The sequence below is a fragment of the Schistocerca americana genome, chromosome 11, assembly GCF_021461395.2.
Source record: "Schistocerca americana isolate TAMUIC-IGC-003095 chromosome 11, iqSchAmer2.1, whole genome shotgun sequence".
Lineage (NCBI taxonomy): Eukaryota > Metazoa > Arthropoda > Insecta > Orthoptera > Acrididae > Schistocerca > Schistocerca americana.
The window spans coordinates 31639829-31711917 of NC_060129.1; the positions used below are offsets into that span (position 1 = coordinate 31639829).

A 72089-nucleotide genomic window follows, 5' to 3' on the forward strand; every position below is an offset into this window, starting at 1 on the left:
CCACATGGTACGAGAACTGGTGTACAACCTAAACTTTTGCGAAGACAATATTGGTTTGCAGGGGGACACAATTTGGCAATAATATAACAAAATATGACACTTATTTACTTAACTTTTAACTGCATCTGAATGTTTGCTGCTCCTCATGGAACAGAAAAACCCAATCATCTTCAGACGAGCCAGAAGTGCCTCAATCTCCTCTTCTGTGCCTCAATGACCGCGATATTGGCCGTGACCAACGACGCTGAAATCTTTCAGCATTGCTCCTGACAAACTCTCCAAAGTGAGCTCATACTGAAACATGAATTACGTTTCGCCAGCAAGCCATGCAAACCGCTAAAAGACGAACGACAGAATGGCGCCAGCTTGCAGAGTGTCTGTAAGGACCACAAAAGTCCATACACCGACTCTGCCGCTTCCGATATAGCATGTACAAGTCATTTTGACGTCACGTCTGACTCTATGAAAGTGCAAACATCGTCTCCCTGAATGCAGAAAGCGGCAAGAGGTAATGGCGGAGATTCCACACTCGGCCCACTGCACATAGTGTACGGAAGCGACGCGAGATGGCAGCAGCAGCTGGTGTCGGCTGACAGCCTGCACCCCGTAGCACAAACTGTCACCGGCAGATGGCAGCCGCGAGTTGCAGAACGGACTCTTCGCCACCTCCTGCAAGTTTCTGGCCTGAATTTTTCGTTACACCTTTTTACCTGGACAGTGATATTATTTCCTTGATGGTAAAAAAAATTAACGAAACACTGTTGCAAGTAATGAAAGAACGACTCAGCCACTACACACACACACACACACACACACACACACACAGAGCATGGTTTTGTATTATAAGTCATGAAAAGAAATAACTATTGTTGTATTTCAAGCATTTCCTCCCGCTTCCCTATCACTCCCCCCCCCCCCCCCCTTCTTTTTCCTCCTCGCCAACCTCCAGTCCATCGTCGCTCACCACCTCCTGTGGTCTTTTTTATTCTTTGTGTTTCGTTGTTTCCAGTGGTTATGTTTTTTAAGTGGTTTTAAGTGGTTACAACGAATTTGCCAGCTGTGTTTTCTTAACTTTATGTCGAGTTTTTAATTGTACCCCAATGTCCCCATATTAGTGTATCTTTTTACTCCTATGATCTCCATTTCTCCATTTACTGTATTTTATGTCCCCCTTTTCCCCCTGTTTTTTATGAAAGAGTTCCCCTTGTATTTTTGTTAAAGCCATTTGGCTGGAGAGCGGTGGACTGTGCCACTGCCAGTCCTCCCCTGCCCATTTGCGGCAGGGGGATGAAATTACAATAAAGGAAATAAATATATATTTCAATCAGATAATGTTATTCTTAAACTGTTTTCTGCCTTTATTTTAACATGGTCCATGTGTGTGTCATTTACAAAGAAACTGGGACGTTCCAGTATCCAATAGCGCGAAATGCATCTTACGCTGGTTACAATACACGGTGATTTCCTTCTATTATGTGTGAGATAATGTGAAAATTTTACTACTTGTTAAGAAAAACGTAGCGATAGAAACCTACATACACCACAGCCTGTAAATCACACTAATAGAGTTATTGTGATAGAGATAGATACAGCAAAAGTTAGCAGAAAGGATGACGTAATTATTCTGGAGATCGTAAGTTTAATTACTTGATCAAAATGTAATTCGCTAGGACACAAATAACTCACCAGAAAACGCATCGATGTTGTCGCCGGAAATAGTTTAATTTCAAATGCTCATGTAACTAATTTTTTCAGCCACCAAAGCAAAAAGAGAGATTTAGTCAATCTGACTCCTTTGTCTGCCTGTGTTATCAGAACTGTCAAATATGTAGCATAATACTGCTGTTAATGAAATGAAATGTTTGTAAATAAGATATAGGCCTAATTTTATGCACATTCAGTGCAGCTACAGATATCGAGAAAAGTCGGAATGAGGAAAAAATGGCCAATCTAATGTTTGTTATCCAGTCACAAAAATTATTCCTAAATACTTTACTGTTGGCCATTTTCCCCTTTTTCTGTTATTGTCGCTGTGGCTATAGCTAATTTTTTTGATATAATTATTGAGAAGTACATTACACGCTACTTTAACTATGCACTGAAGAATTCTGCCACCTGAGTGATGAAATGACAACAACAACAAAAAAAAACTTTCTTAGGAAGAAGTCTTCTCCTTTAACTACGTTAACAGCTAATCTTATACTTAAATTTCTCTGGGATGAGCATCTCATGAAGCTGAGTTGATGTTTTCCAGACACCAAGTCTTTAACAAGCAAGTAATTAAAAATAACAACATTAATAACCTCATTATTAGGACAATACAATCTACCTCTGTCCACCTTTCTTAAAAGTTCATAACCTTCACCATTTTCTATTACTGACAATGTTTTATCTAAAACTAATTATGTTTCACACGTCTCACATCTCAGCTTCTTAAGAATCGGCCTGGCACAGTACCCTAACTAGTATGAAAAAAACAGGTAACTGCTCCTGAAGAGACTGAATCCATTCCTCAGTGAAATCCATTAAACTGCCGACGTTTGGCGGTGGAGGTGATGGTAGGGTGACATCATCTGCACTTTCAAAAGAATCCAAATCTATGCCAACTTCTCCGAGAGAAGATGATGAATATTTCAAGGATAGCAGGGTCTGAATTCTTAGCTTGGATTCAGTTTCAAATTTTTCCAGTTATTTCTGACGTATTTTATTATGTGATGACAATCTAAAACATGAAGGAGTATTTCGTCACAAGAGTGTTTGTAAGCAATTGACAGTTGTGGTTGGAATGCTAGGAATGACAGAGCTTGTCCGTTAATTGAATTGTTGTCATTAATAACACAGACAACCTTAAAACCAACTGCAAGTTGTCTGGAAGATACTTACTTGGTTAGAGGGGAGAGTTCTTCACCATTTACGTTTCTCACTGGAAGGATGTAAACTACAGCTTTGTATGAAGAAAGCAAACTTTGTATCATAAAAACCTGAGCACTAGTCGCTGCATTTTTAGTACTGAAAGTAGCGTCCAGGCAAATGCCAGGATGGTTCCTTTCAAAGGGCACAGCCGACTTCCTTCACCTCCTTCCCCAATCCGATGAGACCGATGACCTCGCTGTCTGGTCTCCTTCCCCAAAACAACCCAACCAACGCAATGAAAGTAGCACACAAAATGTTACCTCCCATAAAGTCCAAATAACACTTCAAATTAATTTCATCAAATGGTTCAAATGGCTCTGAGCACTATGGGCCTTAACGTCTGAGGTCATCAGTCCCCTAGACTTAGAACGACTTAAACCTAACTAACCTAAGGACATCGCACACATCCACGCCCGAGGCAGGATTCGAACCTGCGGCCGTAGCAACAGCGCAGTTCCGGACTGAAGCGCCTAGAACCACTCGGCCACAGTGGCTGGCTGAATTTCATCGATCATTAGTGAAACAACATCATATGATTCACACAGAAACTGGACCTTCTGTTTTGTATACAACAGAAAATTGCCACCTAGCTGCTCAGCTGCTGGAAGTGTTTGAAAATGTGGACATTACTCATGCAGTGTATTAGGATGGGGTAGCACAAGAAAGAGTGTGCTTATTATAAAGTCGAAGCAGTTGTGATATTGAAAACAGAATACAACAATATACAATCTGGCGAGTATCTGTAATGATTATCTTGGACACCCATTAAATTTACTTATTCATATAAAAATTAATTATACTATTTTCAGTCTCATCAAAAAAATTGGTTATATTTTCCAAATAACTAGTTATAAATAGCAAGTGTTCTGTTATTGAACTATCGTTGTTTTTTCTGGTGAAGTTTTCAGTCTCATCAAAAAAATTGGTTATATTTTCCAAATAACTAGTTATAAATAGCAAGTGTTCTGTTATTGAACTATCGTTTCTTCTGGTGAAGATTTCCAACTTATCAATAATGTCAGTTCAGTGATTTAAATTGTTTATAGTTAATGGGAACTTTCTTGTATGAAGTTTTGTGATTAAACTTTTACCAGGATATTTATGTATACTCGTCAGTGTTCACCACAACAGAACAGAAAAGTGTAGCAATATCTGTTGTTTCTATTAGAACAAATCTAATACCACTATCTGTCTAATACGCCAGTCTTTGGGCAGCTTCATCGCCTCTAAGCACTTAAGTAAGTCATTCAAGTCCACGAAACGTGTTTTTTGTCATACTGGGCATGTGTTGCTAGATTGGCTGCAACAGCTAGTTCTAAGTTTCTGTTTTCCAGACGCTCCTGTCTCTCATCTCCACTGGCTCTCGAAGAAGAAGCTAACGAAAGGCACTTTGGACAGTTATGCAGAATCGGTGATGTGGCTCCTGGTTTAAGGTGAGGTTTCGAAAGAGGCACAGAATATTTCTTACCTGTGGAGCTGTCGAAATATTCACCACGTCTCAGAATGAGGTCCTCAGTGAAGTGGAGCCTGAAGACCTTGAAATAGAAAAAGTTTTATCAGCTACATACGAAATGATGCCACTAAAGAAACACGGGATTAGCGTCGGTTACGTTCAGAACAAATATATCAATACTGACTCGGTATTTTAAACTACAAAGCTGTTGCTGCACATGTAAATCAGTCTGCCAGAGATTCAGTACTGTACACAGCCAACTTGCTCTGCTATAGAAAGGCTTCACGTCAACCGAAATCACGTTGTTGCCGAACAACTAGACTTTATGCCAACTTAAACAGACGACACGTTGCTCATGCGCTCTATATTAAAGCACACGTACTGCGAGGCAATCTCACTGAACGGTAAAGTCGTTGAACTTGCCTTTGTATTCTGTGTAAGATGGAAACTTCCGCGGTGTGTTGCAGTCAGCTATCCATTTCTGTTGGAGTTCTTTGCTTTTAGGAAACGAAAACACCGCCACCCGTAGCCCATTTTCATAATTTCCTCTTCCACGTGGCACGAAATACTTGTAAACCATTTCGAATAACGACATCGAAACTTCAGAATTGAAAACAGACGTATTTCTGTAGATCAAGTCTCACAATGAAACAGTATATTTTGAAATCAACGTAAACGGTAAATAAAGGTTTGTTTTACTGGGTAGGTTAGCCAATATAGAGACTATGTTCCGAATTGCTTGTACAGATAAATCTACAGAAATTAACCACACTATTATGCACTGCAGATTTTTCACCGCATATTACTCTATAACCTTCGTTTCTTTTTCTTGCAGTGCTTCATATGTTATATGAAATGAACAGCCTGCTCAATCGGTGGGCTTAGTTGCACTGTACGTACGGCCACCATTGGCTGTAGTAGTAATACACAAACTGCTTTATCACACATTTCCGACTGTATCACGATGGCCACCATCGCTCACGCGATGTACTGCCTCCAAAAATTGCAGTAATCGTAAGTATCATACAATATAACATGATAAGAGACGAGCTGCGACTAATGAAACACACATTGTAAAATGTTTGACTGAGCAAGAAGCATGCCCATGGAAAAGATTTAAGTATTAGAGTCACATATATCAGGCGTACAAATGAAAAGAGAGCAAGTAATGGACGCTACTGCGAAAACTTCAGATGGTTGAGATATTTTCCTGTAAAAGTAGAAAAAACAAAATTAAGTCCGCTACGGCCGGTAGTGACATCTAACGGCCCGTTACGCAACTAATGCCCTGTTGCAAGCTATTGCCACGAGATGGCAGCACAATAGGCCGCTTTACAATTGTGCGCGATCGTTACTCGACGAAAGTTTCGACGTAGAGCGCGACGTCGTCAGGTTCCAGACTCTCAGAACTCTGACCCCCCGTAATTCGCACAGCGTGGAACCGCGCCGCGGCCCCACCACTGCCGGCGCTCCACGCAGCGTCACAGCTGTGCAGGCTGCGTGGCTGAGCGGTCGGCGTCTCCGTCGCCCAGGCATCCATCTGCAACCAACCCACCAATGTTTAGGACTAAACACCGACAGAATTCTAACATGGAACACACACCTCGTCAACCCTCAACAGAAATCACTGCCATCGCCGGCAAATCCCTCCTCAGTCGCTGTCCCACAGAACGGAGCGGAGCTGATCCTGTCTGTGCCCTTGGCTGAGCTGCCAAAGCTGCGCCGCCTCCATCCCCTCCTACCGAAACCTACTTCTTTGCTAATGCATGTATTTATGGACCTTTTTAAGTTGTAAGGTATGTTTAATAAAAAAGAAGCGTTATTGATAAGTATTGCTTGAATGAGCTACATAAATGAAAAATTATGTATAATTCGTTCAAATAAAAAACAAAATGTATAATAAATTTCTTAAAACAATTGCAAGCGAAACAAAAACTATTTCTATTGTTGATGGAGCTACAACTGTATTTCGATATGATGTATTGTAAATAATTGGCCCTCATAAATTATAATTGGCCACGAATTATTAATCCATGCATATTATAAAATATATGTATGTATGTTCCACATCTCGTAAACCGCTGGACCAATTTCAACCAAACTCGGTACACGTATCACACACCTATTGTCTCGAAATAAGGAGGAAGACTCCTTTCTTTACCGTTCGTACACATCATTTGGAGTTCTCTTTAGTTAGGTAAACTATTCACGCATCAATTACTGCGGTCATCCCACACTTTTCTATTTAAATTTTACGTATATTGTCGCAGTTATTAAAAATTCACATGCAGATACTTTCAGGAAATTTAGGAATGTATATGCGGCTAAGGGAAGTTGTTTTATACATTTTAGTCCGTTTTAAAAACGTGTTAAATAAAGCATTCCCTTAATTTTTAAATTTTTCTGATAAATGGGAACTGGGTGAGCTGAATCACTCACGCCCCGCTTCTCTTCGTTGTTTGTCCGTTCCGTTGTGTTTCGCTCTGCGGAACCATGAATGCAGAAAGCTGCAGGAGGTAATCGCAGAGATTTCACACTCTGACAGCTCCACATAGTGTGCGGGCGCGATGCGAGGTAGCAGCGGCTCTTGGCCTCGGCTAACAGTCTGCACGACATAGTGAGAACTGCCACCGACAGATGACAGAATAGACTCTTTGCCACCTCCTGAAAGTTCCTGGCCACCTGGTACTCCACAGCAAAACGCGATCTCACCAGCAAAAATGGTCCTTTTTTTGGCTGGAGACTACAATTATTTGCTGAAAGTGAAACAAATCAAACGCTGTTGCTAGTAAAGGAAGAACAACTCAGCCATGACATACACACACACACACACACACACACTCACACACACAGATACCATGATTTTTTATTGTAAATTTTTGTTGTGAACAGGCAGAATACGGCCCAGCGGTCGACAACGTCTATATAAGACAACAAGCGTCTGGCGCAGGTGTTACATGGATTACTGCTGCTGCAATGGTTGGTTACCAAGATTTAAACGAGTTTGGACATCGTGTTACAGTCGGCACACGAGCGATAGATGGATGGGACGGAGCACCTCTGGGGTAGCGATGAAGTGGGGATTTTCCCGTACGAACATTTCAGGAGTGTACCGTGAATATCAGGAATCCGGTAAAACATCAAATCTCCGACGTCGCTGCGGCCGGGAAAACATGGCCCTGTGCGTCAGTGGGAGACTGTTCAAGCTGGTGGAGGCTCTGTAGTGGTGTGGGCTGTGTGCAGCTGGAGTGGTATGGGACCCCTGATTCGTCTAGATACGACTCTGACAGGTGACACGTACGTAAGTATCCTGTGTCATCACCTACATCCATTCATGTCCGTTGTGCATTCCGACGAACTTGGGCAATTCTAGCAGGACAATGCGACACCCCACACGTTCGGAATTGCTACAGAGTTTGTCGACGAACACTTTTCTGAGTTTAAACACTTCCGATGGCCGCCTAACTCCCCAGACGTGAACATAATTGAGCATATCTGGGATGACTTGCAACGTGCTGTTCAGAAGGATCTCCAGCCGCTCGTAATCTTACGGATTTATGGACAGCCCAGCAGGATTCATGGCGCCAGTTTCGTGCAGCATTATTTTAGACATTAATCGAGTCCATGCCACGTCGTGTTGCGGTACTTCTGCATGCTCGCTGGGCTCTGCACGATATTAGGAAGGTGTACCAGTTTCTGTGGCTTTTCAGTGTACTTGTGCAGTTGCAGTAACTGATGTTTACATTCCGTGCTGCCACCTCATGGTTCTCGGAAGAAGGACGAACACATGAGCTGTGGCAAGCGTGTATCGTACATTATACCACAGGTGGGAAAAAGTTCAGCTGCGTACGGACGCGGTAGCTCGCCACTGAAGAGGCTGTAACCACGTTGCCGAAGACGGTCTCAGAGCCTTCTGTTGGCGACGCCAAGCAACAGCTGTGTAGCCCTCGCTCGGAAGCAGTCGATCGGTTGCAGTCGTTTCTGTGGAACAGTAAATCAAGTTAGTGCACAGCAACATCTGCACATTTCTTGTTCTTTAATGGTGCTGATATAAGTGAACACAGATTTGCAATGCCTTAGCCGAGAATGTTTCATACCCGTTCTATTGATTCGTTGCGAATGCTATATACCCACAGCTGCTCCATTGTTCGCAATTTCTTATGTATTCGAATCGTGTGAACACTACCGGCGGTGCAGGACGGCAGTGCAATCGTATGAATAGTAAGGGACTTGTTGTTCTGCAACTGTGCACTTCGCCGTGCACCGCAAGTGTTTGATAGTGACTTTCTGCAACTTTGCAGAGTTCAGTCGTAGGACCTCTCCTAAAAGTAATGGATCCTGCTTTAAATCAGCTACAGGCCTTTTTAAATAATAACTTGCTTCCGTAGGTATATTGGTTTCACATTGTTCAACCATAACATCAGTAACAAGTTTATAGTTATCACTTTATGTGTCTGTGGCTTTTACTTGTGTTGTGGAATTCTCGGCAACCTTTGTATTCAGTTTGTTCATGCAGCACAATTTCTGAAATCACCTCCTTGGCACTCTTAATGGCGCTTAAGGAGGCAAGTGCATCTCGACAGTGTGTAGTCTCGAACTGAGGAGCCGAGAGAGTGGCAACAGCCAGGGTATCAACATTTTCCGTATGTAGTAATCGTTTTATAATTTCGGCAGTTACGTTATTTTTAAAACTCTCTGCCATTGTTTTTTTCGGTTGAAAGTCAGGTACTTTTATAGTAAGTAATCTGGTAAGTGGTATTACTTTACTACAGGTTATAAATCATTTCCCAATGATTTTATGAGTCGTTATCTCAATTGGTCATAATATCTCGTACACTTCGGTTAAATCAATTATTTCTTTTGCGTTTAACATTTCTGGTGCACTTGTGTGCCAACTAATAATCTTGTTGATGTCAGATCGCATTACCAATGCATTTTCCATAACCCGCAAAACCGTGGTTGCAATGGACGGGGGGGGGGGGGGGGGGGCACTTTAGGTTCACCAACAATAAAAAAAATTACTTAGCAACACCAACGCATTTTTCATAACGCTTACGTCAAGTGGTGGGGTACTTTACAGTCACCAGAATAGATTCTAAAACTGTGAAATTTTGTTCATTGTATTTTTCGTTCAGTTATGCAGATGTGTAAGAAGATTTCTGAATCTGAAAATAAGAATAAGAAATTTGTTGCGTAATGCACATTAACTACTATTAAGAGAAATTGCTAGATTACGTTTTACTGAAAAATTTAAAACGGTTTCGGAATTTGTAACAAGAAACCAACAAAAGTAATAAATATGATTTTTTCAAAATTTTAAAATATAAGGTGCCAGATTAGATTACGATATTTTCAAAAGGTGCCCATGGAATTGTGAGGGAAAAATCTTTCAGTCATATGAAATGTTGAATTCCAAAGTGTGGGGACATCGTGAATAAACTTCAAATCGGATTCCTACCTCAACTCATCATTAGCGGTAACACATTGTTTGACAGTTTGTCTTTTACTGCTGCTACTGAGTGAAGCAAATTAGACGTTTTTTCAACTGAGTCTTGTGGCACCAAATGCAACGTGTGTACATAGCAGCCCATATGGCGATTTCTACTAAAAACAATATCTACTGCTTTTAAGGTGTTGACGCCAGTGTCATTAATTACTGGCTGAATTCTACTGATTTCAGTATTCTACTGTTCACTGGTCTTCAATAACGTATTTGCTAATTATTCCACACTATGCGATTTAGTTATTAGGTTTGTGCATGTTTGTTGAGTTTTTGATTTTCATGTTGGTGTTCTGGTTGCTATGGTTTTTTTTATCGTTTGCCATTTTCATCTTCAAATGGTTGTAAATTAAAAGTAAATCATTAGCTGTAATTATTTACCACCTGAGAAAAGAAAGAAATTAAAATAAACTGCTTTAAATAATTAAATTTACTGAAAAACGAGTAAATATTTAGTCTGTGCCAATTCAGGCAATATAATCTGAAGAAGTAACAAGAAGTAATACAGTAATCAAACTGATGGCAAAATGTTTGATTAGTGCAAAACAATGATTTTAGTGGGCAAGGAAACAGAATGCAATACAGATTTATGCGTACCTATTTCGTTTGTGGCTTCACTTCCCAGAGTGTACGAAAGTTTTATTAGACCATCAAATTGAGTGTGAATGTATCGATGCTCCAATTATACTGTATTCTCATTCCATCAATGCGTCGATGTTTTATAGGGCTTAACAGCGATGTAAAAGCATTGATGTTTTCCTACTACACTTCGATGTTTATGTTTAAGATAGGTGGTTGACGATCATCCCTAGTTTCTGAGGGCTGCTACATGTTGGCGTACTGTCATGGATAACAAGCACTGACGAAGGTGAATGATGCCACAGTGTAACGGTGACGCCAGATGACACATGAAATAACTGTCATGATGAAGGTGTGCTTATCAGTAGGACTATGTGGCCCCGCAGAACCGCATGTAGCGACTAGAAGTCAGCAGTGTGGGTGAAGGGTGAAGGAGAAAATAAGGAGGATGGTGTGAGGTGCAGCACTGTGATGAAGGTTGGAAGCGGGGTATATCTCCAGACGAATTCCATTGTTGGGAGAGGGGGGAAAGGTGGCTAAAATTCTGGCTGGAGAGGGAGGGTAAGGCATGGAGCTGCATGAAAGATGTAACACGGGTCTAGTGGCGCAGCAGGATACGAGGATGGGTTATTAGTGGATGTAAAATCGTGTGCCGAGAATGGGTTTTGCGGTTGATGTATCACATCCAAAGGTGCTCTAGGAAGAGAAAAGGTGCGGGAAGTGAATGAGCTGGTAGCAATACAGAAGGTTGCGACAACCTTTCATGTGTGTATAACAGACAGTTAAGTGCTGCCAGTGATCAGCTTGATGTCAGGTGGTACAAGGCATCCATTCTGGACCTGAGAGTAAGTGAGTGAATTGGGAAGATTAGCTGGTATCTTAGTATACAGGGGTGTGTGAAGCATACAGATTCATTTATAAAAAGTTAAGAGCCTGACAAAACATTACAGCTGTTTTGTAGTGAAGAATGCTGCAGTGTTGTGCAGGAAACTGCTGTTCGAAAGCAAAGGGTGGTAGCAGATCTTCCTGAAGGTGGAAGGACAGCCGAAAGAACGATGGCTGCATCGAATTTAGAGGAAAGACAAATATCTGTAAGAGTCTGCTGGACCATGTAAAAGAAATAAACATTTCTCTCTATGTGCAGCGCTTAGCAATGAGCGTATGTATTCCCTTACATGAAACTCACAATGTGTGGACACGTGTAGTGTAGTTATTAGCGTGCCGTACCGCCAATGCACTATTTTTTTTTAAATTTTGCTTTCCTGCTCTCTTCACTTAATATTGTCTCCTTAAGTTTACTTTTTTCGTTATGTATTTACATAAGTGGTTTAAATTGGGTATCTTATTAAATTTTAATACCTATTTTAATTTATTAGCTTCATATTACACCTGATCTGTTTGAGGGGAATCACTAGAATGGTCCTGAGGAATTTTATCTCACGCCTGATGTAGCACTTTCTCCGATGGATGTTGGAAACCATTTAACAATTTCCGACCGCATTAATCTTCCCAAACAAGTAGTTGAAGACCACAAGGTGCCACATCTACACTCCTGGAAATGGAAAAAAGAACACATTGACACCGGTGTGTCAGACCCACCATACTTGCTCCGGACACTGCGAGAGGGCTGTACAAGCAATGATCACACGCACGGCACAGCGGACACACCAGGAACCGCGGTGTTGGCCGTCGAATGGCGCTAGCTGCGCAGCATTTGTGCACCGCCGCCGTCAGTGTCAGCCAGTTTGCCGTGGCATACGGAGCTCCATCGCAGTCTTTAACACTGGTAGCATGCCGCGACAACGTGGACGTGAACCGTATGTGCAGTTGACGGACTTTGAGCGAGGGCGTATAGTGGGCATGCGGGAGGCCGGGTGGACGTACCGCCGAATTGCTCAACACGTGGGGCGTGAGGTCTCCACAGTACATCGATGTTGTCGCCAGTGGTCGGCGGAAGGTGCACGTGCCCGTCGACCTGGGACCGGACCGCAGCGACGCACGGATGCACGCCATGACCGTAGGATCCTACGCAGTGCCGTAGGGGACCGCACCGCCACTTCCCAGCAAATTAGGGACACTGTTGCTCCTGGGGTATCGGCGAGGACCATTCGCAACCGTCTCCATGAAGCTGGGCTACGGTCCCGCACACCGTTAGGCCGTCTTCCGCTCACGCCCCAACATCGTGCAGCCCGCCTCCAGTGGTGTCGCGACAGGCGTGAATGGAGGGACGAATGGAGACGTGTCGTCTTCAGCGATGAGAGTCGCTTCTGCCTTGGTGCCAATGATGGTCGTATGCGTGTTTGGCGCCGTGCAGGTGAGCGCCACAATCAGGACTGCATACGACCGAGGCACACAGGGCCAACACCCGGCATCATGGTGTGGGGAGCGATCTCCTACACTGGCCGTACACCACTGGTGATCGTCGAGGGGACACTGAATAGTGCACGGTACATCCAAACCGTCATCGAACCCATCGTTTTACCATTCCTGGACCGGCAAGGGAACTTGCTGTTCCAACAGGACAATGCACGTCCGCATGTATCCCGTGCCACCCAACGTGCTCTAGAAGGTGTAAGTCAACTACCCTGGCCAGCAAGATCTCCGGATCTGTCCCCCATTGAGCATGTTTGGGACTGGATGAAGCGTCGTCTCACGCGGTCTGCACGTCCAGCACGAACGCTGGTCCAACTGAGGCGCCAGGTGGAAATGGCATGGCAAGCCGTTCCACAGGACTACATCCAGCATCTCTACGATCGTCTCCATGGGAGAATAGCAGCCTGCATTGCTGCGAAAGGTGGATATACACTGTACTAGTGCCGACATTGTGCATGCGCTGTTGCCTGTGTCTATGTGCCTGTGGTTCTGTCAGTGTGATCATGTGATGTATCTGACCCCAGGAATGTGTCAATAAAGTTTCCCCTTCCTGGGACAATGAATTGACGGTGTTCTTATTTCAATTTCCAGGAGTGTAGCTGTCCCCACTCATGCTGTGGTAAAGCTGTATTATTTCGACCAAAGAGAAACAAATTGGTCATTGCTTGGAACCTACCAGAAATATATAAGAAGACCAGGCATTACGATCAAACGAAAGTTGGTCCCGCTTAAGCACATTTAATCACAGTGTTTCGGCAGCACTTAAGTACACAGTAGGAGAACAGGTAGTTCAACACTCTACTGTGTCAACTGCGTGTTTTATAGACTTAGTCACCCGGAGGAACACGACACTTGTAACGTGTCAAGGTATTAAACGAAAACACCATGATGTTCTGCAGCTACACACGAATGTTATTAGGCTGTTTGCGAATTTAAAAATCTGGGAAAGAGGTACCTTGAAAACAGTTGCAGTTCTGGCAACAACCACACCAATTAAAAATCACAATTAACTCTTGAATGAGAAAGGTTTGCACTGTATTTTATTGTGCATCTTTCTCAAGATGCCTTGGAGCAGCTACTATGCTTGCTTTGAGCATATAATGCAGTATTAAGACAATTGTGCGGTTTATTGATGTCATGGTATTTTCGTTCTAGTCACCATGGCAGTTATCAGACAAAAAATGCACAGTTCCTCATCGGGTGCCTAGAACAAATGCGCACTTGCGAGGTGTCACAAAGCAACAGCGATGCCGCCGTGCCCATAGGTGAAAATTTAGACACAAGTGACATAGATGACATTCCAGTCGAGGAAAAACAGTCTCTAATATTATCTGCGTAGGAGAATGGTAAAACAAGTTAAGCTGAAATACGTGTTACTGATGTGTACCGTGCACCACTTTCAGTCTGAATGAGAAAGAGTTCTGAGATTAACTGAACTCAAAATTATGTGACCGACAACAGCTTAGAACGTGTATGAGAAATAGGGGTGGTGTTTGTCGCTGGAACAAGCGGTCCTCGGTTATTTGTTTTTTGTCTTTTGCAGGTCTGTTTAACCTGATTGTTAAAAATGCTCAAAGTGACCGATTTCTGAAATAACCGATTTTCGATTTTTATTCTTATTTTTTTCCTGTAATGAACGCGAGGACTGACCAAATATTGAAAGGACTTTTGACCGTCTCAATTTTAAGATATGTAGAATCAAAACATTAAATGAAACAGGCAAATAAAAGAAAACATCCGTCCATCGTTTGCTCCTTTTCTCGAAAAGTGAGAAGCGCTTGAATCCTACAAAAAAATCTGGAGTGTTCTATTGTTTATTCCAATTTTTTGAAACTCTGCTCAGAAATCGAGTTGTAATAGGGGATCATACCATTATTTAGACGTCATGCGTAGTTAATGCTGAAGGATGAAAACTAAGGTCGACTCTGTTCTTCTTTTTCTTGTACTAATTCGTCTGTTTTCGGGAGCTACAAGTACATGAAGGCACGTTATGTAGACACGGGCAGTAGATTAGCTACTCTCTACTTTTTATTGTGTACCATGGATGAACTGTCGCTAAGTTCTTAATTTATTACTGTTACTATAATTTCCTTCCTCTTTTACTATTTCATAGAAGTGGCAGACAAATTATTGATCTTTTAAAGCAAATGAAGCATTGTACTTCATTGGTACGTCACCTCGTAAAAATATCTCCAGACTAGCGTCGGCGCCATTCTGCGCTACAGCGGATGTCCGCGGGCGGCAGCGAGGAACTGCCGTACAGACCGCGTGTGGCTGAAGTCCTTTTCACTGCACGCACACCACGTGCCTCAGGCCGCGACACAGGGCAACGGGGGCAGCGCCGTCTCAGCGACGCCGTACCAGTTCTTGTGCCGTGCGTTTCTGTCGGCATTGTTGATAAAATAGTACTGATCGTTTTCCTGGTTTTCTACAATAGCGCAACATTTCCTAGTAGTGCCAGTCTTTCAATTAAAACTTATTTCTTTTTTTAGAACAAGGTTCGTTTAAAACCGAAAAAACTGTATCACTGCTGCTAAGGGTAATTGATATTTCATTTATTTTGGTCGATCATTAATACAAAATAAAAAGCTGCTGTGATAGCTGAGACCAAACAAATACCGAAAAATACTGGCTATTCAAGTCTTAAATAACGGCATCGGGTTTAACTGATCGGTTTTTCCCATCCCTAAAAGCAAGCCTCAAAACAGGATGGATAAAATCATGACGACCAGGTCTCAGAAAAGTATTAAAAATCGGAAAATAAAATACTCAGGCGCTGATACATAGAATATACCGTCATGCAATAATGAAGGGCAGGAAATTGTTGTGGAAATGGAAGAACATAAAATAAGCGTATGCACACTGACTGAGATGAAAAGAAACGGGAAAGGCTCAACCGTAAGAGGAAGTTACACACACTATTCTACTCTGGTGCCGATAAACATCTAGCAGTACATGCAGTTGTGGGAATTCTAATTCACAAGAAGTTTAATAACAACTTTACTGGCGTCAGCTGTGTCAATAAAAGGATAACCAAGATGACAATAAAGGAAAGTAAATCTGTAGGTGCACATGATGTGGGAAGACTTAAACAAGAGACGATGAGGTGTAATAATCTTCAAGTTGTAATTGACAGCCGGGTGGTGTGGCCGAGTGGTTCTAGGCGCTTCAATCTGGAACCGCGGGACCGCTACAGTCGCAGTTTCGGATCTTGCCTCGAGCATGGATGTGTGTGATGTCCTTACGTTAGTTAGGTTGAAGTACTTCTAAGTTTTTTTTTGTTTTTTTTGACACTGTTCCCTAAACAGGGAAAGTTTTCCTCGTCGGAAATCTCAATGGACAAAACGGTGATTCGATTATCCAAGCCTCAAGTAAAGATTTAACAAAGCAGGAATAAATGAAATGGAGGAGAGCTGATTAATTTTTGATCATCGAACTAACCGTGTATTAATATAGTAGAATAGAGTAGACAATGCGGTTGTGTATAAGGAAGTAGCGACGCGAGAAGAGAGTATCAATTTGCTGAAGGACCTGCAGAGGACTGATGAATGGTGCAGGCTATGCTCGTTATGTAGTAGAAAGCTTCGTGTGCCGTTTATGTCGCTTCCATGCCAACGTTTACGTATTGCATTTTTGTTGCTATGTTTTATTGCAAGGTATAGGAGGATTTTGCTACGGGAGGCTAGCTAGTTGGTAGGATCACCAGGCAGACTCATCAGACAACGCGCCAGGTGGTCGCATAGCGTGGGGAGGGCCGGGCGAGCGACAGCCGTGTAGCAGCCTACTGGAGCAGAGGGACAGAGGGCAGTGGGTGCGACTCAGCCACCACACTGGGCGCCAAGAAGCGGGTCTTTCATCATTTATTTATTTATTTTTTTTTTGGTCATCAGTCTACTGACTGGTTTGATGCTGCCGGCCACGAATTCCTTTCCTGTGCTAACCTCTTCATCTCAGAGTAGCACTCGCAACCTACGTCCTCAATTATTTGCTTGACGTATTCCAATCTCTGTCTTCCTCTACAGTTTTTGCCCTCTACAGCTCCCTCTAGTACCATGGAAGTCATTCCCTCATGTCTTAGCAGATGTTCTATCATCCTGTCCCTTCTCCTTAACAGTGTTTTACACATATTCCTTTCCTCTCCGATTCTGCGTAGAACCTCCTCATTCCTTACCTTATCAGTCCACCTAATTTTCAACATTCGTCTATAGCACCACATCTCAAATGCTTCGATTCTCTCAATTATATTTACTGTTTAAATTTTAATATGGAGCTCCAGCCGTGCTGATAACGTTACTGGTACTGAACACTTGTTAATAATAATATCACTATGTTCATCAGAAAATGATAATTATAAATTTCAGTTATTGATGGGAAGGATGGGGCAAACTGTAAGATATCTCTCGACTAGTCGACGATCGGTTTCGAAAGTAGCAACACGCGAACTGGTGTGTCAAATGCAAGTCCACATAAACATAGAGCAGACTGCTGCAGTTGTCTCGGAAAACATATTTGTGCGATTTCACGTTGATTCTAATATCGTCTGAAGCATTTTTGAGACTTTGGCGGTGTTTTCGAACTAATGATTAATCACCAGGAAACTAGTTTTAATTATTAATGGGAGACTGGCTCTAGAAATCGTCTTACTAATTTTGCAATTGGTGAAATAAAACGTTATAGTTGGCATCCTAACATGTTACTGTTCTTATTATGCTTAGCTTTTAAACCTACTCACTCGTCACATAATTATGCACTGTTTATGGCAGAAACGTTACAGATCGCGACCGAAGGAGAAGAAACCTACTGGGGCAACGTCTATGAGACGACAGGTAAGCAAGTCGACTACAAACCAGTTGCGAGAAGTGTGAGGTGGGCGTAACTCACACATAGCACCACCGTGCGTCCCCGTGAACGTATTGTGGGAGACGACATTTCTAACGTTCACTCCCCCGTCTGCTGTGCGTGGGTGTGTGACCAAAGTGGCAGGCTAAATTTTGAACAAGCGCTTCTGGAACCCTCATGTGATAGTGTGACAGCTGGAAGCTCTTTAACACTGTTCACGGACAATGCGGTTGTGTATAAGGAAGTAGCGACGCGTGAAGAGAGTATCAATTTGCTGAAGGACCTGCAGAGGACTGATGAATGGTGTAGGCTCTGCCAGTTGACCCTGATCGTAAGTAAATACAACATACTGCGAATACATAGGAAAAGAAATCGACTACTGTACAACTACACTATTGATGACATATTGCTGGAAACAGTCTGTACCATAAAATATCTAGGACTAACTATCCAGAGCGACCTTATGTGGAACTACCATATAATCCAATCAGTAGGAAAACTGGACACGAAACAGATTAATAGGGAGAATGTTAAGGAAATGTAACTCACCCACGCAATACGTGGCTTACAAGGCGCTTGTGTGACCGATTCTTGAGTATCGTTCATCAGTCTGGGGCACATACCAGGTAGGACTGACGAAAGAGACAGAGAAGATCCCACAGAGAGGGGGTTCGTTTATTCCGCGCGAGGGCGTTACACAGACGCTCAACAAACTCCAATGGCAGCCGCTGCAAGAGAGGCCTTGTGCATCACAGTGAGGTTTCCTATTGGATTTTAGATTTCCATAAGAATCTGACGACATGCTACTTCCTCCATCACGCATCTCGCGAAATGACCACGATGAGAACATTCGAGTTATTAGAGCCAGTACAGACGCTTCGCCATTCGCGACCGGAGCGGGGAAGGGGGGATCAGTCAGTGGTACAGTAGCTACCGTTACGTGGCTTGCGGGGTGTGATGTAACTCCGTCCGAACAGGCATTGGAAGGCCCAACGGTACCGACCGGCCGTCGTGTCGTCGTCAACCCACAGGGGTCACTGGATGCGGATATGGAGGGGCATGTGGCCAGTCATCAGACTGGGAATGTCTGAGCAGTGCACTAAATCACCTTCTTGTTAAAAAAATTTGGAAAATTGCTCCTCTCTCTTTCTATACATGTATATGCTGGTTCCAACTGGCAATAAGTTCTTTTCTTTTAATCTAGAGCCAAGCAATTCAGCTTTCCTGGCTGTATGTCAGTTTACAAGACCCGAGCGGCTACTTCTCAATCGAGTAGCTCCTCAGTTTGCCTCACCATAGCTGGGTGCACCCCGCTTGCCAACAGCGCTCGGCAGACCGGATGGTCACCCATCCAAATGCTAGCCCAGCCCGACAGCGCTTAACGTCGGTGATCTGACGGAAACCAGTGATAGCACTGCAGCAAGGCCGTTGGCAGAGTATGACGTAGATGCAGATTAATTTTATGTGGTTGTTCCAGTTCGTATCGCTCTGTAAGCATACTCCGAGATATTTTACGGAAGTAACTGCCTCCAGTGATTGTTCTTTAACTTTGCAATCATACACTAAAGGTTTTCCCTGTGTCTGTATTCGCAATACGTCACATTTGTTTGTATTCAGGGTTAACTGCCACTTACTGCACCAAACGTCGATCCTTTGTTGGCCTTTCTGTATTTCGTTACAATTCTGTAGCGTTTTGACGTCTCTGTCTATATCATCACCTGCAAAAATCCTCATTGAACTTCCGACTCAATATACTAGGGCACGTATACGCGTATTGTGAAAAGTGACGGTTCTGTAACATTTCCCTGGGTAACACCCGAAGTTTCTTTTATGTGTGAAGACCTCTCTCCGTTCAAACTGATACGTTGTGTTCTTTTTGGTAACAACTCTTCAGTCCAGTCACACAGCTGGACTGATATTCCGTGCTCTCGTTATTTTATTGATTAGGCTGCCATACGAAACTGTATCGAATGATTTTCGGAAGTCAAGGAAAATTTCTGAGTTAAAAGCAGATGCTTTTCTCCCATACTGGGTAATGATTTTGAAAGAAGAAGTAGATATACGAATCGCACCCTTATGCCTTAATTTACTGCAAAACTGACATATGCATTGTGATTTGTATTTTTCATACACAATCCTGCTCTTATTTTATAATTTGTATTTTTTATCATGGTAATAATAGATCTATTTTATTATTTGAATTGTAACTATGCATGTTTATGTGCACAAATAACGATTGTTCTGGCAATATTTGATTGGCGCCAACAAGCACACACAGTTTTGATGTCTTCAAATGGTGACAGGCAAGCTTGAGCGTCTTTCAATATTTTTGTATTTAACATTTTTAGTATGAAAAGTTACATTTATAATCAGGATGTAAGGACTTAGGATTGCTTCTTAACAAACATAATATGTATCCTTATCTTCTGCACTCACTTATTTATTTATTAATCGTATGATGGAAACAAATATGTGTATACAACATCTGTAAACAAATGTGCACAGTCACCAGCTAGCACAATCTTACATCTCCAGATCTAGCTGTCTTATCCATTAGATTGCTTCATGTGATGCATGGTGAATGTCCATTATGGTTCCTTTGTTGGTTCGAAGACAATGGCCAACAGCAGTATGGTGGGCTGACTGTATGGAGGTACCACAGTCGTAGTGTGCATAACTAGCTCATCCCCAACTCTCAGTTAGATAATAGAGGAGAAGTGTTCTTTTAAAGACAATTCAAGGTTCACTTCTAATTACGCCAGTTGCAGTACTCTCAATACTGTCATAGCAACAACAAGGTCACACGTTGCAACATCCCCTGAGGTGGCTGTCGCCCCCCCCCCCCATCTGCTGTAGTGTCACACAATGACACAACTCTGCTAAGTGGTGAGACCTCTGGATCCTCAGATGTTTTGGTTCAATTACCTGCATTTTTAATTATCATATTTTGTTGTTATCCTCCTACTATGCACGGATCCTGAAATATATGTCATCATTTCATCAGGTAATTATGTAAGATATTACGCAGGCCAATGAAAAACTTTCAAAAAAAAACTTTTTTACTTTTATAGCTGATCCTTATAGATTTTTAAGTATTGAATCCAAATCTAGCCTTAGTTTTTTCGAATAATATGCTTTTTACTATATAGTATAAAAATCCTATGCTATATGATGAACAGAGAAAGTAGTGAAATGCTTTGTTACAACATAAGCATGGTTTGTATTTACAGTAAGCTAAATAAAACAATGTTATGAGTTAATAGAGGTTTCACCTGTCAGCTGGTATTGGTTTGCATTTTCTTTCTCTTTTTCCTTTGAAGCTTCTTGTGTAACTTTTTCTACGATGAGTGGTTTGCTGAACTTCTCAGTAAAGTGACCAACAGTAGTCCCCCATCATGTTGGTGTTCCAGCGGCCTTGGTAGCATTCTTCCATCACTTTAAGGTCCTGGTGGAAACCAAACTCATTCATCAGACTGGGAATGTCTGAGCAGTACACTAAATCACCTTCTTGTTGAAAAAATTTGGAAAATTGCTGCTCTCTCTTTTTATACATGTATATGCTGGTTCCAACTGCCAATAAGATCTTTTCTTTTAATCTAGAGCCAAGCAATTCAGCTTTTTCTTTCGTTATGCCCAGATCTCTAACCAAATCGTTAAGCTGGGTATAAGTAAATAATTTGGGCTGTAGACTTTCTATATTACAATGGAATTCATCATCGTCTAGTTCATCTAAATCAGATTGTACATCAGAAAATACTTCTCTTGGAATAGAGATTAAATCACCTGGTGGTTCAGGAACTGGCACATGTACACCATGCCCTACCGAAGGTTAATTTATCTTATTACCTTCATTTTTTCGAATTATGACCTGTAATATCAACAGTGCTAAAGGAGCAATCATTGGAATCATAACATACCTTATGTGGCGCCCAAGATTTTATTTGATCACTAAGTTTAGATCCAAAGTATGATAGGCAAACCTTTTTCACTGAGTCTGTAATGTTTCTTTAGTGTTTTTTAATCACAAATTCACCACAAATATAACAAAAACTGTCAGCAGAGTTTTTACAACCACTATTAGACATTGTACTTAGCACATGTACAGGAAAGGGGAAAGTGAGGTTAGGTTGACAGTAAACAAGACACCATCTGTTAACAAAAGGTAGAATCAGCCTTTTTTTGCCAGCAAATGTTTTTCAGCAGTGCTACCAACGTCATCTATATTCATTACACCTCCTTTTTAAATTATTTTAACTATATAAAAGCTGTTAAATTCGTTAAAAATCGCTGTGAAACGTGAAGAAATGGTGGGTAATACAGTAAGTATCATATTTGGATTTCCCTCCTTAAAAACATAAGAATGAGGTATTTTCAGCAAAAGAGTTATTCCATCGTTGGCCTGTGAATTATCAGACAATTATGTTGCTCCTTGGGTCCTGGGATTTGGTATGGTGGGTAATACAGTAAGTATCATATTTGGATTTCCCTCCTTAAAAACATAAGAATGAGGTATTTTCAGCAAAAGAGTTATTCCATCGTTGGCCTGTGAATTATCAGACAATTATGTTGCTCCTTGGGTCCTGGGATCTGGTATGGTGGGTAATACAGTAAGTATCATATTTGGATTTCCTTCCTTAAAAACATAAGAATGAGGTATTTTCAGCAAATGAGTTATTCCATCGTTGGCCCGTGAATTATCGCACAATTATGTTGCTCCTTGGGTCCTGGGATTGCGTCCTGAGATGTGTGTCATAAGTTTGTCAGATGACTATGCTGCCCATAATGTGATACTTCCCGTTATACTCTTTGAAAATGAAATGCACTTTTCAAGTTCTTGGCTATAACAGTAACCGAATAATCAGGCAAACGTAATTCACTCAAGTGTTCAGTGAGGAAATGAAAATGTTATCTGCTCAAATTATATGTGCCAGGGAAATTTATAACTCAAATTATATGAGTTGTGTGCTGCACCACACAATTTAATAATTAAATAACAGTGATCCCTAATAACTTTTTCAGTTGTTTTATCTTACAGTTGACTGCAAACGCATTCTCATATAATGAGTGACTTTCAGGTGTTTCGAGTATATGAACAGAGGTATTATAAAGATCATCAGTCTCACTGCAAGTTCTTCCAGCTCAGAGAGCAACCATCTTGCAGGACCTGTGCCAATGTACAATTCGATATGGTGAAGAGATGGATCGTATGAACATATGGCTTGCTATGCCACTACAAAGAGTACATGTTGGTCTGTGATAGCGGTTTGTGAAATATTGGGATCTTCTTCAGATTGCACTACAGGTGTGAGAACAAATTACAAGTCTGAGTAGACGATGAATGGTAGTCGCTGTTTGAGGAGAAAATTTTTAAATTCTGTGTATTTATCATCACCTGTCTATACAAGGGGGAGCTTTTATAGAACGGTCGTGCTACTGCTCAGAAAAATTTTCGCTCTTGTCAAGTGTACTGAAATATCTACTGTAGATGGTCTGTACACCATGACGTTTATTCAGCTGTAATGAAATAAGATGTGATAACAGGTTTTTCATGAAACAGTAATGCTGCTTCGTATTCTTTCCATCAGAAATGATCGGCAAATCTGTATGTTTTTCACGCTGCCTGGCAAATTCTGAAAAATGCAGGGAGCCAACAACTTTATGAGCAATCTTACCATCATTATCCTTGGATGCATCCAAGGTGTATACATGAACAGAGATATGCATATTCTGCTCTTCAAATTTATCGATGTCCTGAATTTTCATAGGGTAACCAATGCTTTCATCTTTATAATGACTGGGAACATCTTATACGCCATATTTACCAGGACATTTCAGATGGTCTCCAAATTATTCTCACAGCCCACACTATGCAAAACAGAATTCATCTTTATTTATTACTTTAATAGCCATATGTTTTGACACAGTACCTCCTGGAAGTTTTATGTACGAAGAACTCTCATTACGTTGATAATGGATGTATGCAAAAACGTCCAAAAACAGCATGTTACTTTATACTTTCCAGAGCCTCTTTCTTCGAATTCTGATAACCTTGTTCGTAAGCGGTCATAGACATGCCTCTCTTACCATTCAGTGAGCGAGGTGCTTTGCAATACTACATTTATTCTGCTCTACAAATGTATGATTGCCATCTCAGTCATATTGTGATTTGTAGGAATTGCAAACTCATAGCATATCATAGCATTGCTTTAACTTAATTAAAGAATACTGAGAGTTCTTTAAATCTGAGACATCCTTGGCCTCCAAACAGGTTTACATGCACCAGAAATATAAGGGGGGGGGGGTTCCATATATCCAACAGCCCTCCTAATACAAGCTTGTGCAATTCTGTTTCTAATAGAATACCAAATCACTGAATAATTTAGGTTTGCGGTCTGGCTGATTGCAAGCAACTGGTCTTTATTACTGGAACTGCTGCTGGTACTTCCGTACTCACCACTGATGGAACTCTACTGCAGTCGCATCATTTGCACCGATTGTGCACCTCCAGCATGGGTGAAAGGTGGTGTGTTTCCCAGAGTGAACATCCAGATTGAGGTGATGTCACGCTGCTTCTGCCACTGCTATGTGATGTAGGTGTTGGAGTGAGAATAGCAGCGTATTTCCCACTGACATCATGCTGCTGCACTCACCATGGCCACCTCCTTGCCTATGTTGATGTAATGAGTTTACACACAGAAGTCTTGCTCTGCAATGTGCATATACCACATTTATAGCATATCCCCATCACCTTTTTTCAAATGTAATTGTAAAATTATTTCTTCTTCGCAGAAGTTGCAAGTTGACTGTCTTGGTCAACGACATTCACCTCAAGAATATGCAAAGTTTGAACAGTTACAGGGAGATACGTAACATTAGATGGAGTCTCTAATATTTTGTATACAGCACAAACTGCAGGGAAAAAAAATAAAAACAGAAATTGTATGTAGCAGCTTATCCTTTAAATACATATCTCTTGCAACATTGCATTAAACATGAATTTTCAGGAATATATTTACAGGCAGGTCATATTTGTAAACATTTTCAGCATCTAATGCTAGATGTCCTACTGTCAAAAAGCCTAAAAGTATTGTTACTGAACCTTCATTCGCAAAGTCAATACCCTCTTTAGTTGCTCATATCTCTGCTTTAAGTGTCTTGGTATTTGCAAGTAACTTGAACCCTTTTCATGCTGTTTTAAATGTGTGTTTATATTGTCGAAACTTGTTTACTCTCCGGCATACTCTAACTATACACTCAGTGTGATTATATTTATGTATGTATGTTTGAGTTTTTGCAGAATAGTTTGACCTGTTTATCATATCTGCGAGTATCTTGCATAATATTTGTTTCCCAATGCTTTTGTTGCAATAAAAAACAAGTATATATTGTAAACAATTATGTTTATTAACGTTTCTACATACAGGAAATAAAAAAAATATGTTTCTGACACATTTCTTTTTATTCGTTGTGCCTTACATCTCTACAGTATTATTGAAATAGCATTTTTATACCCTATAAATGCTGCTTGCATTTTGTTCAAACCAACAGGATGAAGGATATATTTCGGTTCTACATCTGTAAACCAAATTCTACAGATTTAATGTTTATAGGAGTTATGGTAGGAGACTTTGGTACTGCAAGCATACATACACTTATGCATTGGTCTAAATGATTTTGTAGGGTACATTTCATGTACATAACTTATAACATCGTTAAATAATGCTTTCACATATTGTTGCCACCGACTTTGCTGTTGCAATCGATACTGCACTTTATTGCCAATACAATTTCATAACACTTCAAAGTTTTAAATAAATACATTGTGATGTCCTGTGATGATGATGAGAACTTCAATACGGGATTATCATACAGGTTGATGATGGTTGCCTTATTTCTACAAATGCTCATGTCAGGAGGAATTTGAGATGGAACATAGTCTGTTGTCATCGACTTCTCAGTGTGCTTCATTGGTTACATTGTTCTCCCTACTTCAACTCTGTAAATTATGTTTTAGCATTATGACGAACATTCTCAGTTTCTACTATAATGTCACATTCACAAAGATATACTAATCTTACTTTTGCATGTTTGGAACCATATGCTGTTAACATACATATCCTGATGATTAAACGTGGAGATAATAGAATCTTCTTGAGGATGAAGGGATCTCTGGATTAGCACAATTGGATCATCATGTGATGTCATGACAGGGGGCAGGGCATGCACCCGCCTCAGAGGGTGTTGTAACATGTGACCTTTTTGTTGTTACGATAATATTGAGGCTAAGGCAAATGGAATATTTATAAAGTGACATTGAATTGTCTGTAAAAGAACACGGACTCCCTACTTTTTAGATAAACATCAGCCTTGTCCAGTGCTAATTCATTTCATGATCCTCTACTGACGTCTTGGAAGATCGAATCCGTCTATCTGCATGAAAAGGTCCTTGACTAGATGTTTGTTGACTACTGATGATTGCTCTTACTGAATTTTCCATGAATGATTGACAATGAAAGAAGACACAACAAGGTTTTTTTGCTGTGCACCATGAGATTTTCCTAGATTTCAAGCGTTGGTACTCTGCTTGTGCAATATCTCGATGAATGGGTAGCTGAGAATTCCTGTGAATGTTGTTCCAGACCTTTAGGATAGCTGTCTTCTTACAGCTGGAGGTGGGGTGATGCTGAGAACAGGAAGTCTTAGAGTGTTTGTACTATGAATACATCTCGTAATGCCAGATTGAGTTGCACATCTATCTTCTTACTGTGAGCACTATTGATCCTGGTCGAACAATAATCTTCGGTAACAGAGCACCTATATATAATAAGGTTAAAGCTGTGGATCTTAAAACACGAGCATTAGCTCACCATAAGGTACCACCAAATTCTTGAAGACTTGCTTCTCGTTTTGTCTTTAGCTGCTACAACTGAAAGATGCTACTTTTAAATTAATAGTTCTGCCTAGAGCTATTGGCCTCTGAATCTGACGTCTGGTATGTAATCTGACTGTCTTGTGCATAGATTTATGCAGATATAACTGTTTTCTGTGGATTTAGGTGGAGCCACCATTACCTGAGGTATACGTCAAAGACTTCCAAATCAGTGGATAAAGAGGATTCATCATCAGAAACGTTGTGGCTCTGGGCAGCCAAGCTAATGTCATCAGCACAAATCAATATTCTTGAAGACGTTCTGTTAAGCTATGAGTGTACAGACCAGAAAGGTGTGACCCCAGCACAGGCACTTGAGGTAAACAATAATTTAGTTTAAGTACCATGCATCTGTCTTTGTCAGAGTAAATATGAAATTGTGTATTGCTTAACATGTTATAAAGTAAGTTCTTAAATTTACGACATGAGATAACAATAGTGAATTCCTAAAGATGTCCTTCTCAACAAGCAGTGTCGTAAGCAGCTGATAGGCCCGAAAAGGCAGCTACACTTCCTAATTTCTGCTTATACCCATTTTTTTATATAAGTAACGAGAGAGAGTCTCTCTTCATTAAATTAATTTCGGTTTTCAAGCTGGTCTACTGTGTTTATTTTTAACAAAAGTGTGTGTTTTGATTGTCCCTATACGTTCAGACGAGATATGCTATTAGGTGGTATCGGTCAAGCCTACGGAATTCTAATGTAGTTATATCAGTTACACATATTACAGAAAGGGAAGTGGACATAAATGTAGATGAGATAGGAGTTGTAATACTGCGAGAAGAATTTTTACAGTGGTCTGAAACAACTAAGTCCGAACAAGGCCCTGGGAAGAACCAATATTCTGTCAGAACTATGGATAGCCTTGGGAGAGCCCGGCACAACAAAACTCTTCCATGCGTATATTAGACGTATGAGAAAGGCTCAATGCCCTTAGTCTTTAACGAGAATGCAATAATATCAATTCCAAAGAAGGCAGTTGCTGATAGGTGTGAAAATTACTGAACTGTAAGTGTAATAAGTCATGGTTGCAAGGAACTAACAGAAATTCTTTACAGAAGAATGAGAAAACTGGTAGAGGCCGACGTCAGGAAAGTTCAATTTGGATTCCAGAGAAATGTGGGAACACGTTAGGGAGTACTAACCATACAATTTATCTTAGAAGATGGGTTAAAACTTACATTTATAGCATTTGTAGATTTAGATAAAGTTATCCACAATGATGAATGGAACACCCTTTGTGAAATTCTGACGGTAGTAGGGATAAAATAAAGGCAACCAAAGGTGATTTACAACTTGTACAGAAACCAGGGGGCAGTTATAAGTGTCGAGGCGCATGAATGATAATTTGAAGTAGTAGTTAAATTTCAGGAAGAAGAAATGAAAGCTTTGACGTTTTCTGATGAATTGTAGCTCTGTGAGATACAGTAAAGGCCTTGGAGGAACGGTTGAACGGAATGGACAGTGTCTTTAAAGGAGGATATAAGATGAAAATCAACATAAGCAAACCGAGGATGATGGAATGTAATCGAAGTAAATCAGATGATGTAAAGGGAATTAGATTAGGCAGTGGAGCACTGAAAGTAGTAGATGAGTTTTGCTGTTTGGGCAGTGAAATAGCTGGTTGTGGCCAAGGTAGAGAGGATATATAAAGTAGACTGGCAACAGCAAGAAAAGTATTTCTGAGAAAGAAAAAATTGTTAACTACAAATATAGAATTAAGTCTTTGGAAGTCTTTTCTGAAGCTATTTTTATGGACTGTAGCCATGTATGGAAGTGAAACATGGATGATAACCGGTTTAGACAAAAAGAGAATAGCAGTTTTCGAGATGAGGTGCTACAGAAGAATACTGAAGAAGAGTTGAGTGGATCACGTAACTAGTGAGGATATACTGAGTAGAATTCAAGGGACAAGAAATCTGTGGTACAAGTTGACTAAATGGAGGGATCGGTTGGTAGGACACGTTCTGAAACGTCAAGAGATAACCAATTTAGTGTGGGTGGGGTTAAAAATCGTAGAGGAAGACAAAGTGGTGCATACAGTAAGCAGATTCAGAAGGACATAGGGTGCAGTAGTTATTTGGAGATGAAGAGGCTTGCAAAGGATATAGTAGAATGGAGAGCTGTGTTTAAAACCAGCCTTCAGACTGAAGGCCACAACAACATCTTCTTGTGTTATAACACCTTATTTCCCAGTTGGTGTATTTCTTCATTGTTTATAACTGGCAGAATATGTCTGATGTAACTTCAAGGATGGTGTGTGGGGAATACAAATGTATTTAAAATATGGGTGGTTGAAGGTCCCAGGTTGGTGCTGAAGGATAGATTCCGTTGATCCAGTGTATTGTAATCTATTGACACTATATTAGCGTCTTTTCCTTTTTTGTCTTGAGTGTGTCGTTAGAGAGGCACTGGGAAAGTCATATGCTAGATTTTCAGTTACTCATAGGATCATCTTGTTGTTAGAAATTATCTTCTTAGTTTGATTGCATGTCATTAGCCATGCCTACATTGCATATTCAAGTTCTGGGTGAACAAGTATTTGATTTGTAAACAATGACACTGGTTGAACACCCCATTTAATAGTTCAGCTAAGTGTTACATGGGTTTGTAGAGTGATCTTGGACAGAGAGTACAATATTTGTTTGGTTTCTGTGCTTGCAAATTAACAATGTTAACTGACTTTTTGTGGGGTTGTCTCTTAAAATCGACTTGCTTAGCGAAGATTCCTGCTTGTTCGTGAAGGGGCTGACTTGCTCGTTAATTCTGCCGCATGTTGGGCCGTAACACCAGTATGCAGTGTCGTCTGTGTACAGGGCTGTTCATTCATTCCTCGAAAGAGATTTAGCGTTGTCAGCTGTGTTGTTTGTGTGTAGCAGTGGAGACGTCGCTGCAGCTGGCGTAATACTCATCGAATGATGATCGCCAAGCAGCGCTTATACTTACATGTTTCCAACAACATTTTTATTAAACTGCACAGTTTGGCATGGGAAGTTCAACATTAACGTTTCAAAGAGCAGCCCAGCATGCCACAACTTATGGAAACGCGCGTTCGCCGTCCACCAGGTAGCGTGCTGCCGTTGCTTCTGCCTTGCTGCGTTGAGCCTGTGTCGCTTTGCTGCTCGGTCCCAGGACCGGGTTACCTGTGCACGGTAATCTATGAGTTGAGGTTGTTTTTTGGTCTATCAGATTTGGAATCACCTTCATTTTGGGTTGCTTCTATTTTAGAGATACTGTTTTCAATTTCTTGGCTGGGATGAAGAAACTTTTTAATGTGTTTGAGGCAGGTGTATTGTGAAAGGTGCGATTTACGTAGTTATCTTCCAGTGCCTCTAGTTCCTCAGCTGCTTTTCTTCCACTTCAGATTCCTTAATCTTACGAAGTAGCGGATGTTAAGCGGTGGCACTCGGTTTTGGAGTGTCGTTTCTTCGTGAGTTTTGTCGAATTTTGAATACTATGGATGATCGTGACTCTTTTTCTCTAGCTCTTTGAGGAACTTTCTTGTGGTGGTCGGTAATGGTACGCTATAGCTCGTTTGAATTTTTTCCCAAAAACGACTGGCATTATGGGCCCTAAGTCTTGTGATTTCCTCGCCCATCACTTGGTGGGTTTCTCTTCTTATTAGGTCATTGAGATTATTCAAGCCGATCTTAGCACATCTGTTTGGTTAGCGCTGTATTGTATGCAAAATTTTCTTTTTATTTAATTTTGTTTATTATGCATGTAAGGTGTGTTTCTCTGTGTTATGTTTTTTCTTCTTGGGGCCGTTTTCAGCTATACCATGTTATATTGCTTCCACTATTTGTTGTTGTAATTGTTATAATAAGTGGTTTCAATAGTTGATACGTTAGGTTTTGTGCTGAACCCCCTCAATCTGAATTTTTCGATGATCCGATTTCGTGAGTCTATGATTCTTTAATTTTTTCCTCTTTTTTGCGGTTAATAGCTGAAGTTCGTATGACAAATGGCAGGTACCCATTAGCTATGCTGTCACCAAATTCAGTCTCGCTTCAGCATCTTGGTACTTATGGTGTACATATTATGTGATCTAAGATAGAAGTGCCATAGTGATTGATAGTAGCTGCGGGCGAGCCATTTCTGAGTTTGGTGAGATTCAAACTGGCTACAAGAAGTTTACCATTTTTATTGTTCGATTCTGTCAGCAAATATCATGGATTTAGCACTGAGTCTCCCGTGACTTTAGCTGGGGCGAGTGAGGGTATATAAATAATGAGGTCAATTGGCAGTTCCTCGATACGAGGTACATATATACTGCGCTCTAATTTTTAACTCGATCGCGTGGTGAATGTTTAGATTTTACTGTAGGTTGAATTGTATTGCAGCTAGGTGTTTAATATGAAACACTGCAACGCATCTATTTCAACTTCTACCATGGCCTGGTTTGGTTTCGTCAAGTCGGTGACAGAAGTAGCTATGTAGATTGATTTCTTTGCCTGGGCATCAGGTATGTGCTACGACTATAATGCTAACTTCTTTTTCTCTTACTAACAAGGGAACTTCCCCATCACACCCCCCTCAGATTTAGTTATAAGTTGGCACAGTGGATAGGCCTTGAAAAACTGAACACAGATCAATCGAGAAAACAGGAAGAAGTTGTGTGGAACTATGAAAAAATAAGCAAAATATACCAACTGAGTAGTCCATCCGCATGATATGTAACATCAAGGCTCACCCGATCTCAGGAGCGCCGTGGTCCCGTGGTTAGCGTGAGCAGCTGCGGAAGAATAAGTCCTTGGTTCAAACCTACCCTCGGGCGAAGAATTTAACTTTTTATTTTCAGTTTATGTAACAAACGCTTATATTTTCATAAATTTTTGGGAGTGAGTATCACATCCACAAGAAAATCAAAATCGGGCAAGGTAGAAGAATCTTTTTACCCATTCGCCAAGTGTACAAGTTAGGTGGGTAGACAACATATTCCTGTCATGTGACACACATGCCGTCACCAGTGTCGTATAGAATATATCAGACGTGTTTTCCTGTGGAGGAATCGGTTGACCTATAACCTTGCGATTAAATGTTTTCGGTTCCCATTGGAGAGGCACGTCCTTTCGTCTACTAATCGCACGGTTTTGCGGTACGGTCGCAAAACACAGACACTAAACTTATTACAGTGAACAGAGACGTCAATGAACGAACGGACAGATCATAACTTTGCAAAAATAAAGATACTAAAATTTTCAGTCGAGGGAAGACTTGAACCTAGGACCTCTCATTTCGCAGCTACTCACGCTAACCATGGGCCCACGGCGCTCCTTGAGTCCTATAGTCATTGATTTTACATATCTTGCCATAGACTACTCAGTTTGTATATTTTACTAATTTTTTTTCATAGTTCCACACAATTTCTTCCTGTTTTCTCGGTTGATCTGTGTTTAGTTTTTCAAGGCCTATCAACTTTGCCAACTTATAACTAAATCTGAGGGGGGTGCGACGGGGAGGTTCCCTTGTAAGTGTTCAAGCGGTTTGTTTTCCGCACAGAAACCAAATGCATTCACAAAGCAGACAATGGCAATATCTTTCTTAGGTTTGAATGTGAGAGCTGAAGCGTGTTTCCTGGTGTCTCATGCAAGGATAGGTCCTTCGGCTTGGCGATATAGATGTGGATCCGTCTTCGCCAATGAACGTCGTAGGAACTTTTTAGAAACTGTTGTTATTCTTTGCCTCCTTTCAGATATAACGTTGAGGAGGGCTCTAGTGGAGGCTCAGAGAAAGTTTTCCGTTTGATTGCTTCCTCATGCTCTGGGTCAAAGATTATAGTGGTTTCAAATGGCTCTGAGCACTATGGGACTTAACTGCTGAGGTCATCAGTCCCCTAGAACTTAGAACTACTTAAACCTAACTAACCTAAGGACATCACACACATCCAAGCCCGAGGCAGGATTCGCACCTGCGACCGTAGCGGTCGCGCGGTTCCAGACTGTAGCGCCTAGAACCGCTCGGCCAGTCCGGCCGGCATAGTGGTTTCGTCAATCCACTCAACATTCTTAGTTTCGTTATTGAGAAAGGCTTTTTTGGTCCTTCTTTGCAACTCTCATCGTTATTAAAGTTATCAGTGTAGCTGCTGCTGCATTTTGGTGCTTCTTTTTTCGGGTATAACTTGCAATTAAAAATTCGATGTGGTCGACTTCATTTTCCACATTTCGGTTTATTACGGCTGTTTTTTGTGACGTATTGGAAAATCCTGCAACTTCGAGCTTGCTGCTATTGAGGAGGTAGTGTTTTGGATGGTTTAACCTTGTGAGGTGTACAGTGCATTCTGAAATGGTGAGCAAGTTGGCTGTTCTGACTACGTGACTCGAATTTCTTAATAGATCTTGGACTGATGTCTGAAATGATAGCACGGAGTTTGGATTTCGTCTCCCGGTGCTTCTAGGTTCTCTTCAGTTTTTTCGTTTGTTATATCACAACAAACCTCGGTTATCACAATGGTGAGCGTGACTCCGTGTGGTTTCTCTTTTTCTTCCTGTTTGGCGTGCTGTGTGATTGTTTTTATGGTTGCCTCTGATTAGTAAGTAGGTCTGACTCGTTTCTTGGGTTTAGAAATGGGTGTGCTGTGATGGTGGTTGATGGCAACTGTTTTAGTGTAGGTTACAGCGATTTTGCTGTTTCTTTGATTATTTTAACGTTTGTTAAATTGGCATAAGGTGTGTTAGATGTGCTGGAATTCCAGCTGCATCTAACCGGTTGTAAACCCTGTTCTTTGTGAGAGTAGGAGGTTAATGTAGTGGAACGTCGTTTGTTTAAAAGTTGTTGACAGGTTGTAGATGAATGAGTGTGAACTTTTTGTAATTCGAGTGTCATGTTTGTGGCTGCTTTGGCTGTTTACTTCGGATTTCTTGTCGGAGTTCTCGGCTAGTTCGCGTAGTTTTGCGTTTTTGCAAATCTGGTGCAAACGGAGTTCTTTGCTTCTGTTTGGTTTGTGGAAAGTTGTTGCATATCGGAAACAGGACGAGCCATACTCCCCACGGCCTACTTGCAAGCCATCGCACTCAGCCTTGAGTTCTGGTTAGTTAGCCTTGCCAGATGCGGGTTGGTCGTCCATCCCTGCCTGTCGCCGAATGTGGCCGCTGTGCAGACTGCTGACCCCAAATCTGGAGGGCTCTGGCAATGCACGCGACGGTGCCGCATTTTACGGCAGTGGAACGAGTTACGTACGATGTAGTTGGCAGCAGTTTTGTCTGAGTGACACGCGTGACGTCGAACAACTACGTACATGTAACAACAGTTCAAGCATTTTCGTCTGCGAGAATGCTTGTCTCCAGATATATCAGAGGAAAGGCCTTAATAGGTATATTGGTTCCAGAAGTTAATGTTTGATACGCCACGAGTGAATGGGTTGTAACAGGTGATTTCCTGAGCACCCGTGTCTGCTAGCTGGTTCGCCTTTTTGAAGATCAGAACGTGACAGAGGCGGCTGTAAGCAGCAGCAGGGAGCGGCCAGGGGTGGGGCTTCCAGTTCTCTCCTGGTGTAGACTGGCTGAGAGGCCCACGTGTAGAATGATTTCGTGGAGAGGCTCGGAGCTCGGGAAGTCGACAAGTTGGCCGTCGGCACCCGTGTGGCTGACGTGGCGGATCGCGGCTTCTCTGGAGCGGAGTTTTGTGTCGTGACGCGGTTACCACACCAGAGTTCTGGACTTTCAGAACGCGTTCTCGTTTGTGCGCATCGATTACCGCTCAAGGTCTTTCCTGTCGTTCTCTGCGAACATTGCAGAGCAATGAGTGCGGGTGTTTTTGGCGAGTTGTAACTTGATGATTTTAGCTAAGTGACAGTGGTGGTTCGGTTCAAAGTAATTGACTTGCCTGGGATAATCGCCTCAGAAACGCAGTAACTCTGATCTCATATAACTCTGTCATTCGACACTTTGCGTTCCCTTCAAGCCACATTTCACACAAGAAGTTATTTATTACTCTTTTACCATACCTGTTTGAGCCACTCTATGGAATCGAACCACTAATAAGCTCAAGAAACCCATTTACACGTTCGTCCACATACTGCTTCCATTGGATTCTCTTTTGATTTTGTAAGGATCTGACTGTCTCTTCTCATGGTACTTATATTTCAAATCACATAAAAGTACAACTTTCATGCACATATAGAAAATTTCCTTGTTTGAGACAACATATGTTATATACATACATTATACATTGTACATTAATAAAACCGACAAACTGCAAAGACAGAGCCCCGGCGGAAACTGGAGAAAAAAAAACATCCTATGAACATGTGCCACAGTAAACTTTCGAGTAGGGGAGGAAACGCCCAGGACAGTGCCGAGGTGTGTGGCAGTGGGAAGGGGAGCCAGGCTCATCAACCGCTATTGGCAGGGAGGCAGGTATACCCGAGGTATCCATGACAGCCGATCCAGAGTCCAGGGTGGGGGAGGGAGCCACCGATCCACCTGGAGGCCCTCAGGGAGATGGCAACCGGGGGCAGGGATGGTGACTCGAGGACCACGTCTCTACCAGAAGGAGGTAGGGAAAGAGGCGGCAGCGCGAGTCCCATGGGGCCACACAGGCAGAGCTGATTATGATGGCGGCGCTGCAACCCTTTCGACGTTTGCACCGACATCACCCGCCACCCATGGGCCGCGACGACCGTGGCGCGAGTCCAACCCACCTTGCACCTGTACTCGTGGGCCCATATTGCCATGCCAGGGGCATACCGCTGCGATGGCTGGGAGTGGGGACGGGAGCAGGAGGGCATCAGCAAATGGAGCAGGGTCCACGGCTGTCGCCCATTAAGGAGCTCTGCCGGTGTCCATCAATTGGCATAGTTTGATAGATGCTCAAAAACAGGGTGAGGGCCGACGTGGTCGGAAATGTGTCGACTGCCTTAGTCAACAGTTGTTTAAAAGTGTGGACAAGCCACTCCGCTGCGCCATTGGATGAAGGGTGGAATGGGGGGCTACAGATATGTTTGATACTGTTGGCCCAACAGAAGTCGTGGGGGAGGGCGCCGTGAATTGGGGACCATTATCGGAGACCAATGTGCGTGGCAGACACTCGATGGTGAAAACTTGGGCTGGGGCTGTGAGTGTAGCCTCTGTGGTGTTGGATGCCATTCGGACAACATATGGGTATTTGGAGTAGGCATCAATAATGAGTAATCTCATGGACCCCAAAAACGGGCCTGCAAAATCGATATGGATGCGATCCCAGGGCTGGCAAGGCACAGGCCAGGGTGCAAATGACTTAGGAGGACTCGCCTGGTGATGTGCACAGACTGTGCACCCATGGACCATGCGCTCAATATCGGCATCAATGCCAGACCAATACACACGCCGGCGAGCCAAGACTTTCATACAGGACCCCAGTGCCCGCGGTGTAACAAACCAAGCACCCGAAGCCATAATTCTGGAGGGATGACCACCCAATAGGCATCCGACTCCATGGTCAATAGAAGGACATCATCGACCACAGAGAGCCTGTGGGACAGGTGGCGCCAGGGGCTGAAATCAGACTGCATCCAATGTGTAATGGATGATGGCCACCGGTCGACTAAGTAGTTGAGAACCTGTCACAAGTCAGGGTCGCCAGCGGGTAGCAGCAGCAATGTGAGCAGCCCTAAGAGGCAGACCGTCCAGCGCATCCTGGCAGGCGGAATCAATGTGACAGCAGAGGACCTCCTGTTGGTCAAAGGCAGGTTCGGGGCCCGCTGGGATACGTGATAAAGCGTCAGCGTTAGCATGGTAGGTGTGGGCTTATACCAGGTGGTGTAAGTGTAATTATGTAAAAAAATGCCCAGCACTGGAGATGTTGAGCCGTCTGCTCTCGAAGGTGAGAGTGGGGTCCAAAAAGTCTAACCAAGGGTTTATGGTCCGTCAGGAGGGTGAACTTTGCCCCAAAGAGATAGGTGTGAAATTTTTGGACAGCAAACACTATCGCCAGAGCCTCCTTTTCAATCTGGGAGTAGTTCCGTTGTGCTGGGGTCAACGTCTTAGAGTCATAAGCTACGGGCTGTTCGGAGCCATCAGCATCCCAGTGTGCAAGGATGGCCCTAGCCGTATGCTGACACATCAGCTGCCACAACCTAGTGGCAGTCTGGAGAAAAGGGAGTAAGACAAGGGGCGGACTTTTGCATTACATTTAAATGGAGGAAAGCCTGGTCACAGGCAGGGGTCCAATCAAAAGCTACATGCAGGTGATTGAGGGGTTGAGCAACGGAGGCAACCTGGGGCAAGAACTTCAAGTAATAAGTAACCTTGCCCAAAACACCTGGAGTTCAGGTAAGTCTTTGGGATGAGGAAGGGCCTCAATGGCCACGACATTATGACCTGAAGGGTGAATGCCAAGCCAGTGGCCTAAGTATTCCACCTCCGGTTGAAAAAAAGCAACACTTGTCCAGCCCGCAGCATAAACCAGGAGACTGCAGAGCGTGAAGTAAGGTGCTGAGGTTTTACAAATGTTATAGAGAGAATAATTCTTGATTTTTGAGACTTTATCTTAATAGATCATGAATTTTCAGTATATGATATGCAGGAACGCCCGGTCACCAAGATGTCATGCAGGTAATTCACACAGGCAGGGATAGGCTGTGTAAGCTATTCCAGGAATCGCTGGAAAATGGCCGGTGCCAAAGAGACAGGTGCTTGTACTTATACAATCAGAAAGGCGTGTTGATAACCATGATGTTCTGAGATTCGGCATCCAAGGGTAACTGGTGGCATGCCTCAGCCAGGTCGATCTTGGAAAAATACTCTCCCCTGGCAAGCTTGGCAAGAAGGTCTTCCTGTCAGGGAATGGGGTAAGTGTCAATGAGGGACTGAGCATTGGCTGTAGCACCGAAGTTCCCACACAGCCAAGGGGACCCACTGGGTTTCCATATGACCACCAGTGGTGTCGCCCATGCACTGTAAGTTTCAGACTCTAGCACGCCAGTGGCCTGGAGCCGATCAAGTTCCTGCTTGACTGCAGGCCGGAAGGGGCTGGGCTTGGAAAAAGCGAGGCTGTGCATCCAGCCGTAGGGTGATGTGCGCCTGAAAGCTGGAAGCACATCCGAGATCCGCTGCAAACAATAACGCAAAAGCGGAGCACAGATCATCGAAGTCCTGAAAGGGAACAGCTGTGGAAACGACCTTAACTTTGTCGGAAATTGAAAAGCCAAACAGTTGAAACGCATCCAGGCCAAACATATTCGTAGCCGACGGATGGTCGATGACAAAGAGGGTAAGGAGCCGGGGAACATGCTTGTACGTCGCCTGGACGACGAACTGCCCACGACGGGGAATGAAACCGTCTCTGTAGGCGACCAAACGGTGAGGGCGAGAGGGAGGCGACAACGCAGGATATCCCAACTGGGTATATGTCGCCACAGTAATCAGGGAGATGGTGGCCCCAGTGTCGAGCTGAAAATTGGCATCCTCCGCGAAAATGCGGAGCGTGAGGTAAAGCTTCCACACTGATGGATCATCCTGTGGGACGACTGATTGCAGAGCATGGACTGTATCTTGAGGCCCTGGAAGGGCAGAATTGGAGCTAGTCGAGCGACTACGACAAACCGATCAGATGTGGCCCTCCTTGTTACACAGCGCGCACGTTTTCCAGTGGTGGGGACAATCAGCCCCCGAATGGGCAGTAAAGCACTGAGGGCAAGATGGAAGTGGGCCGCGCGACCGGCGACGAGGGGCGAGCGAAGGCGCCGACCCCATAGAGACGTCAGACAACGAGGAGTCCCGACGGCGCCAGCCTCTGTCGGCCGGACCATGTCGACGTCGCGAGGGTGGAACCCGCCATGACGCCACGATCGCCGTCACCTGCGGTCGCGCCATAAGACGCTCGTTAGCTGCTTGAGCAATTTCAAAGGAGTGGGAAATGCGGAGAATCACTTCCAAGGAGGGGTTGTTCAGTTTCAACGCCGCAGTACAGACCTCAGGATCGAGAGCCAGCTGAACCAAAACATCCCAGATCAGGGAATCTGCATACGAAGCCTTACACTGATGATTGGTGCACATAAAATCGCATGGATGGCTGAGACCCTGCAAGTCCATGACCCAGGAACGATACGATTGACCAGGCTGTTTCTGGTACTGGTGGAAATCCAGCCGAGAGGCGACCACATGGTAACACTGGGAATAATAGTTTGTCAGCAAAAGGCAGCTCTCCTGGAAAGAAAGAGCCACAGGATCGGACAACGGTGCCAACTTGCGGAGAAGAAAGATCCGGGGAGGCCCAATACAAAAACAACGACCGTTGCAAGGAGTCTTCCATGACTTGAGAAGCAGTGACATGTTGTTTCAGCCGACGTAAGTAGGTTTTCCAGTCCTCGTTAGCGTCATTAAAGGGTGGAAACGACGGCGGACGTGGGAAAGCATCGGACGCCCAAAGACTCTGAAGCTGTCGTGGTAATGCATCCTGGGCATCGATTATGTCCGTTAGCAACTGCAGCGACTTTTTTAAGATGTCTAACTGGGGCTGCTGCTGCTGCATGAGCTGCTGCTGTTGCTCCAGCAGACAGACCAACTTCACCTCCATACCAACAACGACCACCTTTTACCTCGTCATCAAAATGTTGTAACGGCGACCGGAACAGTCGCGGGGTTGAAGTGACGGAAAATGCGGCGGGACCCGCGGAGCGGCCCGCGAACGACAACCCAACGGGATAGGACGAACACGATCAACGAAGGACCTTACGACAACAAGAAGAACAAGACGACAGCGTCAAGAAAACCTAACTAAACAACAACGTCCACTCGTAAACAAAACACGAAAGTAAATACGCTGTCTAAGACAAGGCGTTATGTCCAGAGATGTACGCAATGTTAGACTGGCTGGCTGAGCGAGAGGCAGGCGCTCAAGTACTCTATCGAGGACGCCGCTATTGGCCGGTGCAACCACGTGTTCCACTGTGGCGCCCTCACGCTAAATGCGGGCCAGAGGGCGAGCGCCGCTACAGCTTACGGCGTGATGGTGCAGAGACCTCTATGGGTCTTCGACGTCCATGACGTCTGGCGGGGATTCAAATTCCGCGGTGCACGGTACCAGATATTTTTGGGTACACAAAGCGTTTCCCAACAATTTTAGTAAGTAATCTCAGTGCGTTAGAATGTGTAGACAGAGGTTACCACTTGCAAGCAAGGATGCAGTTGTAGATGAAGAAGACATAAGGAAAGAGAAGTACTGGCTGTACTACATCACATTTAATGACGTTTAATATTGTCATATCAGGCAGATTCAATTTTTATTGCTGGCTTTAATGCAGACTACTGTCAAGACAGTTACTTGAGAAAAATACTGAAGGAGGCTACAGAGAGGATTCTGCAACCAGAGACTGTTCATTGTTTCTCCTGGCTAGATTCATCTCAGCTGCTGAACACAGCTCTAGCCCAGCAGGGATGCTATTTGGGTTCCACCATACCAGTACCCTGTTCTTCACTACGGGGAGCGTCGTTCCATTACAAACGAAACAGACGAAGAGCACTGGTCCTTGCACCATTGTAGCTAGATGTACATAATACACTAACTGCGCTATCCCTTGAGCCTGGTGGAACCCAATTCTAATAATAATTCCTATTCCACTTAAAATAAAGGTCTTAACTGACATAAAAACACATTCCTTCGTTGAGGCAAATTTAGTGTTACCAACAATTTTGAGTTGCCGCAATGAATACCGAGTACGTAGATACATGTATCCAACCAGGCCGAGAAAAACCAAATTGAAAGCCACTGACAGTGAAGTCCCCACAAGGACTAACACACGACTGTGGATCAGGTAATATTTACTCGTCTTTTCCAAAGCAACAGCTGCCGCACATACTATACTCCACGGTATTAACACATACAATACCTGACGACAGAATAACTTGCTTACTTCAGCAGGTAGCAGGTCGTTTGGAAGCCTGAGATGACGAACACAAGCATACATCTGGTAGCAGAATGAGTTTAGCCAGATACAGCTGAGAAGTGTGAGGGCGCTATCTATCAGCACTGCTGTAGGTAAGTCAGGGAAACCTGCCATACGATACACGACCTCAGAACACAGGATCTGGATTATGCACGTGATCTGAAAGGACAAGAGTATCTTTCCAGGCAAGTTACGTAACTGGGGAAGGTACATGTATACTCCGGCAGTCGAAAAACGGAAAATAATATTTACCATTATAAATGAGATTTCTAAAGGCTTCAAGCTGTCGATTTTGAAATCCTTGTATTTTAAGGTTTCGTTATTTAAACTGTTTTTGTAGTTCAGTGTTTCTTCTGTTAGCTTTTGATGCAGCATGCTGCTAGTACGATCGCTCGATAGAAATTGGAAATAAATGAGCGTACAATTATGGCAATGCTTAAAGGAGGAAAAATCGCGGCACTTCAGCAACAGAATAGCTCTGGAAACAGAGCAGATGGCATCTGTAGCGTTCGATTCCAGACACGATTGATCGTCAGGACTATCGAAGTAGCAGCGAGCATCAGTCACGGACTGTATCATACTAAACGGGACGCCCTGACAAATGCTGTACGAGTTGACTGCCATCCAGGCCAGCAGACAGAGGTTGACGTTCACCCTCTGCGTGTAGGCCAAGTAGCTGGTCACAGGTATGTGGGGCGACCTCTGCACCACGTCGTCCCACAGCTGCACACGGCACTGCTCGCGCTGCTTAACTGCTTCCAGAGGCAGGTCTTCCAGCGGACACGTGGGGTGGTCCAGGGCGTTCGCCAACAGCTGCACGCAGTCAGTGTCCACGGAGAGTGTAGCGCTGCTTCTGTCCTCCAGCTGCCACTCCTCGTCTGCAAAAAAAAAAAAAAAAAAAAAAAAAATGACAGCAAGTAAGTGGTGCCAATACACTGCAGGTAGCTGAATCCAGGGCCTTATCTGGATGATAAAATTGGGAGTTGTTTTCCTACATTATCCTGGAGTTTTTACCCAGAATTATTTAAGGCGACAAGCCAACACAAGTTAAGAGTATTGACAAAAATAGACATCATTGTTAAGTATGCAACTCTAGTTCATCTACAGGGAGTCCAAATAGTCCTTCTAACGCTCTTAATAAGAATGAGGAAGTAAATAGGTTTTATTGATATTCCTGTTTTGAAGATGGCCAAAAAAAAAAAATGTTATCAGAATTATATTTTTGTTTCAGCGCTGCAGTCTTTGAGTTACGAATCCATGGAGCAGCAGTTATATTGTAAAGGAGACATTAGTGGCGAAGCTGTGGGTGCATGAACACCTGCATTAGTAAAAACTATGAAAGGCATGATGAGACCGTTTGCCACGGTCCACCTCGTAAAGCAGCCCCTCCTGATTGAGATAAATGTCCTGTATTTTCAGGCTGTCTCAAAGACAGGTCACGTATTTGAAGCAATAAAAAGTGAGAGGAAACATGTGTCGTGTCTCTTAATCAGATGAGCAGTCTCCAATGAAATACGTTTGCAAAAGAGTACTTCGACTTCAGGCATCTTGCTGAACAATGCACAACCACACTGAAAAAATTTGAATACGAAAGGATTTAGGGCGGTGTTTGTTACGGAATTATCTGACAAAGATATGGAGTAACAATTTGTAGCCTACGGTACTTCGTTGTGACAACTTCTGCCATGCCTCGCTCAAGAGTGTTGCTTACTGATAAATGTGCCATATATAAGAGTTTGCTCAGGAAAAATATTGTTTTCTTGTCTAAGGGAAATACTCATTATCAGCAAGAGTTGGTAAGGAACCCACCTCATCTTATGTGGGCCATGGTGTGATTACAATACCTGTTAGGACCGCATTCTTTTGAAGCTTACATGAATGGGAACTTTCATTTCTCTGTACAACGGAAAAGCCTGGTACCTCAGCTCCATGACAATGCAGTCACAGATCGTGTGTGGTTGTAGCAGGAAGGAGCTTGGGTCACGTTTTGTTACTGAGGTGTGTGGGTTCCTTAATCAACAATTTGACCTCGGATTGTGTGCTGTTCTGCAACATTTGAAGCACATTAAACAGGTGACCACTATATCCCAATATTACCACCTCTACAACCCTTGGAAATGGGCATGACAGATTTCAGATCTTACCACGCCAGTAACTCAGTATGATGATTAATTAAGTCCCATGTGGCTCAACGTTAGGAGATCAATGGAAAATTGACGCAAGTGTTGAGGAAGTCTTTCTAAGCAGAATTACAAGGACGATCCACAATAAAGCAAAGGGGACAGCGAGACACATAGATCTCTGTGTAAGGTGCGACCGTCCATATACCGATCTGCTGGGTACGTATTTTTTATATCTAAGTACGTCAATATAGAACATACTCTTTTGACATAACTCTATGGGCATGCTGTACAAAGAAAGAGGATACAGGCTGAATTCTCGTCTTTCTGATATTTCGCTTTCCTCCGTGAACTTAGTGACCCCATCACGCAGCGTAAAGAAAAGTGATGGAGCAGATTTGTCACCAGTTTGTTTCGCTAACGCGAGAATGTCGAGGAAAAGCCCTACAAAATAAAGTAGCTGACGATTTAGGGAGTACCTTTACCACAATGAACGGTTACTCTTAATATTCTGTTAGCATAAATTCAAAGACACCCAGATAAATGTAATTACATCGTCTCACTCGTCTCTTGTGTGATGATAATAATGCAGCAATAAACGCAATTGGGACATATATGCCTCGGCTCCTGAGTGAATGAATCTGGGATAACAACTCCGGAGACTTGGGATTCAGGCATTGCTCTCGAGATTCCTTCAGTCACTTATCACTTCTTTCACCTCTGACACTGCTTTATCGAAATCGAAAATGTTGGAACTGCAGAATTGTTCGGAGACCCAATAATCAACTGTGTCCCACAATTATTAACTGGGATAGTTAGTTCAAAAGTAGGAAGACGGCGAGTGAGCACAACCTGCGGTAGAACAATGGCTCGCAAAGCACTGTGGTGACCAAACCAGGCCTCAGCTTGAGGACAGCTTTATCGACTGCAATCTGAGAAGTCCTGATAGTTGTTTTCCTCGAGCACTATTCATGTTCAGAGTACAAATCAAAGAAGAATGATACTGATACGCTATACATCATCCAATGTATATAGTTCATTGGCATGTTGAGCGCAAATGTAGACCCAGTAAGACGAATAAGTTCCGAAAGAGTCTTATACACAGGCAGATTCTGTGAAAGGCCGAATATACGACTTTGATGTAGACACAACTTTTTTTTTTACTTACTTCACTCCCACCACATGATTGGGTGGTGGGCAAGCTGCAGACACGTTGCTGCTCTTCAGCCTATCCAGGTTAGAAATGCCTGTATAGTTTTTACGGTTGGAATGAATAAAATGATAGGTTAAAAAAAGGCATAGCGTCTCTAAAAAAACACGTACATTGAAGTTGATGATGGAGCTGTGGTGAGGATAAAGCTAGTGCATCTGGCAAGTCATTGGGGAGTCAATTCCCAATAACTACTATGAGAGCAATACAGCATGAAGCTCGTGTAGGTCAGAAAGGGTGTATATATTTCAAGGTGTTGGAGTGGGCTGGGAAGTATGATTGAGAAGTTGGTGTGGGTAGAGTGAGGTGTGAGGCAGAGATTACGGTGGTCAGGAGGTTGGAAGCGGGAAGATCTACATATTGAAGAGACATAGACGCTAGTATTATAGCTGGTTGGATGAGTAATTGTCTACATACTGTTCTGGTACAGGAAGAAACAGCCAGTTGACGTTTCGCTGGAATAGGATACAGAAGGGGGGCAAATGGGGGGTAGGTATGACACGTTGGTATAGGCGCAGCAGAAGCCTAAGTATGCAGAGGATAGGCGAGAACAATCTGCTTTTGATCCCCAAGTTTATGGAACGTATACAATTTGTGACAAAGTTTGAGGAACTTCAGAAGACAGGGCAATCTAATCAGCTGGTAGAGGTTGCGTGTGAGACGCAAAAGATGATACAGAATGCAAAGGTGTTCTAAGACTCTAAGGAATGGTAAAATTTATAGAGTGCTGAGATCGAAGCTCTATTGGTGGAAGTAACACTGGGGCAGTTAAGGCTTTTGGAAAGACGAAGCAAGAAACAAGATAAGGGGTTAACATCCTGTTGATGAAACAGGTATTAGAGACAGAGCATAACCCAGAATTGGGAAGAATGGGGAAACAGGACAGCTGTGTCCATCCAAAGGAATCGTCGTATCATTCACCTTAAGCTGTGGAGGGACATCACAGAGAAACTAAACTTGGTCGAAAATCAAGTTTGGGGACACCAGCTTACCACAGCATTGCCTCAACCAGTGGGTTTTTCCAACAACAGAGGATGGTTGAATGATGGAATCCCCACATTGTTGAGTTTGCTGTTTTCTTGATTTGAGTTTGTTGTAGGCTGGGGATGCATGATTATTCCAAGATATGAGAAAGAAAGTGAGAGTCCTCTGCCCATGTCAGCAAAGAGAACTGGAGCAGCAGGTCCGCCGCCTTACTGTAAACGCTTATCTTCCTCCACCTAATTGGGCACTGTTCTCGTATTGTGAGAGAACTGTGACTCTAATTTATCTGTTCAGTATAGGTGTGGATGCGTTAATAGCTTAATATCCACATCTGACACGCATGTTGTTGTGTATGCTTTTAATAAATTTACAAGTAGATAAATGAAACAGTCAATGGACAAAACGCCTTATTGTTTGGAAAGCAATACACTTATCTTTATCTCCTTTTGGCTGTGGCTGTATGAGCATGTGTGGTATTAATTGGGGTTCAAATACTCAGGAACTGCAAAAACACTGAGTGGCATTACACCGCCAGTCTGCAGATGACGGACACTGAACGTTTACTGCAGCTGGGACAAGTATGTGTCTATTGTTGACCATCGACTCTCTGTATATGCATGCCTGGTCTAGGCTTGACTGAGTGACGTTACACCAACACTGCACTCTGAAGGCAGAAGTGGAACTTTGTCACTTCTCTGCTGTCATCATGGAACTGTTGATACTCTCATAGACAGGTTGGTCTCTGACAGAACTCGTACCAGGCGCCTGGAGAAACTTGTCGTGTGTGGTGCCTCAAAACTACAGGAGTGGCTTACTGTTTCATTCTCATTGGTACCTGGTGATGCTGCTTAGGCGTACAGCATCTCTGTGATGATCGATTGACGATTAGCTGCAGGCAATTATCGTGGACACCACAGGTGTCGCCTTCAACAGTGTCTCAGGCCCACATAGCCATGATACACTGAGGAGAGGTAATATAATGTAGAACACTGACGCAAGGCCCGATGATGAGAAACTTTATGCTTGCATCTCCCCTCCCATTACTGGTGTTAGACCGTCAGCGAGAGAGCACCCTGAGTTCCTGCTACTAATAAGGCAAGTGCACCATCCGCTTGTTACATATTTTTTACGAGCTTCAAACAGGAGTGACTTATTTTCAGTTATCTGTGTAGTTACTAGTTTATTTTTTGTAATTTCTTGTGTGTTCGAGTGCTTACAGCATTTTATTTCAATAACAGTTTAGTATACAGTACCGCCGTTGCTATCGACCCTCGTACCATACAGGCTTTTGTTTGTTTGGTTAGAACAACTGAGTGTCAGTTAGACGGTCAGTAAGAGAGCACTTCGATTTCCCACTGCTAATAAGGCGAGGACACCGAGCTTCAAACAGGAGTGACTGCAGTAATGGATAGGAACTGTGATTGTTGTGTACAGATGCGAGCTGAGTTGGCGACTCTTTGCTCATAGCTCCAGGCTGCGTTGGCTTCCATCACACAGCTTGAGGCTGCTGCCAAGGAGCGCCACTGTGGGGGACCGAACGCAGGATGCGAGGGACGTTGAGCATGTCTCACGTGTCCTCCGATCGGTCCACTGCTGTGACCACCCTGGGTACTGCCTGCACTGAGGTTGACCCCTAACACATGGTCGAGTGGAAGATCATACCAAAGTCTGGCAGGCAGCGAAAAACATTCCGAGGGGCCGATCGTAGGGCTCCCTGGTTCGTTTGAAGAGCAGGTTTCGGGTGTTATCTCTGGCTGACGATGTCTGGGCATTCACAGAGGGTGGGTTTGCTGGTAGTTGGGGGCTCCAACGTTAGGCGCGTAATGGGGCCCCTTAGGAACATGGCTGCCAAGATGGGGAAGGAAGCCAGTGTGCACTTCGTGTGCATTCCAGGGGGATTCATTTCAGATGTGGAAAGGGTGCTTCCAGATGCCATGAAGAGTACAGGGTGCTCCCATCTGCAGGTGATGGCTCAGGTCGGTAGCAATGACGTGTGTCGCTTTGGATTGGAGCAGATTCTGTCTGGTTTCGGGCAGCTAGCTGAAATGGTAAAGACTGCCAGTCTTTGCTTCCGAGATTAAGGCAGATCTCACCATCTGCAGCATCGTCGATAGAACCGACTGTGGTCCTTTGGTACAGAGCCGAGTGGAGGGTCTTAATCAGAAGCTCAAGCGGTTCTGTGACTGTGTAGGCTGCAGATTCCTTGACTTGCGTCATTGGGTGGCGGGTTTCCGGTTTCCGCTTAATAGGTCAGGAGTTTACTACACACAGGAGGTGGCTACACGGGTAGCGGGGGCTGTGTGGAAGAGACTGGGCGGTTTCTTAGGTTAGAATGTCGCAGGGGACCACAGAAGGGGCGTCTATCTAAAAGTGAGCGGGTAGAACGCAGTAAGGTAGGTGTAGAAACGATTGGTATTGTAGTTGTAAATTGTCGTAGCTGTGTTGGGGAAAGAACCACAGCTCCAAGCCCTAATAGAAGCACTGAAGCTCAAATAGTTGCAGGTACAGAGAGCTGGCTAAAGCCGGAAATAAGTTCAGCCGAATTGTTTTCAAATGATCTAACAGTGTTTAGCAAAGATACATTAAATACAGTTGGTGGTGGATTATTTATTGCTGTCAGAGGCAGTTGGCCTTGTATCGCAATTGACCATCAGATTAAACTATTAATTATATCGTTTTACCGACCCCCCGACTCAGAAGATATAGTTGCTGAACAGTTCAAAGAAAACTTGAGTCTCATTTCAAATAAGTACTCCGCTCATACAGTTATAGTCTGTGGTGACATCAATCTACCCTCGATAAGCTGGAAAAATTATACGATTAAAGCCGGCGGCAGGCATAAAACGTCATCCGAAATTGTACTGAATGCATTCTCAGAAAATTATTTTGAACAATTGGTTCTTCAGCCCACTCGAAGCGTAAATGGTTGCGACAGCATACTTGACCTTTCAGCAACACTTACAACCATCAAAAAGAAACGCAAAGTATATCTATTTGAAAAAGCTGATAAAAATGCTCTTAACGCATTTTTAAGAGACAGGCTTCACTCCTTCAGATCTGATCATGTATGTGTAGAAAAGTCATGGAATGTTTTCAAAGTGATAGTATCGACAGGAATTGAGAGATATAAACCACATATTTAATAAGTGATGGTACTGATCCCCCATGGTACACAATACGGGTTTGATCGTCGTTGCAGAAGTAACGAAAAAAGCATGCCAAATTTAAAAGAACGCAAAATCTTCAAGACATGCAAAGTTTTACCGAAGTTTGAAATATAGCGCGTACTTCAGTGCGAGATGCATTTAATAATTTCCACAACGAAATTCTGTCTCGAAATCTGGCAGAAAACCCATAGAGATTCTGGTCATACATAAAGCACACCACTGGTAAGACGCAATCAGTACCTTCACTGCGCGATATCAACGGTGAAGTCACTGATTGACAGTGCCACTAAAGCAGAGTTATTAAGCACGGTTTTCCGAAACTCTTTCACCAAAGAAGACGAAGTAAATATTCCTGAATTCCAATCACGAACAACTGCCAAGATGAGAAACATAGAAGTAGATATCCTCGGTATAACAAAGCAGCTTAAATCACTTAATAAAGGCAAGGCCTCCGATCCAGATTGTATACCAGTCAAGTTCCTCTCAGAGTATGGTGATAAAAAAGCTCCATATTTAGCAATTATATACAACCACTCTCTCACAGAAAGGTCCGTACCTAAAGACTGGAAAATTGCTCAAGTCACACCAATATCCAAAAAGGGAAGTAGGCGTAATCCGCTGAATTACAGGCCTATATCACTAACGTTGATTTGCAGTAGGGTTTTGGAACATATACTGTATTCGAACATTATGAAGTACCACGAAGAAAACGATTTATTGAAACATAGCACGGATACAGAAAATGTCGTTCTTGTGAAACACAACTAGCTCTTTATACTCATGAAATAATGAATGCTATCGACAGGGGATGTCAAATTAATTCCATATTTTTAGATTTCCAGAAGGCTTTCGACACCGTTCCTCACAAGCGTTTTCTAACCAAACTGCGTGCCTACGGAGTATCGCCTCAGTTTTGCGACTGGATTCGTGATTTCCTCTCAGAAAGGTCACAGTTCGTAGTAAAAGACGGAAAGTCATCGAGTAAAACAGAAGTAACATCCGGCGTTCCCCAAGGAAGGGTTATAGGCCCTCTATTGTTCCTGATCTATATTAACGACTTAGGAGACAATCTGAGTAGCCGTCTTAGACTGTTTGCAGATGATGCTGTCATTTACCATCTTGTAAAGTTATCAGATGATCAAAACGACTTGCAAAACGAATTAGATAAGATATCTGTATAGTGCGAAAAGTGGCAATTGACCCTGAAGAAAGAAAAGTGTGAAGTTATTCACACGAGTACTAAAAGAAATCAGCTAAATTTCGATTACGCGATAACTCACACAAATCTGAAGGCTGTAAATTCAGCTAAATACCTAGGGATTACAATTACAAATAACCTAAATTGGAACGATCACATAGATAATATTTTGGGTAGAGCCAACCAAAGACAGCGATTCATTGGCATAACACTTACAGGGTGCAACAGGTCTACTAAAGAGACTGCTTACACGACGCTTGTCCGCGGTATTCTTGAGTACTGCTGTGTGGTGTGGGATCCGCATCAGGTGGGACTGAGGGATGACATGGAAAAAGTTCAAAGAAGGACAGCTCGTTTTCTATTATCGCGAAATAGGGGATATAGTGTTACAGACACGATACGTGATTTGGAGTGGCAATCATTAAAACAAAGGAGTATTTCGTTGCGACGGGATTTCCTCATGAAATTTCAATCATCAGTTTTCTTCTCCGATTGCGAAAACACTTTGATGGCACCCACCCGTATAGGGAGAAATGATCACCACGATAAAATAAGAGAAATCAGGGCTCGCACTGAAAAATTTAAGTGCTCATTTTTCCCGCCTGCCGTTAAGAGTGGAACGGTAGAGAGACAGCTTGAAGGTGGTTCATTGAACGCTCTGCCCGGCACTTTATTGTGAAGAGCAGAGTAATCACGTAGATGTAGATGAAATACTAGGGACGAAAATTTCTTCCATCACCTGGATTGGAACCATCTTACCTCCGATGCGAGTGCCACCATACAACCATGTTTATGTATGCCATGGTGGAAGTTAACGAGATAGAAATGATTGGTGGTATTTATTGTAATAATTCCTTGTGTTTTTAACATAATTGATTTTGATGTAGCAGAGGCTACACCACGAGGTGAAGTTATTGAAGCAGATGAAGATATGCTGTTGAGTAAGATTTACAGTGACAAAAGAAGTGTGATGTGTAGGACAAGGAGTTATATAGCAAACATAATTCAATGGGGCACCTGCCCTTTGGCAATTTCCTCCCACAGCTCCGAATGGGGGACTAGTCTGGAATATTTCGCCAATGGAGGGGTCATCATAATACTTTTCAATTACAGGCCACATGCCCTGTGGATACAGATCAGTGGTTCCCATTACCTTCTGCCTTTGAACACTGCTGACCCTTAGGGTTTTAGGAGCAGTTACCCATGCCAAGGGCAAAAGAGCGTCCTGAAACTCTGTCCGCCCCTGCACCATTACTGATTTACTGATGATTATTTTCTAAATTTAAGCAGTAGCAGTGTTTGAATTTGTATCCCAGGACGATTTGCTAAGTATTCAGAGACGCTACCTTTAAGTCATAGGGATAGAAACTTGCATACAGAATGACATCACACAACTTTACTAGAGCTAGTAGGAAATAAGAGATTTTTAAAATGGTTGAAAGTAATGGAGTTATGAGCAGCGTCTCAGCAGCATTTTCTGGAATGTGTCGTTTTAGTCTTGTGTTGTAAATGATATATTTAATTCGCTTTGTGGTGTTATGGACAGGTACTTTAAATTGCGAGCAAAATATGTGGTCGTTGTATTTGTGCGACACTGTATGTACCGAATTGTCGAACAGTCATTAGGAACAATGAGGATCAATGAAGATATCTTTAAGATATGAGGCACTGAGTCTGGCTTGTTGAGGTTGTTTCGCAACATGTGGTTGTTATGGACGAGAGGATAATGAACACAATGAATCCTTTTCAATGCATTGTTCATATTATGCAAAATGTGGTAGTGGTTTTCTTCATGTATGTTACCAATGCCAGAGATTTTTTGGTCTGTAGAATGAGAGGCTGGTATCAAGATACCTCACAAGCACCCATTTGCAACATCACTTGATGGTATGTTGTAGCAATTACCTGTGCTTTGTAGAGTGTAGAGTGACAATGGGATTGTGTTATGTGATTGTAACAATTTTCATTAAGGTATAGTTGTAGCATTGAGATAACATGTGAGTGATGATGATCTCGCTGGAGCTGATGGAACAGACGTATGAATGGAATGGTACGCTATTGCTTTGTCTTGATGTGTTATGTGGAGAAATAAGGTTAGGTATAGGTTTTAAGCTGATGTTTTGGGGTGGCTGAAGATAAAGTAGGATTCGTTTTTGGAGTAGGTGACTTATATGTTAAAATGAAAGGTGAATGGGGATGTTATCATTATTTGTTGGACTGTATGTGGACGTTCAAAGAGACTGAATGTTGTGGAGAACAGTGGTTCTAAACTGAATGTCTCTCATGTTAGGGATGCGACACAAGAAACTGTTGGGATGATGACAGTGAGTTCGACTGATGGTGTGGAAAACTGTGGTTCTGAACTCGATATTTTTCATGGTGGGGATCCAATGCATGGAGTTGTTGGGACGAGGATGGTAAGTTTAATGTAGTGAATAATGCTTTGCATTTGGTGGGTTAATGTATGGTGCGGCATTATGGGAGGAAGGATAATTGGCCCCCATTTTATCGGCTGCAATCTAAATGGTGCAATGTATGCATATTTCCTACTTAATGTTCTACCAATGTTACTACAAGATGTTTCACTGCATGACAGAATGGCGATGTACTTCCAACATGATGAGTGTCCGGCACAGAGCTCGCGTGTGGTTCAAGCGGTATGGAATAGCACATTTCATGACAGGTGGATTGGTCGTTGAAGCACCATACCACGGCCCTCACGTTCACTGGATCTGACGTCCCCGGATTTCTTTCTGTGGGGAAAGTTGAAGGATATTTGCTATCGTGATCCACCGAAAATGCCTGACAACAGACGTCAGCGCATTGTCAATGCATGTGCGAACATTACGGAAGGCGAACTACTCACTGTTGAGAGGAATGTCGTTACACGTATTACCAAATGCATTGAGGTTGACAGACATCATGTAGACCATTTATTGCATTAATGTGGTATTTACGGGTAATCACACTGTAACAGCATGCGTCATTGGAAATGATAAGTTCACATGTATCACATTGGAAAAACCGAAATAAAATGTTCAAACGTACCTACGTTCTGTGTTTTAATTTAAAAAAACCTACCTGTTACGAATTGTTCGTCTAAAATTGTGAGCCATATGTTTGTGACTATTACAGTGGCATCTATCACAAAGCGAAAAAAGTGGTCCAACTAAAACATTCATATTTCTTGATGTACTACACGAATATGTTATAAAAAATGGGGGTTCCTATTTTAAAAAACACAGTTGATATCCGTTTGAGCTATGGCAGTGCCATCTAGCGGGCCAACCATAGCGCCATCCGGTTTCCCCCTTCAAGCTAGACAAGTTTAGTTTTTAGTAGTTTTTTCGTTTGATGCTTATTCCGTGAGGTATTTGCCCTGGTCACGATCAATGGACCAGCCTGTGTATATGTTTCAGCCTTTGTGAACGAGATGAGTGACCAAGTTTACAATTCAAATCTTATCATTGTAGTGGGACCAGTTTGGGGAGGGCACATCAGCAGAATGTTGGATTGACGAAACCACATAGTCAGATTCGTTGAGTGTGTGCCAACCCCTGCCTCCTCACACCTTCACATCCACCTGACTGACTTTGCCCATGCCAGCTCCATCCACCCCCCCCCTCCCTCCCCTTCCCCAGGCAGGCGAGCAGTCAAGTCAGCAGCATGCACTGCACTCACCCCCCCCCCCCCCCCCAGCTGCCGCTGTTCCCGGTTCCCGCCGTGAGTGCCCACTGTAGCGCACAGTCCGGTGACTCGCACCCGACTATCTCGCTGGTGTGCAGCGCTTTAAGAGGAACTTTTTAAAACTACTCTCCATCACGATTACACATTCGTACAGAGTTTTCTCAGACCTAGTATTAACATATGTAAGTAACTCTTCAGGCTGCGGTCCACGCCCACCAAACCCACAGAGAGAACACCTAGAACTGCAGCGGACGGAAAACGGAGCAGCAACGCTCCAGCAGGTCGCAGGGAATGGGCGCGGACCACAGAGGAAGCTCCTGCAGCCGTTGGTGGAGGGGGAAGGCCATAGGCATAAATACTGGACCAGGTCCACTCGAGGATCAGTCTCAGGTCGCACCTGATGAAGGTTACGAGCTACGTGACCGAAATATCGTGCAAGTATGACGCTGATATCCGGCAGAAAACCTGACAATCCAAGATGTCATTAGATCGCTGGGAAAGCCTGAAGAGTTACATCAAAAGTCTCTGTGGGGAGGAGATGTATCAAGAAGCTGGACAAGCTACGGCAGAAGAAAGGTAAGATGCTGAGTTCTCCCAGTTTTTTGCTGAGGTGTCGAGATGGAAAAGTGGTACCAGTATTCGCCAGAATTAAACATCACATCAACTCCAGAGCGGCGAACAAGATAAAACGGAGAGCCAGCATGGCACTGGTGAGAGAGAGGGTTCGAGGTATGCGCCACAGGTTAGATGTTGTGGCCAGGGAGCTGTTACACATTCATCTGTACATGGCAGCCTCCTCAACAAGAGAAGATTGGGATTGGGTAGACCGTGCCTCCTGGTCTCTAGCTGAGTGTGCTAGAAGGAATGCCTCATCTTGCCAATCTGCAAAGTTTGACCGCATGAGTAAGAAAGCACAGCAGATGGAAGAGACACGCACTGTGACGAATCTGAGTGGCATACAGTTTGATGATACAACCTTAAAGGTACTCAGCAAGGGTCTCAACTTTGCTACGACCCCTAGAAACGTACCCATTTCAGGTTTCGTCAGTGCAGTAGAGCAAGTTGCAGCTACACTTCCACCTAATGTGGCAGAGGAAGTCCGCCGAGAGACCTGCAGGGCCCTCACCAAGGCCAGGCCGCCGAAATCGAACATCACAACCGAGGAGAGGCTTGCACTCAAGAAACTCCGGGAAGACAACAGCATTGTGGTACTGCCAGCAGACAAAGGGAACTCCACTGTCATCTTGCAGCGGGTGGATTAAGATGAGAAAGTACGCAAACGTCTGGAGGACCCTGCATACAGAATTCTGGAGTGTGACCCCACGGACAAGGTGGGCAAGAAGACTAATGCTCTCTTGAAGGAAACAGGGATGCCGGATAAGATCATAAGACAACTACGGGAAAAAGCGCCAGTGCCACCTAGACTGTATTGTCTGCCTAAAATACACAAGGAGGGCATGCCCCTACGTCCAATTGTCAGTAATATTGGGGCACCTACGTACACAACAGCCAAGTACTTGAAAGGTCTCCTGTCTCCATATGTGGGGAAATGTATTCACCACATCCGCAACTCAGAAGATTTCCTGCAACGCCTCAAGCAACTGCACATCACAGATTCGGACATCATGGTTAGCTTTGATGTGGTATCGCTGTTCACCAGGGTCCCACTGAAGGACTCACTAGAACTGATTGCAGAGAAATTTGACGGTGCTCTGTTGGACCTGTTCAGTCATACACTGACATCCACGTATTTCCTGTACAGAAACCAATTACGAGGAAACTGAAGGTGTAGCTATGGGCAGCCCACTGTCCCTTGTGGTTGCCAACATGTTTATGGAGAGTTTTGAGGAGAGGGCATTGGAGACAGCCACATTTAAACCCACATGCTTCTTTAGGTATGTGGATGACACCTTCGTGATCTGGCCACATGGGATGGACAGGCTCAATGAGTTTCTTGAACATCTTAACTCATGCTACCCTAATATCAAATTCACCATGGAACTGGAGAAGAATGGCCAGCTGCCATTTGTGGATGTACTAGTCCAGAGGAAAGCAGATGGATCAATTGGCCACGGTGTGTACCAAAAACCAACACACACTGATTTATATCTGCAGACCAGCAGCTGTCACCAACTTGCACAGAAGAATGGGGTTCTGAAGACTTTAGTCCACAGAGCACATGCCCTGTCAGACCAAGAGACTCTACCTGTAGAGACAGAACGTCTCAAAACAGTTTTCTCCAAGAATGGATACACGGACAGACAAATTGAGAGGGCACTCCAACCAGCCACTATACCACAGGTTCCTGAAGAAGATCAAGATGAAGCAAAGAAGGTGGCATATCTTCCCTATGCTGGCTCTATTTCTGCCAGAATCAGTAGGATCCTCCGTAAACACAATATCAAGTGCGTTTTCTGTCCATCCAACAAGATCGGGGGACTGCTGGGGAGTGTCAAAGACGACCTGGGGTTACGAAAACCAGGGATTTACAATATACCTTGTCAATGTGGCATGTCCTACATTGCCCAGACGACAAGAACTGTGGAGATCAGGTGCAAAGAACATCAGAGGCACACTAGATTAAGACAGGTGACTAAGTCAGCCATTGCTGAACACTGTGTAGAACTAGATCGTGCCATGAAGTATGAGGATACCAAGATTCTAGCACAAACACCCAGATTTTGGGACAGTGTTATAAGAGAATCGATAGAAATTAAAATGGCTGACGATCTTATGAACCGTGACACAGGGTACCAGCTAAGCAGAGCCTGGGATCCGGCTCTGGAATCGTTAAAGGAGCAACGGGGCCAGCTGCAACACTACACAAACAGAAGAACCAGAGACATGGAGATGGAAAACGAGCCCCTGACGGACTTCCAGGCGCACCAGACCGAAGATGGAACACCCAGAAGTGCGACTGGTGGGCGCGGACCGCAGAGGGAACATCCAGAGCCGCAGCGGACGAAAAACGGAGCGGCAACGCTCCAACAGCTCGTGGTGAGCGGGCGCGGACCGCAGGGGGTACGCATGGTACCCCAGACCGTAGATGAAACCCCCAGGAGCGGGGTTGGTGGGCGCGGACCGCAGAGGGAACACCTAGAACCGCAGCGGACGGAAAACGGAGCAGCAACGCTCCAGCAGGTCGCAGGGACTGGGCGCGGACCACGGAGGAAGCGCCTGCAGCCCTTGGTGGAGGGGGAAGGCCATAGGCATAAATACTGGACCAGGTCCACTCGAGGAGCAGTCTCAGGTCGCACCTGATGAAGGTTACGAGCTACGTGACCGAAATATCGTGCAAGTACGACGCTGATATCCGGTAGAACACCCGACAACCCAAGATGGCCAACATATGTAAGAATAACATTAACACTACATCTTGTCCAATTAACTGTTCAATTACAAGTCGAAATATTTTTCATCAAAGAAAATTAGTAAATACAAACAGTATCATACCATTATAATACATGAGAAATTTAGAACACTACACCAGTTACAGTATTGACAAAAAATTAGTTTGTCTGTAGCCATTATGTTACAGATTCCTATCACCATTTTTAAAACAAGCCTTAGACTGGGTCTGATAAAAACTACATGTACAGAATTTTAGAGTGTTTGTAGAAGATAAAAAGGGACACTTTTGTATACGAAGCAAATGTTGCAGATGTATGGAGGTCTTACCTCCACTGATGTTCAGAGACGGTGTTCAAAGTGCTGTTGGATGGGCATTTTTTAGAGATGTTGCGGGGCTCCTGCTGGAGGGAGACGAGTTGTTCGGTGTACCAGGCACTGGCAGACACCCCAGGTGAGCCGGTTGCCTGTTAGGCTGAGGCTACAACCATTATTTGTGGAATACCCACATGTTTCGAGTGTGTTATGCAATCATTAGCACCCAGCTGGCACTTGAGTAATGTCTCTAAAACATCACACAGTCTCTGTACATCACTAGCGTAGGAACCTTCAGGTAGAGGGTGCACCTGTGAAATTTGTGTCACATATAAATTGTTTTTTTTTAATCTTCTCTAAACACTCGAAAATTTTGTGTATGTAATCTTTTTTACTCCCTTATAATAAAAGAGTCAATAATACATCTAAATAGAGTAGTTAGGTTTTAACAGGTCCAGATGGAGAGTTGCCAAGCAGTCGAAAAACTGACTTTTGAAAGAGCACCAGTGATTATCTTGCGTAGCAAGTATAATCACGTAAGATCTAAAACTAGATATTCAGAAGGGTATTTGAACCTCATTCCTCAAATAATTGGACAGTCTTCAGCGCATAACCGTGAAGTGGACGGGTCCCGGTATTAAACTTACCTACAGTCTTGAATTCATCTTCGTATAATAAATCGATGTACTCAGCGGCAGTGTACCAGTAGACGCGATAGGCGGCGTACAGTGAGGCAGCTAGGCTGAACACCTGCGACAGCTCTGGCTGCCGCTCCTCGCACAGCGCACTGAAGTCGTCGGGAAAGGAGAGGTTCCACGGCTGATAGCGCAGTAGGCGTTCACTCAACAGCGGCCGCCTGTAACACAAAAACCGCGAGGTTAAAAGTTAAAAACCAAGCATGTATGGTTTATGCAACAATGTAAAAGTATCCAGACTGGATTTCCACTCAGCAGTGGACTAGAGACTTCCTGGCAGATTAAAACTGTGTGCCAGACTGGCACTCAAATGGTTCAAATGGCTCTGAGCACTGTGGGACTTAACATCTGAGGTCATCAGTCCCCTAGAACTACTTAAACCTAACCAACCTAAGGACATCACACACATCTGTGCCCGAGGCAGGATTCGAACCTGCGACAGTAGCGGTCGCGCGATTCCAGACTGTAGCGCCTAGAACCGCTCGGCCACGGGTGTCTAGTAAAAACAATCAACAATTAACTTGGTTTCACCTATAGATGTAATAAGCGACTAGATGACTTCATTGACGCACTCAACTTCGACCTCAATATGGACAATGTTTTTGTCTACTGCAATGAACACACCCTCTCCTGTGGCGTCTAATCTGTGACTCCAATACACGTTCTACGAGTCGCTAAATATCTCAGAGCTTTCCACTTCAGATTTCAGCGAGCTCTCGGTTCCAAGAATAATTTGAGCAGTAGAGCTTTCCTGGATGGCAGTAAATTCGGGAGCTTTTCTACGAAGTTACACTTTAATGATACAATTTTTGCAGTAGAACTGTCTTTACTCTGAAAGCGGTCTGATTTCCCTATATCTGTACCAACTGACGAGTGTTCATGAGAGTAACTCAAACTACTGCCTAGCCTAAAACACCCCATTCGAACTCCACAAGTGCTGTGCAACCTGAATTGCAGCTTTCTTCGTGTAGTACAACCCTGTCTTACAATATACTCATCTACACTTTTCAATCCACCTCCCCAACCGGCCGGCCGGGGTGGCCGAGCGGTTCTAGGCGCTACAGTCTGGAACCGCGCGACCGCAACGGTCGCAGGTTCGAACCCTGCCTCGGGCATGGAAGTGTGTGATGTCCTTAGGTTAGTTATGTTTAAGTAGTCCTAAGTTCTAGGGGACTGATGACCACAGATGTTAAGTCCCATAGTGCTCAGAGCCAGAGCCTCCCATACCACTCGTACCTTCATGCTCACTGCCTGACATAATATCTGCACTTTTATCGCATTCCACTATCTGCAGGTCTCCATATGTAGTGAATCAGTAACCCACTCACAATGCCGATGACAGTCGTGGAGTAGCGAACCAAAAATCCCCACACCATAACCAATGTGGGGTAAGAATAGGGTTCCTCAAAAACAGCCCCAGTTGGCTGCAAATAATCCTGCATAACACTTTATCCGGAGTATGTATTTCACCACCCTAACAGACACCTCAGCTACTGCCTTTCTCTGTTCAAGCCATCCTACACCACACAAGTTCCTTGCTCACACTGACCACTGATTCTCCACACCCGTATACCACATCAGTTACCATGATGAACTTAACTGGGGATGTTAGTTGATCACCTTCGTTTGAAAAGACCTAGTCCACTTCCCAGACACATAATTCTCCAAAGTGACTCTAGTACCAACCTCTTCGGGTGTAACTGTAATTGTGTACAGTAGGTCTGTTTGGTGGTCAGGAGTTTACACTGTTTATCAGCTGCTACTGTTCGAATGCACAACGGACAACCAACAATTGATAGCAATCACGACAGATTCTAACTGTCCATCCTTATCCACGTTTTCCACTTCCATAACTACGCCACAATAAGCCACCTAAAGGAATCGGAGAACATCACCACAAGACCTACTGGGAGCTCACCCATTCCCACATAGGGAGCCACCTTGTCGCCCTCCATACTGCCAGCATATTTCCTACACCTCTCCCTCCCAGGGCCACACATGTCAACCACTCGAGAGACAACTCCGCTTTCCTCTCACTCACAACTTCCAGTATTTAGTCTCTGTGCTACGAACTGATTTAAAGACACCAGCCACAGGACAAAATATGTGCGCTTTCTCCCCTCTTCTGGCGTCTTCCCGTCTTCCCTCGCCACTACTTAGATTTTTCCTTCGTATATTGAGATGAACATGAATTGTAGCCTCGCAGACTGGATGCCAATATATGGGCTAGAGCCGCTACTACACGGTATTAGCGTAATTTGTCCTGGAGATGACTTTTTTTTCTTCCCACATAATGTGGGGACACGCTCAGTTTTCGTGTCAGGTTCCACATCACTATTTCCACGAATTATGAAAACTTCGGATGTATTTGCAACCGTCAATACTTTCTCTAGTCAAATCAGTAACACCGTTCATTGTGTTGGTTTTCTCCGCTCGTCTGCTATTTAATACTTGGCACATTTTTAGACAAAATACGAATAAAAAAATGGAAGGCTAAACAATCAAAAAACTGTAAATGACGAGTTTCCGTCACCATCTCCTACCATTCTGAATTAAATGATCCCATTATTTTCTATATCAGTAATGAATACTTCCATGGTTAAAAGTGAAATAAACTCTTAATAAATCTTAGTGAGTACAACAAAGATGTGAGTGTATACTGGTTCATACCTGAATATCAAGCGTCCTGGCCTGTCCTTTTCTTCCATCTCGTAGTGCTCTACCTGTTTGCTGACGTATTGCGCGTCGTGTACCAATCCGATTAATTTCGTGTGCAGCATGTCTTTCACACGTTCCACGTCCTTGATCCAACCGTGGAGTTGCTGACCACTCGTGTGGTTACCCTGAGACACACAGAAAATAGTTCAAATTACTTGCATGACATTCACGAGTAGCAGTCTGTCTTAATTTACAGTTACATGTACCACTAGTACATAACACTGAAATTACTGCCAGTGCAAGAGTGTAGTACATTCAGTTTTGTACAGATACTAAAACATTAATGCACAGCAGATACCTAGTGGTGTTTTATTAAATACACACATTTGTGAATCTAAGAGAGCTGGAGATATTTCTTGGTAGTTGACATTACAAACGTCTGAATGTATGAAAGCAAACTCTTGTGACGGCAAGTCCGACAGAAACGTTCTGAGGCTGCCAGCAGCGTCGAGTTCCCACATGTGGAGCCACATGGCGTGGCTGGGACTCTGATGAGGTTCAATTCAAACATTGGAACGATTTTCGAAAATAGAATAGCCAGATTGTTGACAAATCCGTAAAAATCTTACTCGTCACCAACGCTGTGAGAAACCTGAACACATGTTGCGACCTTTTACAAACGCAGTTATAGGCATCAGCCGCTCCATATCAGAAAAATTGTCTGAATTAATGGAGCACACATGAAATGTCAGTTTCACTCAAAATTTTGTAGCGTTTGTCCATTGCCTGGCTGCTCGCTTTTGCCGAAAATTTTCAGTTTCTTGCTCGTCATCTAACCCGATGCCGTCTATATCTGAACACGTCTCGAATATTGCAGATTTGAAGGAATGTAGCACGGTTTATTGACTTTGCAAGTTTCAGAGGGGAAAAAATGAGCCTGTCCCAGTTGCTCTTGCTGACATTAACAGATAAACCAAATCAGAGAAGATGTCTCGAAATAATTCCGGTGGATGGAAAGAGAATACTGTGGAATGATTAGGGTTCCATGTCTCAGTCTGTAGAAATGGAACCCTTATAGATGCGGCCATTTGAGTCACATTTATTAATACTCGAAAACTCACTCGTCGAACCCTGGAACGTGCTTACCGTTGATCCAGAATAGTGAAATTTGGCAAGAATCAAGGTTTCACAGCGTAAGTAAAGGAAAAGAATCCGAAAATTATTAATCTCTAGTTATATAACACGAAAAAGTACTTCTTTTTCATGTTCTTATCAGTCTGTCTATTTGCCTGTCGGAGTGTCAAGATCATTCTTCCTGGACCAGTTTCGGGTACGAAATTCAAATTTATGTCACATATTAAGGTCTATGCTCCCTTGGCGTTGTACAAATTGTAAGTTTCTAAGTCAATGCAATCAAAAGATATGGCCATTTACGTTACACATTTTGATACTCGGAAACTCACTCATTGAAACCTATAGGGTGCTCCTCATTGACTTAGAATCATGAGATTTGGCAACAACTAAGTTTTCTGCTACAAGCGAAGGAAAAAATGAAGAAAAAATCTGAAACTTTGTTAAGTTGTAATTATATCACATAAAAATATCTTTTGCTATTTGGACATACATTGCATTCATCATCTGATATAATCATAACATACGAACATTACTGCATCCAAACATAAAATGTGTGTTGTAGTCATTTTTTAGTAGATAAACAGAAATGTCTTATTAAATCTTCTCTCCCTACATACATAAACTGAAGTCCCCTGCTCGCTTATTCTTGTTTGTTTTTGTAGGCTGAGGAGCTAATGTGGATATTCTGAACCGATCTTGGTATTCCTGGACCAATATCTCGCCAGTATCGATACAGATTCTCGATAACAGTCAAAACTCGTTGGTATTCTCGATTCCCAGGATGGGGGATTTGTACAGAACCCTTAGTGCGTGAGTCCCTCTCGCACTTACCCATTCTGTTTTCCTTTTTTTTTTATCTACCTTAGCATCACCCAGTATGTTGTCCTGGAATGCGAGTGTTCATCACTACATCAGTAGTGGTCGAAGGAACAGTGACAGAACTACTCTTGTTCTCAATACGTGGTGTACCAATCCTTTTGGGACGTACTGAAACAGGTGACAGGGGTTCCACAACAGATTATATTGAGTTAGGGAACCAATGCTCGAAAATGCATATTTATTGTGTTAAGGACATACAGAGCAATCACCTCCTAACAACAATGGAGCTCACAGTAATTGGTCCAAGCAACGACTGTCAGACTCAATGCATGTGTTGCAATGATGCCAGCAGTTCTTTGCACTCTTGCAAAGATCTCGAGAGTCCGTTGTGCAGTTGAACAGTAGCAGCTGATAAACAGTGTACACCCCTGACCACCAAACAGACCTGCTGTACACAACTAGGCTCATAGCTCTCAAGCATCTCACTGGCGCATTAACCTGTGCTGGAAGCACACCACTATCTCTGCTGTCAGTGGTCCATTGCATCAGATAGCTTGTGACGTGTTCATGGTAAGGTGTGTTGCTGTGTTCAGTGCACAGTGAATAAGCAAAGGTGGAATGTGCAAGCACTGGGACTCTACGTCTGCTTGTGTCAATCTATTATCGGCCAAAGCGCTGCACAGGCAAACTTCATACAGTTTGTATTGTTTGCAGATGATGCCTCATTCATCCGTGATGGTGTCTTCAACAACCAAACAGCCAGATCTGGAATGAGGACAATCCCCACGCCCCACATATCGTTGGCCAACAGCAAAGATTATTTGTCAAGGTATTTTAGGGCATTATCCAAGATCACTCAGTAGGACCTTATTTGCTGCCTCTCTATCTGATTTGTCCACATAACCTGGTGTTTCTGTGAGATATGCTACCACATTGCTTGGAGAATGTACCGTTTCTTGCCCACAGAATTGTGTGGTTTCAACACGTCGGTAGCCTATTGCGATTGCGGTTTATCGTATCGCGACATTGCTGCTCGTGTTGGTCGAAATCCAATGACTTTAGCAGAATAAGGAATCTGTGGGTTCAGGAGGGTAATACGGAACACCTTGCTGGATTCCAACGGCCTCATATCACTAGCAGTCGAGATGACAGGCATCTTATCTGCGCGGCTGTAACGGATGGTGCAGCCACATCTCGATCCCTGAGTCAACAGATGGGGGCGTTTGCAAGACAACAACCATCTGCACGAACAGTTCGACGACGTTTGCAGCAGCATGGACTATCAGCTCGGAGACCGTGGCTGCGGTTACCCTTGACGCTGCATCACAGACAGGAGCGCCTGCGATGGTGTACTCAATGACGAACCTAGGTGCACGAATGGCAAAATGTCATTTTTTCAGATGAATCCAGGTTCTGTTTGCAGCATCATAATGGTCGCATCCGTGTTTGGCGGCATGGCGGTGAACGCACATTGAAAGCGTGTATTCGTCATCGCCATACTGGCGTATCACACGGCGTAATGGTATGGGGTGCCATTGGTTACACGTCTCGGTCACCTCTTGTTCGCATTGACGGCACTTTGAACAGTGCACGTTACATTTCAGACGTATTACGACCCGTGGCTCTACCCTTCATTCGATCTCTGCGAAACCCTACATTTCAGCAGGATAATGGACGACCGCATGTTGAAGGTCCTGTACCGGCCGTTCTGGATACAGAAAATGTTCGACGGCTGCCCGGGCCAGCACATTCTCCAGATCTTTCACCAACTGAAAACGTCTGGTCAATGGTGGCCGAGCAACTGGCTTGTCACAATACGCCAGTCACTACTCTTGATGAACTGTGGTATCGTGTTGAAGCTGCATGGGCAGCTGTACCTGTACACACCATCCAAGCTCTGTTTGACTCAATACCCAGGCGTGTTCTGGGTACTGATTTCTCAGGATCTATGCACCCAAATTGTGTGAGAATGTAATCACATGTCAGTTCTAGTATAATATATTCGTCCAATGAATATCCGTTTATCATCTGCATTTCTTCTTGGTGTAGCAATTTTAATGGCCAGTAGTGTATTTTGATACTTCAAACCTCATTTTTTGCGGTTCTTTTGTCAGCTTTGTTTATTTACGGCGTGTCATCTATACTCTTTTTCGGGAATTGTCGAGATGATTTTCCAAGTGTCTGCAATGTGCCACTCAAAACGTAGCCGATCAGCAGCTGCTTGCAGCCAGCATATTCCATTTCGAGCATTTCTGTCATAGCATAATCCTACTCGTTTAATATGTGAAATTCTTCTTCCGAGAAATAAACCCGTTTGTGCTGCTTTGTGCCCATGCTTTGTAAGTAATGAGAGTAGTAGCAAGTTGAGAGTGGCATGTTCAAACGTGTACCAACACGCTGGGACCTGTCGCAAGGCGCTATGTGTAAGTAATGTTAGTGGTGAGAGAATGCGCGTGATGAACTGCGACTTGAATTCTTCATCAGCGCACGCTACGTGGCTGAAGAGGTTTGTAAACAGCCGTGCGGAGGGCCACACGAGTCTTACTCTGCCTCCGACTGCCAGGCAGCACTGAGGTCGGAGTGAAGCGCTCTTGCGGTAACCGTGCCGATGATGGTGACTGCGGTAAGCGCCCACCCACATTGGATAACAATGATGACGCCACACTGTTGTCACTATTTACCGACGATGGTGTGATGTCATTCACCATGATCAGCTTGGCAGAGGATGAAAGTAAATATACATATTTTCTATAGTGTTTTTGTTTATAAGTGATTCTTATCGCTTCTACTTCTTCTATTCCAGACACAATCAGCCATGACTCGCTGTGGGAGCTGAAACCAGCAGCTGATAATGATGATGACGATTATGATGATCCCTAGGGACTTCGATCTTTGAGAGGCAGATACGTGAGTATTCTACAGTGTTAAATTTTTTGTTGTTATTTTTGAGATGCTCTTGTTTGTAGATGTGCTCTATGAGAACATCGGTCTTCTGACACAACCACCAGCTGCTGGTACATCTGCACCTGTGTTGTAGTTTGAGTTTGTCAGTCTTCTCTCAGGCACATTCCCCTGCCGACCTCATACACCTCCACTAGTGCCCATGCTGGATATGCCCTTAATGACAAACATGCCAGTTGATGATGAATTGCTGTAAGTGTATTACAGTAATGAACACAACAACAGATTGAAATACATGTATTACTATTCTTATCAGTGATCGAATACGGTTTTTTATTTCTCCTTCATTACATACTGATCAAGTGCGTCTCTTTCTTCTTCTTCTGTGCAGAGTTATTAGGAGTTCGACGTCGTGTTGAGGAGAAGAGCAATGTCCAAAATTGAGGGAGAACTGTCGCGACATCATGGGGTGAGTCGATACCAGAGTGGCCATACTGAGTCACTTTTATGAGATGCAGGAAAGGGGGGGGGGTCCTGTAAGACAGTCAGCTGTATACTCTACCTTGATTTATATTCATAAGATTATTTTACCTTATTGTAGGGTCGAAATCGTAGATTGTATCCTTATCTGCGCTACAACACACCCTGCCATACCTCTCTGCAGGGCTGTAGTGAAGAACTACGAGTGGAATTATCTGGAATACGCGTACCTCAAGACTGCTACAGCTATCTGAAAACTTAAGTTTCATTCAGAAAGCAAAGTGTGTTTTTAAATCGAAACTATCTGTAAAACATTGGTTTTACGGAATGACTTTTCATAATTACATTTTTCCTAAGCAGGTGCAGTGTATGATCAACGAAGCGTAAGCTGCACCACAAAGGTAATGAAGAAGTCGTCTTTTAAACATTCTCGCAAGCTGTGACGTACTAAATCTACACAATATTGGATATGTATAAGGTAAATAGCCTTTGCTGAAATTGAATGCATGGGTGATGGTAACGAAAACAAGATGCAATGACACGACATGATATGATGTCAGCAGAAACGTCTTAAATACGGGACCCACAAGTATCAGTCTTTGACATTACCATCCAGCAAACACCCGTAATAGTTATAGAGAAAAGATTTAATCTACCCACAGTATTATCAATTCACTGAAACAGGAGTCCCTAATTCTCTTGTCAAAGGACCCATGATGAGGGTCACACAAGACTTTAGGGATTTTCACGTCGCTACATGCGCCACAAAAAGTTACACTAAGACACAGATCATACTACGTCATTTTGTTTTCCTTGTATACTACTGTCAGAACCAAACGGTCATAATGCTCCGTGGACATCCTATGTGTTAAGACCAAATAGCTATTATTCTCGTTACTGGGAAAAATCACTGGTAGTAGTGTTCATAAATCATAGACTTCAGACACGATAAAGGTTTGAGTTATGCCAGGAGACACGTGCAGAAAGACTAACGACTAAGATGAATGCTCTCAGAAAGCAGCATCCGGTTTCAGGTTAGTCTGGCACAGAGTTTCATTGGCCTTGACATATTCATTAAATATTCTTCTTGTGACTGTAATGGCACAGTGCCTTTAACAAAGCCACTCGGAGGCGTAACACGCGCTAACTGGTGGACCTCAAATGCAGGTTTTCGTTATTGTTGCCCGTCCTCTGTGGTTGTGGCGGCTGGGGCATTGTCGTGTCACATGGACAGTGCTGGCAGTGGTGACCACACGGGGCCACTACTGGTGTCGAGTCACAAGTGTCAGCTGCGTTATCGTCTGGTCATGGAGTCGCGGGAAATGGACAAGTGACTGTTAGGGTGGGAAGAGTTTGCACAGTTGTATCGAACTGTATAAATTATGTGGTATGTATACAGGTTAATTAGGAGACGTGAATTCGGCGATCCTCCATGTTGAGCACAAGTAATTTTATAGGACCAGATGTCAACTTACTCATTTCTTATGAACCTCAATTGTTACTGTGCCATAAATTATAGCTGACCCTAGGGTACTTACAGACTAGTACTGAACCAACATCATCGAATTTTGGCTTCTCTGTAATAAATGCGCTTCGAATTATGAGTTGTATCACTGTGGATGAGAAAGATATAGCTATATTCCAGCGTTTGTAGACTAATAAACTAATGTTCTTGCTATTTCTGCTCATCCTCTCTCTGTAAAATCACATCGTCTACTTATGCTATGATTTTCGTGTCACCTGCTGTTGACCCTTGGCAAAGTATCCTTATGATATTCTCCACGACAGCATCCATATCAGTGTGTAAAACTTTATTTACCTGCTTTCTTATTAAACTTTGCAATTAGCTGGCTATGTGATCCCAGACCCCTACCTTCCTCCTTCCATTAGGAGTAGAGATTCTGAGGAAGCGAAGATGCTGATGGTGACATGAAATGCCAGACAGAGACTCTAGACCAGTCTCCACTAAATATGAAGCTCACAGGCTTCAACTTGTAAAGCAGGATCTGATGCAAAGTTACCTGAATCTGTTAAGGAAGTAGCGAGCAAATACGAAAAAAAGAAAGATACACACTATTTTCTTCTCTATCTCTAACCATTCTGATCTTGGCCTCCCTGTATCATAGCCCCAAAAGGCTCACAGAAGTAGAGGTTGGTTCAGAATTCTTCCAGATGGTTAGTATTAGGACAGGAGAACCAAAGATAGCTGGTGTGTGAACCAGCAAAACTGGGAAACACACTCCAAGAACTGACCACTCGGTGTGTGTCGTATTCTCACCCCCTATACATATAATGCAGTTTATAAGAGGAGGAGAAAAGTTCACTTACCATATCTTCGAATGCGAGGGGAACCAACAGCTGTGAGTAGTGCATCGCACTGAGCGAGAGCAGCTGCGCCACGTCTCGCCAGTAGCCGGAGAGGCGTTCCTGGAAAACTAGTGAACAAGCCAGTGGATCAGATTTCTGTATAAGCACAGCTTTCACTTTCTGCCCTCACAAAGTGTATGCAAGTAGCATTCACATTTTGAAACTAGATCAATGTACACTGCCAGTAATTGTAAGAGTTACAGCATGGACACCTCGACCAGATGTTACAAGGCTCATATTCCAGCGACAAATTTAAAGAGCACAACAGCCAGAGCGAGAGGAGTACAACAACCTGACGTAGATTCAGTCATACAAATTCTTCATACGTTGCCTAAGGGTACGTTGCCTGAAGAAATGCAAATAAACAACAACTTCAAAAATCAACCACATGACTTGCTCAGTAATAAGACGGAGTTAAGGAATAAGAGATCTTGACATAATTTACAATCAAATGGTTCAAATGGCTCTGAGCACTAGGGGACTTAACATACGAGGTCATCAGTCCCATAGAACTTAGAGCTACTTAATCCTAACTAACCTAAGGACATCACACACATCCATGCCAGAGGCAGGATTGGAACCTGCATTTACAATCAGTTTTATGTGCCAATAACAGAAGACAACGTAAATGAGGACGTGTAGTTTGCTTATTTTACTTTGACTTACTGACATGCATATGACATAATGATTTGCACAGAATTGTGTCTATGCTGGTTTCATAATATGAGTAGTCCTTATGACGTTTCCAATGAGTTGTATGATTTGCATGAAAACGAGGAAGAATCATGTCCACTCATACGTGTTTTTATATTTAGGATGCTCTTGTTTTAACATAAGTAATATATTTTAGTAGCTCTGAAAGAAACTGTATGAGGCATTTTGCAAGTGCAGCTGAAAGAGCCCTTCTTCCCCTAAGCATTCTAAGGACCATGAAAATCTATGACTACATTTGTACTGGTATGGTATATTACATATTAATTGAACATTTAACAGTTAGGTGGTGGTACACATAATGTTCTGTAATTTGTGGAAAGTATCCCATCATGCATTTTTATCTCAGATTATTGTACTTCTTTTTTTTATTTGTTGTGTCGATCAATTCATTTACGACAGTTGTGTGAATGAGATTTATGTCTGTGTGATGTCAATCTGCTAAAATGAATACACATCATTATTAATGCCACATTTTTATGAGCATCTAAACTACTGTAAGTCATTGACGGCAGATACCGTATATGATGTTATCCCCCATCATAATAAACAAGTTTCTTATTTTATTCCCTTATGTCATATGACCGTATGGTAATACAGAATGGCAAATTCTGTTAATGAATGTAAACATGATATTAGGATACTCTAATATAAAATGTTTACTGATGTACAATTACTGATGAGAGCTAAGGAAGACTGACTTGTATTCCCCCACTAACCACCTTAGTTGCCACGTATCCAGTGTACATGAACAGTGATTTGATAAGACTTATGTTAATTACATTAGCATTGGTAACAATCTACCTTATGCCATTTCTATGATCCTTACGCTCATTTAATGCTGATGTACTCTCAGAGATAGAAAACTCAACATACCGATACAAAGTTGAGGTATATATGTAGATAAAAAAATGTATTTTCTGAGTCAGTACCTCACTTTTATGAAAATAAAAATATCGTTTGTCAACACTCATAAAATTGCCCTAGTTATCCAGAACATACATTTTTAATCTTCTGTCCCTTTTACCTAATAATAATATAATACATTATAATATAATTTATTAATATAATATAATAATAACTATAATAAAAGTCATTTATTGTACATATATTTCCTATAGGTGAATGTAATGTAATTAGAGAATTAAGTATTATTTTAAAATCCAATTTTTAAAAAAGCATTTTTTACAACTTTTTCTTAGCCCCAAAAAATTGTCCTATTTTCGACTTGTGAAAAACATGTTTTTTAAGATTATACTAGAGAGTAAGTATATAAAAATCATTTTAACGACTTTTTCTTAGTCCGAAAAGTTGTCCTATTTTTGTCTTTCGTGAAAAACGTGTTTGTTAAAATTATATTAAAGAATAAGTATATAAAATTATTTTACATTGTCAACATAAGTAAATGTATTAGTTAACAGAAGTAAATTTTTTACATTGAGAAATCTATATCCTGAAATTCATTATTTCTTTTTTTTAGTTCCTTCATTCCCTTATATTTTAATTTCATTTGTCCACTTTTAATTATATCAAAATCAAAACCGTCAATTAATTTAGAAAATCTATTTGGTAAAATAACTTTAAAATTATTATTAAGTTCTAGACAAAGTTGTTATCCAAATCTAGTATTTAAATATTCACAGTGAGTAATATTATATAGTACAATTATCTCTAGCTCATTTACTTTTCTAATTTCTTTAGAAAATATAAATTATTTAGCTTCATGATTAAAGTAGTCTCCATTTATATAGAATAAATTTTATCAGATTGATATATAATAATTTTTTATTAGATTTTCAGTAATGAGTAATGACCATATGGTAATGTATCTATTCTATTTTCTAAAACATATCTTTTATTATCATGAGGAGTTAGTGCCTTTTTGTTCACTTTAATTGTATATATTTCATGTTTTTCACTTAATTATATTTAATTTTCTATATTGTTCTATATACTTAAAAAAACAATCTTTATAATCTTCAGAACTCATTTTGTTTTTAACAACACATTTTTTAATTCTTTTAGATTTCTTTTCTATTTTGTCACCAACTTTATAAGCATACATCTTTGCTCTTAAGCCACAAAATTCTTCCATTATTTTTCCATTACATTCATCTTTCATTTTACTGACAACTTTCTTCTTTACTTGTGGAATATTATATAAATTATCTGTTGGATAATCACCTGTATCAAAATAATGAATCACAGATTTCATAACTTCATAGAAATCTTCAGTTTCAATATTATAAATATAAGTATCTGTATCTTGATAATATAATTCAATATTTTCTCCATATTTAGGTTTCATAACTCTGTAATGAAAATCACACATTAATTCTTTAGATAAATCAAGTATACTTAATCCAACATAAATAGGTTTATTAAATATTATTTCAGTTTTATTCATATGAATAGCAGCAAGATTTTCACAAAATATAGTTCTATTTTCAAAGTTTGGTTTAGCTACACGTTTCTCACATACTTTACTATTTGAAACTAATTTTATATCTTATCTATTTCTTACATTCTCCATTGTTTTACCAAATACAGAATTATTCATTAATTTTTAGAAATGTTTTTCAAAATCATTTTCAGCTTTAGTTCTTAACTGTGTGTTTAGATCTATATACTTCTTTAATGAATCAGATTGTTTAAATTTTAAAATTTTATGTATTTTTGTAACTTTCATTCCTAAAGATAAATATTGTTTAAGATTTCGATAATGTACTACATAATTACACTCTTTATCTGAAGTAGTTTTTAGTTTACTTTCATTTGTACCTGGAATAAGTTTTGAATCAGGAGCTAGCAGTAAATCTGTATGTAACCATGCAATTCTTTTGGATATTCTAAATCTACTGCAAATATACATCCATCTTGACTATTGTTTGACATTTCACTTATTCTCGTACAATTAAAATTATTTGGTTCATCCCATTTAAATCCACCATATGGTAAATACTGATTCACAGCATAACCATATAAATTATTTGCATCTAGATACATTATATAATTTGATATTTCTTTATTATTAAAAATCTTTTAAATATTTATTATTTGCTTTTGGCTATATTTTACAGCATTGTTAAATTCCACCTCTTATTCCTTTTTCAACCATTCGAAGCATATCATAATCATGTAATAATTCAAGATTTTGATTAGTAATTTTTAACATTGCATCCCAAGATAAACCTGGTACTGTAAAACACCACAAAGGATCTAGATTACATGTTTGTATACATGTTTTTTCTAAAATTTTCGAAAACATCACTTAACAATAATACATTAGTTTTAAGATATAAATCATGATATTCACCAAGATTTTTAATATTAAATTTTTCCCAGACTAATTTTTCATGTTCATGATCTTCATAACTTATGTCACAATCATTTAATTCACTATAAAATTTATCTTTTGTTGGTGACTGCATTTTTTCAATTTTTTTCCAAGAATCTATGTAATCGTATTGATAAACACATTTTCTAATTATTAAGTTAAATAATTCTGGAGAAAAATACTTTTTAATATTTTTAAATTGATTTTTCTTTAAATTTGATGAAAGTTTATTAAGTGAAGACGCCATAAATCTAAATGTATCCACAAATCTCATTTTTAATTGTTTTGTATATTTACTAAAACTAAGGTATTGGTTTTCATTATTTGGTATTAAGTCTATTTCTTTATCATCTTAAGCAAGTTCTTTTACAAAAAGATGAGAGTCATATCCAGATAAATTATGAAAATAAATAGGTACAAAATTAGGTTGTTTTAGTTTTAAATTACACATATTACGTAATGGAGAAATAAATTTTCCAGTTAGGTACAAAATTAGGTGCTAAGAAAT

At 42.4% G+C, this 72089-nt stretch overlaps 1 protein-coding gene across 1 annotated transcript; it reads right to left on the reverse strand.

Annotated features, from left to right (window-relative positions):
• Positions 1–5847: 5847 nt before the first annotated feature.
• Positions 5848–59882, reverse strand: LOC124553202. Its single transcript, XM_047127095.1, has 4 exons — positions 59845–59882; positions 57127–57335; positions 41032–41328; positions 5848–5906 (listed from the first exon to the last, which is right to left on the reverse strand). The coding sequence occupies exons 1-4, from the start codon at positions 59880–59882 to the stop codon at positions 5848–5850; spliced, it is 603 nt and encodes a 200-aa protein (XP_046983051.1).
• Positions 59883–72089: the final 12207 nt, after the last annotated feature.

Coding starts and splice junctions, on each gene's coding strand:
- LOC124553202 (XM_047127095.1), bottom strand. CDS start 59,882: ATGGAAGAAAAGGACAGGCCAGGACGCTTGATATTCAG. Junction 57,336..59,844: donor CCAGGACGCTTGATATTCAG/GTATGAACCAGT, acceptor TTTGTGTTACAG/GCGGCCGCTGTTGAGTGAAC. Junction 5,907..41,031: donor TTGTCAGGGCGTCCCGTTTA/GTATGATACAGT, acceptor GGTTGGTTGCAG/ATGGATGCCTGGGCGACGGA.